A 72089-nucleotide genomic window follows, 5' to 3' on the forward strand; every position below is an offset into this window, starting at 1 on the left:
CGCAAGTGCAGATCCTATCTGCACTGGACTAAATTAGGTAATACGCAACTAGCTAGAGGTCCAATTTCCACACAGCACCTTCGCTGATCTGGAATTCATCCGAAAAACTACCAAAAAGAAAATACGAATCAGGAAGCCACATAAAGCTTCCAGAGTTAATTAGAGAATCTACGACTTCGATAAAAGAAAACCCTTGGAATTCCAGGTTGATGACCTTATCATATGAAGGTCTCACCCCGGAAGGACAAGATATGCTTGAGAAAGCGTGGAATACTAAATCCAAGGTACATAGGACCATTCGATATTCTTACTAGAATCGGTCTTGTAGCTTATAAACTTAACTACCACAAAAACTTAATAACATTCATCCCACCTTTCACATATCTAATATAAAGAGGTGTCTATCCGATGAAACACTTGTTATTTCACTCGATGAAATCAAGTTAAATAAAAGTCTACACTTTGTAAAAGAACCAATAGAAACCATGGATAGGGAAATCAAAAGAACCAAGCAAAGTCTTACCCCGTTAGTGAAGGTTCGTTAGATTACAAACCGGGGACCTGAATTCACTTGGGAAAGGGAAGATTAGACGAAACGAAAATATCCACATCTTTCCCCTAGTCCATGAGTATCACTTTAGACTTAATTTCGGGACGAAATTCCCTCTAGCGGGGGGATAATGTGACACCAATCAAATTTAGGGAAAAAATAAATTGATCAATAATCATAATTGGGATGAACAAAGTGGTAGAGATTGTAACAAGGTTTCCAAAACTATAAAGAACACTAAAATCCGAGTTATAACGAAGAAGTTATGACCAATTGAAGATCCGCGACAAAACCGGCAAAACACTGTTCAGTGTAAAAAGTGAATTTTCGATAAAAGGATTTTTATCCTTAACAATCTAAATGAAAGTTGTATGATATGTTAAACAGAGAACTTTCATAAAAAGAACGTAAAAATCTGACTTCGTATGAGGAAGTTATGATATTTCTAAGTTTCGGTTTAGCAGTAGACAGCTAAAAATTCGAAATATAAATCGATCGATATTTAGCCCACACAACTTAAACGAGAATCGAAGCTCTTGTCAAAAGTAGTACAACAGTAAAAAGACAGACGAAAACGGACGTCTGATGAAGAAGTTATGAATTTTTAACGGATTTCCTATCCCGATCTTTTAAAAATAATAATATTAAAAATAAATTCACAATTAGCCGACGAAGTCTAAACGAAAGTCGTAGAGTATAACTTTACCTACGCGTGCATCTAAAGAACGCCAAAAACATAGCCGTATGCGAAGGTTATGAATTTCGCAAGTTTTTGGCAGGAAAATCGAGAAATGTTAAAAACCGGGAAAAATCGCATGGACCCTCTTCGGCTATGTCACCCTCGCATGCGAGGCTTCCCCGTGTCCTCCACGTGTTCGCTTCTGATTGGACCGAATTTGTCGTGGCATCTCCTGATTGGACCGAAGTTCGGTCCACTCCTGATCCGACACCACCGAGGAAGCTTCTGAGACCGCCTCCAGCTTCGCTTCTCCTTCTGGCGTGTGGCTGTTGAGTCCTCCTCCCCCTCGCATGCGAGCCGCGTGTCCTGCTGAGTCCTTCCTCGCCTTCGCCACCTGTCCGATGACTCATCCCCTCGGCCGAACCCTCGCACCCCTATATAAAGGGTGCGAGACTTCTTGGATTAGAGAGGGTTTTCACCCAAAATTTCACCCTTTTTCACCTTTTCACCCCCTAACTTTCTTACGACCCCCCAAGGCCCCAGTATCGTATCTAAAACCCGAAGCAAGCCCCGAAGCCCCAAAATTCTGGAAAGATAACCTCTTTCCAGCCGAAGTACTGCCCGCATAAAGCCCGGTTTTTACTCAAAAACTTGCGGTTTCTTCGAGAAAGATCATCTATAGAAACGAAACGCTGCCCAAATCATCACTTATCAAGTGAGTTCATACCCCTATAATCTACCTTTTTAATGGTTTTTAAATGCTTTTTAGGGGGGAAATACCAGTTTAACACAATATAAATTGTGTTAATAATTGTATGTGATAATAGTCACACAAAATGTTTTTAAGGATTACCAAATACTTCCAAAATGACTTAAAGCCACGTTAAATCTTTAAAGTCATGTAAACTCCGTTAAATTTTTTGAAAAAGGTTTTATAAACTATTTCAAATTATAATTGCCAAAATCATGTTTATATATGTATAAATATATAAATAAGATTTGAAGGGCTTAGGACTAATGAATTATCTTATTTCCTTTTCCTTGTTTGGATGTGGAATTAAGGTGGTGTTATTTGTCCGAAGGTCGTTTCCTTCTTATATATATATATATATATATATATATATATATATATATATATATATATATATATTATACATATATGAATATAAAAGGTTACTTCATTCGGTATCATTACCTTTGTATAATGCTGAGCAAAGGTGTTCATCCATGAGAAATCATGCTAATCAGATAGAACATATAAATTATAGTAGGTATAATTTATGATTCAAAACTAAATATACAAGTATGATTCACGATTGTATACTTTCCAAGGAAATTACCAAAATTCATTTATCTATACCAGGATATGTATAATACCTTTAGTATACGGATAACATATTAAAGAAGTAATAATACATCATACCGGGTTTGCATTAACAAGGGTACAATACAAGGTACCAGGGTTAGGAATCACGAGGTAATAATACATCATACCGGGTTTGCATTAACAAGGGTACAATACAACGTTCCAGGGTTAGCAATCACGGGGTAATAATACATCATATTGGGTTTGCATTAACAGGGGTACAAATACAACGTACCAGGGTAAGCAATCATGGGGTAATAATACATCGTAAATCTCGTTGAAACAATAAATTTGTGAGACTCTTCATGGTGTACTTATCTAAGTACGACCTTAAGTCCTGACTTATTAACCAGAATCTCCTGTAGGGAGGGCGTGAATTTGTACATAGATCTATATGGGACTTACAATCCCGCACCTTCAGTGTTCTCTACAGTTTGGCCGGCAGGCCTAGCGTGTCAAATATCATATCGTTTCCGACGCCTGAAGAATGTCGCATCAGGCACATCAGTCATATTAGTATGGTTAATAGAACTCACATGGATAAAACAACGAGTAAATTACTCAGTAATATACTTCTCTTAAAATAGTAAGAAAAGATAATTACATCCTGACCAAATATACCTTCTGTTAGTTTTTACTTACAGTAAAAACTACGTATCATGAAATCAAGTATGGAAAATATACTTGTACCTCTGGTTTTGGAACATTTAAAACCACAAAGCAGTATTATCGATAATATAATATTTTCCATGATTAATAATAATGTTTTATTGTAGAACAGATATAACTAAGAATACTTTTACAAATGAAACGGTTTATGGGATTAAACTACTTTTACAAAAGAAACGGTTTATGGGATTAAACTAATTTTACAAATGAAACGGTTTATGGGATTAAACCACTTTTACAAATGAAACGGTTTATGGGATTAAACTACTTTTACAAATGAAACGGTTTATGGGATTAAACTACTTTTACAAATGAAACGGTTTATGGGATTAAACTACTTTTACAATTGGAACTTAGCCATTCACTCTCTGTAAACTAGTATAACATAAAGGACCTTTAGTGGTTAATTCTATAATTCCTTAGTTTTACATCAGAGTTATACATAAGTAATATCCGATTGACAGTGAAATGTGTGACTTCCGCCTTACTTCCTGTTATTTGTTTGGTTGTGGGCTTAGGGCAGATACCCCCATTTAACTCTCCATTCGATATTAGGTTATATATAATTAGTATAAACTAAGTAATTGCAGAGGGAACTATTGAGGTTATCAGTTTATCACCTCAGGAAATATAGGATTTTCAGGAGGAACCAGCGAACTTTTCCAAGAACTTAGAGTATACTTATAGAACTAAAATACTTATGAACTCACCAGCTTAAATGCTGATCTACTCTTTCAAAATAACTTGTATTCTCAGGAATCCAGTAGACAGGTACACTCCTAAAGCTTTTGAGAAGACTACCTAGTACCGTACCGCGACTCTTGTCTTCTATTGTACCTACTTTGGTATTTGAATATGTAATGTTTAAACACTTATGTAAAACTTATACTTATTAATGCAATGGTTGTTTGTACTTTGATTACTATATTGCATGTGTTGTGATACTTACCTAAAGTCCTCCGCCCCCGAACGTTTCCGTCGTTCTGGTTTGGGGGTGTGACAAAACACCCCCGCTGGATAAGTCTCCTAGCCCTCGCAGCCGAACAGAGGGTCGGCCCATGTGAGGTTCTCTCCCCGTGAATAATCAGTTCTCCCCCATTGGGGGTTCGAACCCTCACTAACTGATGCTCGCAGTCTATCATGGCCGCATTGGGCCACAACCAATCCATTCTGATGATCACCTTTAGCCCTCGCAACAAGATCATAACCAAATCGATGTGAAACCTCTCCCCGAACACATTCAGCACACTGTCTCGATGTACCCTCGCAGAACTCACGGTGCGATCGTCCGCAATCTCCACCTCGACCGGGGAATCCAAAGTCTCCGGAGCGTCCCGGAACTTCTTGCTGAGCGCAAGAGATACAAACGATCGGGTAGCCCCCGAATCAAAGAGAACATGAGCCGAAAAACCATTGACCAAGGAGGTCCCTATACAATATCATAATAGCATAAGAAAAATAATACGGTGAACAAGACAAGAATTTGATAACATACGAGTCACGACGTCTGGCGCTGCTCTGGCCTCCTCAGTAGTCAGCTGAAATGCGCAGCTCTTCATCGCAGGAGCTTCCGCCTTGACGGGGCGGCCATCAGTGATCCTCATTGTGGCGGGCGCAGGCGCCACCACAGCTCCTCCTCCTCTAACCAAGCTCAGAGAGTCGGCCTTCTTATTACCGATCTGGTTGTAGTGGAAACAAATCAAGCCCTTCTTGGGGCAATCCCGGCTCATGTGACCCAACTGGCCACAAGCGTAAAATCCAGAGCCCTCTGGTCGACAGGCTCCACTGTGCGGCTTACCGCACTTGGCACAACGGCCACGACCCTGCGAGCCCCTGCTCGGAGGATCGGAGGTCTTAGGCTTCTTGGCCTGACCTACTGCTGCATGGACCTGCTCCGGCTTCCGCTTCGTGCGGAGCTCCAACTCAATCTCCTATTCTCGGGCCTTCTCCACCATCTCGTTTAGGGTCTTGCACCCCGAAAAACTCACAAACTCACGAATATCATCTCTCAACATGGAATGATACATAGTCTTCTTCATCTCCTCATCCGCAGCGTACTGCAGAACCAAAAGTGCCCTCTCTCGAAACTTGGCGGTGATCTCCGACACAGTCTCGGTATTCTGCTGTAAATCTTGGAACTCACTCACCAAACGTTGCACCTTAATGGGTGGTGCAAACTCCCGATCAAACCTCCTCACAAACTCCTTCAATGTCATCTCAACCACCCCGACTGATCCCACCTCATGAGTCACCTCCTCCCACTAGTATCGTGCCCGATCCCTCAACATACATGATGCGAACCCCACCTTGACCACATCGGGGCAAGAACTTGTGCGCTGGGCATTCTCCATGTCTCCCACCCAGCGTCGACTAATGATGGGCTCCCGGACCCCGAACAACTCAGGCACTCCACATGACTTGAACTCCCTGAATGAGGGAGCTCGGGACCCAATCTGGCCTGTAGTAATATCAGCTCGGAAGGACCTGAGCCTCTCCTCCATGAAATCCATGATGCCCTCCTTGACGGTACTGAAAATCACCGAGGTAGCATCAAGGATTCCACGAGTAACCTCAACTGCGATAAGATCGCACAACCTCTCATCCATGGGCTCTGCATCGGAGCCTGTACTTCATCTAGATCCCGATCCTGAACCTCGCGTGATCATCACCATCCTCAACTGAAAATATCACAAATAACCAATATAAGGAAATTGAAAGGGATTTCTCCACACCATCCTCCTAAGAGCCACCAGGTCTGTCATTGTTCGGGTACAGGTCCTGTGCTTTCAGTATTATGGGCCTAATACTACCTTCCACACCTACATGGACCTTCCCCAAGGCCATACCTGATATCCTTAAATATCGAAATCACAAATCATAAGCTCAACACTGACTCTGATCCTTGTCTGCCCTAGGATTCTCAACTCTCACTAAACCAGAAATCCAGATTAATCATAACAGGTTGCCCTATGCATGCAAGTTATACACAAAGAGAATCACAATGACAGTCAAATAAAGCTTCTACCCTAAACCACAACCAAAGAAGGAACATAAATAAGGCAGACTCCCACATTCTAGGACTATGCAATCCTAAACATGTACAACTTTGAAAGCATATGCTTAGCAAATAATCCATAGAAGCATATCTCCATATATATAATAGCATTACTAAAACATTGGTAATACTTACTTGAGCTCGGCCAATTACGTGAATTGCATTCTCCCCTTTTCTTATGAAAATTGTTTTCAAGAAATTAAACTTTGGTTTCTTTTTTTGAAAAGGAGTTGTTACCATTCCCTCCGTTTTAGTTCTGACACACTCAGAAGTGTGTCTAAATCTCTCAAACCAAGACTATGATACCAAGTTGTAACAGCCATATTTTCATAAAAATTTTAAACTTTTAATTTCATAACCTCAACCATAGTAAATATAAAAATCTCAATACATATCCATATTATTTTGAAATTTCAGAGTATAAAGAGCTAAATATGAAAACGTCGGAGAATGCATGCCACATCATCAAGTCGGGCCCTTGCCCTTATCAATAGAAGTACCTGAAACATACAAGTAAACTGTAAGCACAAGCTTAGTGAGTTTCCCAATCACACAAATCAAATAACCACATAATGTCATGCTCATACATATACATACAATTTGCCATGGACTCCCTCCATGGTCTTCAACGGAATGCCATGGGCTACCCCGATGGTCTTATATCCTAATGCCATGGGCTCCCCCATGGTCTTGACAAGTGCCATGGGCTCCCCCCCTTTTCACATAAGCCTCTAAGTAAATCAAATAATATACAATTTCCCATACAATACAACCATATCATATCAAATAATGGACCGGCCTTGGTACCTTCGACCTGTGAGTGTGGTGAGAAGACTCACCTCAAATGTTGACAGTAGCTGAATAGGTCCCGCCTCTCAGTATCAGCTCCACTCAATTCCTAAACATAAGCAACTCCTTACATTCAACATAGAACTTCAAACCATAAAAGTCAACCTTGGTCAAAGTCAAAGTTAACACCCCGAGTTGACCCAACTCGTCAAGTTATCCTTCAACTCGTTGAGTTCTCTTCAAAGGCAGAATTGCGATATCGTGATCCAGCTTGTCGAGTTTCCCTACAACTCCTTGAGTTTCCCCCTTTATCTGACAAAATTGTGACAAACCCAGACCAACTCGCCGAGTTCCCCTACGAACTCGTCGAGTTCTCCAGTCTGCCAACCCACTTAATGCATTAAGCCATTTTTCTTTAATCCAAGGATTCCAAATCTTAGATCCCTTCCATAATGTTGTCTAGAAGGGTAATGTTTCCAACTATACCCTTAAGAACCAACCATAAGGCTTAAAACCCCGAACCCTAGTTCTTTAAAGAGGGTCTTGACCCATTAAGCCCCTAACTTCCATTACAACGTTCCAAAATACAGATCTGATGTCCCAAGATGGACAAATCACGTAAAGTTTCCATGCATGCTAGAAACACCCTCGAAGGTCCATTTTTGGCTTCATAATGGACATATTGCATGAATTGGACATGGAGGCCATTAAAGTTTTCAACTTTAAGCCTCAAGAGGTCATGTAGGGGTCAGATCTACTTCCTCAACCCCTGGAAACCTCTTCTCTCTGGACAACTCAACCAAAGTCCGAAAACTCAAGCTAAAACTTCAAGAAAAGAGATCTAATACACTACATGCCAAGGTGACGACTTTATACCTCAAAGATGTAGCCTCTGATGAAGAGCTTGTGGATCTAGAGTCACTCCTCCAAGCTAGGTGCTTCACTCTTCAAGACTCCTTTCAACAACCACCAACAAACACTCTTAAGCTCATACTACTCAATATGCAAGAAGGAAAATGATTCTAGGGTTTTCTCTGGGCAAGGGACGCTGGTAAGGAGGCCAACCAAAGAAGTTAAGTCCTTTATATAGGATGCAACTCCCGAAAATTAGGGTTTTCAGCTCCTACGCCAACTCGTCAAGTTGGGACACCGCGACTCGTCGAGTTGGGTCATTAAAATGCGCGGCTGGGGAACACTCTACGCAACGAGTTGGAGCCTCCCAACTCGTTGAGTTCCACTCAAGACTTGAAAATAAATGAATTTATATCATACTTGGACCAATCGTTACAAAGAAAACATGTTCTTATTGATTGATTTGTTTCGATTCTGCAATCATTTGATATATCGAGTGTTTTCTGAACAATTTCTGATAGATTCATCCACTAAATCTCTTTTTCTAAATCTTATTGTCATTTTTGTCCGTAAAAAAATGGAGAATTTCAACATGAACACAATGTCTAGCTTTTCTCATCTGCTTGGATCTTCCACTAAGATTCCAATGCTTATTCTAGAGTACTACAAGCAATAGGCAGAATGCATGGAGGATTACCTCAACGGAATCGACGAGGATCTATGGAGATGTGTTACTCATGGGAATTGCCATTCAGATATGTTTGATCAAGTCAGAAATGTAGGTTCAACTTCTGGTATCTCATCTCAAAAGTATAAGTATGAAGCAAATGATAAGAAATGCATTCCTGAACTTCGTGGTGCACTTCCACCAGTTGTTTACAATTTTGTTCGAGGTTACAAGAATGCTAAAGAGATCTGGATACTTTGAAGGAAAAGTATCAAGGAAGTGAGAAGACGAAGAAGAGCTCATTGAAGCAGTGTTACTGGAACTAGGAGAATTCAATAAAAAGGAAAGTGAAACCATCAAACTCTACTACGATCACTTTAATTGTTTGATATTCAAGCGCAACCGCTATGGATTTACACGCTCAAATCTTGAATGCTATCTCACATTTCTGATGGGATTTGTATAATGTGATCAAAGCTCATGAGAGCAAAATAAAGCATCGTTGGCTATTCATTGGGAGACTTGTATAATGTGATCAAAGCTCATGAGAGCAAAATAAATGAGATTGATGAAGAAGGGAAGATGAGTCAGGGAAGTCCACTGGCCTTGATGTCGAAGGTGTCAACAAAGGACTCTGAGATTGAAGTTGCTGAGAAAGTTGGTTCATAAGATGAAGGATTCTTGATAAATTCGGAGGATGAGGTTGTGACTTACTATTCCAACAATAAACTGAAAAAGTTCTTTAAGAAGCCTTTCAATTTTAAATACAAAAGAAACAATGAATTCAAGGGTAACACTTCATTTGGGAAAGGAATGAGAGTGGATTCGAAGGAAGAGAAGAAAGAAAGCAAGAGTGTTGTTGAGAAGGCTGAGAAGAAGTTGAAGGGAGATTCAAGGTTCGAATATTATTATTGTAATGGTGAAAATCATCTTGCAGTAGATTGCATGTTGAGAAAGAAAGAGGAGAAGAAGGATAGAGTTAAAGACGAAGCATATTGTGTTGAAAGGTTGGAAGAGGTGAGAGCAAGGACCAAAGGATCGTCACTGGTCGTGAAGGGATGTGTTGAAGGGGATGGAACCTACCAGATATGGTCATCTGGTTCCAACGATGAAGATATGAGAAACCACACCCATGGTGCGATGTATGCACGATTCGAAGAGGGCAGTTAGAAGAGGAAAACATAACTAGGAGATGTTTAGTGTCAACAGGAGAAAACAAGTCTCCTATGACATCGAAGATACGTTTTGTTCTTAAATCTTTTAACATTCATTCAAGTTCTTAGCTTTCTGTTTTATCTTATTTTGATGATACTCTATCTTATGTTAATGATATGCTAATCTCTGTTAGTAGCAAAGCTGAGCGATCTAAAACAATTTTGTTAGATGCTCAAAGCGACTTGGAGTCTAAGTACAGTCGAATAGATAGTCTAGAGCTACAACTGCATAATATTACTCTAGATAGGGATTCGGTTAGGGCAGGTAATATTTTGTTAATGAAACAATGAAATGTTTACTATAAAAATGCTAAAAGATTGTATGCAAAACTAACTGAACTTCATCATTCTTCGTACATATGCAAAGAGAAACATAGGAAGTTATTGCCTTTCTTAGTATACGAAAGAGAGAAAATTGATGCACCCTCCTATGATTGCGAAAAGAAAATATCAGAATTCGATAAAGTACCTAATGATTCTTATGCTTATGGAATTGTTAAAATTGATAAATGTTTGAATGTTTATCATTTAGTGCACATCATTAATGAAACTCTTTCTAAAACTGAAGAAGTCAAAATTTTGAACATGATTGAGACTTCGACATTAGACTCTCAGCAAAATTTTGCTGATATCGAAGATGATTCTGACAAGATCAGTGAAATTGAGGAAGAGGAAACTGTTGATTGTTCTTAATTATCTGTCATTAATATCACTTCGATGGCCAATCACAAAGAAATTTGTTATGATTCAATGTAGAAGGTAAACACTGACCAACCCTCCACATCAAAAGTTCATGTTTATGACCAAGTGGTTGTCGAAGACTGTGATGCTAATAGTGATGAGGATGTCGTGTTGATTGAAAAGCCTATTCCCAGAGTTGTTGTCGAACAGCTTTATGGAGAAATAGAGCAGTACGAAAAGGTTATGAAAGATAAAGGTCCTCATTATCTTGAATCCAACCCAGTTGTATATCATTCTTTCAAATGCATCGATGCAGTTATGTTCCCAAATCAGGTGTTTGTCACTACATGAAATGTTGACAAGGTGAATCATGAGATAAATAAAATTGTTGAAGAAGATAACAAAGGTTTGACAAAAGAAGGTTTCTTCTCGAACCATAGCACGGTAAAAATAATTTAAATAAAAAATCAACGACTTTTCAAAGGCAAAAACCGAAACGTGTTTTGGAAGTTAAATCTGAAAAATCAAAAGTTGATGTTCAAACAAATTAAACTGTTTTGCAAAATCAAAAGACAAAGTCACCAATTTTCAATGAGAATGTTCAAAAAGTTGCAAAAGAGGAAGGTGTTTCGATGTCAAAAGCACGAAACAAAGTCTATTGGAAAAAATTTAAGACTTTTCAAAAACAAAAAGTTTTTAAGCAGAAACCATCTAAACAAGTTAAGACGTTTTCTTAAAATAACACATTTTTTCAAAATAGGTTCACTCAAAAGCAAAATGATTTTCCAAAAGGTCAATCTAATGTTCACAAAACAGTTCGAACTCCAATTATTCAAACACAAAGAAATGGGAATTTTTTTCAAAATCAACGACCAAGGACTTTTGTTTCAAATCGTCAAATTGAGAGGTTTTCTCAATACAAAATTCAAAGAAATGTTGGAAAAAACAATGTACAAAGAAATTTCAATCCATTTCAAAGTCAAAGATGTTTTCCAAAAGGACATAAGGTTTTTAATCGAACATCAGTTGGTTATAATAAACAATATCAAAATTGTTTTCACAATTCTCCAAATCTATCTTTTCCGAAACGAAATTTTGAAAATTGGAAGTAAAAGGGATGAAAAATGAACCATTTAAGCCAACAAAACCTCACTTTCCAAATCCGGAATCAAAGCAGAAATTCAAAGATTCTTTTGTGAGAGGGAAAAACGATGTGAAGAATATTAACTATTGGCTCGAAGGAAAAGGGAAGCAATACCAATCGGGAAAGTTCTATGAAGAGAAACTTCAGTATGCTTACGAAAGCTACTTGAATGAGGCACACAATGGTAGTTCATCATTATTGGAATCGAATCCGTCAGTGAAACGGTGGAAAGAAATTCCCAAGATAATGTTTGAAACACAACGAAATGTTGATGGAAAAGGTAACGTTAGTGTTGCACCTAAACCATTGAATGATTACATTTTAGTGCCCAACTCTGTCGAAGTTTACTTAATAGATATTTTAAAGTCAAAAGTTCGAAATTGGGTACTAGGTTCTTCATTCCACAATGCATTTCAAACTGATATCCAAGGACCCAAAAAGCCTTGAGGACCTAAATTCTTTTAATTGATCGCATGTACTTTGTGATGAGGAATACGATAACACATTAGTATATAGATAGTGGTTGCTCTCGTAACATGACAAATCGAAAGGAGAATCTGCGAGAATATAGAAGTTTAGACAATGCTGGAGTTGTGAAGTTTGGAAACAATAAAAAATAAAAAATGAAAGGTTATGGCAAAGTAACGAATGGGAAGTTTACATTAAACATAGTGGCATATGTTGAAGGCTTACAACACAACTTGATATGTGTTTCACAACTTGTTGTGGGCACTAGCAATCAAATAGTCTTCGATAAAGAAGGAAGTGTCATCTCAAACAAAGAAACAAAGGAAGTTTTTCTTAAGTCGAAAATGAAAGGTGACATGTTCACACTCGACATGAAGCCTATTTTTGGTGTTCCCTCTGTCTGCTTACTTTCAAAAGCCTCATCAGATCGCAACTGGTTGTGGCATCGTTGACTCTCCCATCTGAATTTCAAGAATCTTAACAAACTGGTTATACATGATCTTGTTCATGGCTTACCTGTATTAAAATTTGATAAAGATTCGTTATGTGTAGCTTGTGAACAGGGAAAGCAACATCGTCAAGGTCATTCCATCGTCATTGACTCAAAGATCATCGAACCTCTGGAACTTCTTCACATTAACCTTTCTGGACCTTCGAATGTTCAGACTCTCAATAAGAAGAAGTACATATTGGTCATTTTTGATGACTTTTCAAAGTTTACTTGGGTTTTATTTCTTTGTCAGAAGTATGAAACAGCTCAAGTGATGATATACTTCAACAAGCAAATCGAACTAAGTCAGATAAATAAAGTTAGAAGAATCGAAAGCAATAATTGCTCAGAATTCAAGAATCAAACTCTTGATTAGTTCTTAGCTGAATTATGGATTTCGCATAATTTTTCATCTCCTTACACACTGAAACAAAATGGTTTTCTCGAAAGGAGGAATAGATATCTATGCGAAGTAGGAAGAACAATGCTGACGTATGCGAATTTGCCTCAATATCTCTGGGCAGAAGCAGTCTTGACAGCGTGTTTCACACAAAACCATTCATTCATTTATCATCGTTTTAACATCACCCCTTATGAAATCATCAAAAAATGAAAGCCTAATGTCAAAATTTTCCATGTTTTTGGTTGCAGGTGCTTTATCATGAATCTCAAAGATAATTTTTTGAAATTTCAGTCAAAAGCTGATAAGGAATATTCTTGGGATACTCACACAACTCAATGTCATATAGGGTGTTGAATAAGAGAACAAGGAAGATTGAGGTAACATTCAATCTAACTTTCGATGACTATCACGTTAAACATGTCGAACAAACTTTCACACAAAAGCCAATTATTTCTGAAATGAATAATGAGTCAGCAATTGTGAATTCTTTTGATATTGATTATGATTTAATTTTTGGTGTTCCAGATAGAGGCATAGATGCTGAAGTTCATGCTGATGATAATCAAATTCCTGAAGCATCGAAGCATTCTGATGATTCGACGGTGACTAAGGAAGAAGATGATTCTCATTCTACCTCAACCTCACAAGTAGATGTTAAACGTCTACCTGTTTTTTAGGGTAGTTAAGTGGAGGGGGAGCCCTTGTGATCGATGTCATAGGATCATATTCGTGATTCAACTGTTGAGGGGGACCATGATCAAAATACACATCAGTTCGGGGGGATCAAGGATAGAACAATGTTGATGTCGAGGGCCAGCATCACAATCCAAATCGATTAGTCGAGGGGGAGCTAAATAGATCACTATCTCATGTTTCTACTCATCAAACTAACAAATTTCATGATGTTTCTGATAATGTGTCGAATGCACGTGAAGGTTCTAAAGCGGATGAAATATTCGAAGACACACCTTTGGATTTTGATCCTGCATATCTACCGATGGACAAATGGACACGAAACCATCCAAAAGAACAGGTTCTTGGTGATCCTCAAGCTGGAGTTATGACGTGTGCATAAATTCGAGCTAAGAATGAGATACTAGATGTTCACCAAGAATGATGTATGTTTAATGTGTTTATTTCCAAAATGGAACAGAAAACAGTTAAGGTTGCATTGGAAGATCCTGATTGGATTGTTTCAATGCAATATAAACTTGCTAAATTTAAACTAAATAAGGTTTTGAGACTAGTTCCAAAACGTGATGATGTTTCGGTCATTGAATTAAAATTGATTTTTAAAATTAAAACGGATAATGAAGACAATGTTGTTCGAAACAAAGCAAGATTGGTCGTTAAAGGATATTCGCAACAAGAATGTATTGACTATTATGAAACCTTTTCCCCTGCCACAAGACTCGAGACTATTCGAATATTTCTTGCATATGCAACACATAAAGACTTTGAAGTGTACCAAATAGATGTCTAGTGTGCTTTTCTCAATGGATTCTTAGAAGAAACTGTTTATGTCGAACAACCACCAAGTTTTGTAAATGAAAAATTTCCTGATCATTGTTGTATACTTGATAAGGCTGTTTATGGCTTAATACAAGCACCTCAAGCCTGGTATGCTACTCTTAACAATTTTTTTAACTCTCTAAATTTAAACAAGGATCAATTGCTCCTACTCTATTCCGAAAGAAAGTAGGGGATCATCTTATGTTAGTTCAAATTTATGTTGATGATATTATTTTTGGCCCAACTGACCCTTCGTTGTCTACGAAATTCGAAAATATGATGAAAATCCAGTTCAAAATGAGCATGATGGGTAAGATAAAAAAGTTTCTGGGATTGATTATTAGTCAAAATAAGAGAAGGTATTTTCATAAATCTAGAGAAGTACTCTCGTAAAATACTTGAGAAATTTGGCATGACTAATAGTTCAAAATTGAAAGTACCGATGGCAGTCGGCACATGCTTAGGTCCTTCATTGGATAAGTCTGTTGTGGATCTCACTTTGTACAGAAACATGATAGGTTATGTAGTGTACTTAACTGCTACTAGACCTGATATCATTTTTGTTATTTGCAATTGTTTCAGGTATCAATCGAATCCCAGAGAACCCCATATAACAGCCGTGAAAAACGTATTTTGATATCTCAAAGGAACTGTTTCGTTGGGATTATGGTACCCTTCAAAGACTGGGTTTTTCATACAAGCATTTTCTGATGCAAACCTTGGTGGGTGTCAACATGACAGAAAAAAGCACAACTGGTGGCTATCAACTTTTAGATGGGAACCTTGTAAGCTGGCAATCGAAGAAACAAACATGTGTTTCGATTTGCACAACAGAAGCAGAGTACGTTGCTGTTGCAGCTTGCACTTCTCAAATCATATGGATTCAAAGCCAACTTCGTGATTACGCAATCAATATGAAGAAGATCCCTTTATATTGTGATTCACAAAGTTCCATTCGTATTTGTGATAGTCCTGTTCAACATTCAAAGACAAAACACATACCTCTTCGCTATCATTTTATCAAGGATCATGTCGAAGATGGTAACATCGAGGTGCACTTTGTTAAAACGACAGATCAACTTGTAGACATATTCACAAAACCTTTGGATGATAAATCATTTCTAAGGATCTTGAATGGTTTAGGAATGATTGATCCAAGCTCATTTCTTGGTTCGTCATCATAGTGAATCAATAGATGTTGAAGTATTGCTTAAGTGTTCAGAGGTTACTGTTCACTATTCAACTTTCGACTACCATCTATTTCGAAATTCCTCTGAGTGGTTCGAATCAACCTGCTTTATCTAGGAAGAAATGTTGTTCGATGTACACTGTCTCTAGAAGTTGGTATTTCTTAAATCGACCGTCTTTGGTAACATTTATTGCTTTATTTTTGTCTTTAAATTTCAAAAAAAAAAATAATAAGTAAAAAAATAAATAATAATAAAAAGATATTCTTATTTTTGGCTTTAAATTTTCAAAAAAAAAATTTCCAAAAATATTTTCTTATTTTTGTCTTTAAATTTTCAAAAACAAAAAAAGAAAAAAAAATCCAAAAAGATTTTCTTATTTTTGTCTTTGAATTTCAAAAACAAAATTCCAAAAAGATTTGCTTTATTTTATTTTGTGTGTTTAACCTTTTCTGTGTCTCGGTATCAACATACAGTGGTGGCGAATGCTCATTTGATTACTTTCAAAGAGGGACATGTATGATTTCGAACTACTATACTAGTTAGGTGTCCCTATAAGCATGATGTTGTATATTGACCTTAAGCCTCAAACACTCTATGTGTTTCGAAGCTTTAATGGATCTCTCACTACGAGTGTTCCTTCGCAATCAGGCTATATTCACATTAGTCGAAGAGCTACCTTTCTTTTCTCATTTTGAAGTTAAGAGATTTCTACAAAGTCCATATCATTCGCAGAGGTACAATGCGTTTTCTTAACCAAACTTTTCACCAACATATTTCTTCACAATCACACACTTCACTGCATATCCTCGACATCTCTGGTAGAAACCAACCAGAATGTAGATATTGCACAAGTTTGTTTTTATGATCCTGATTCATTTTTCCATGATGATGGTGAAACTCAACAATCCCAACTCTTATGGAATTGATGGTGAGCTTTATGTTCAAGATTTTAACAAAATATTTGTTTTTGTACCACATTTTGATATTCAAAATCATATTATTGTTGTTATGCATGATCTTGATAAAATGTTCTTTAACCAAGACATTTTTTCCCAACAGGATCCAGTTCTTAATTTTGTTTGGAATATGATTTCCATCTAATTATCTTTTCCAACTCTTGTCACTTTGATATATTCTTCAACCTCACACTTGTTCTTGACTACACTGGTCATACAAGTAATTTTGTTCAATCAATCCACACTTATGTTAAGTTGTAGTATTGAACAAAATTATGCCTACCTTCGAAACCGGCATCCAACTTCTTTTACATCAGATATTCTTTGATGTCACTATATGCACATTTTTTTATATTAATTCCTGCTATTCCTTTGGCACACATTCGCACTGGAATCCTCGAGGTTTTGGGTAATACCAACTAAAACCTAGATTTCGCAAAGTGTGGCATATGATTTCTCTTTACAATCCCAAAAGCGAATGAGCCTTACCTCATAGCGAAGGCCAAGTGTTCTTTTGATGATGAAACTCTATGATGACAGTTCGAAACAAGTGACGGCTCTAATCTCATTGGGATCAATGAAACATTCGACGGAGGTGACGGTTCAGTTTTTCACGGGTTTTTAGGAAATTATGATGATCACTTTATCTGGCATGGCGACTTTTACGGAAACCGACCCAATAAACAAGGCAACATGTGGCAGGATATGATTGGTTAGCGGTTCAAGTTCAAATTCTACGTTGATTATAAAAAGATTTTGGTGGAGTAAATTGAAGACTTTATGCTCTTTGGTCAAAATTTCCTCAATATTCTTTCACGATAATCGTAGCTACATAATTCTCACAAACCCTAATCATGGCGGCACCAACTGGTCATATTGATCCATCAATCACTACCACTGAAGAAACAACTTCCCAGCCATTGATGAGGATTCAAATCTCAAATATTCGTGTACAAACAGATGTAACGCAATATCCTGAACAGTTGTAGATGTTGATTGTAGCCCTAAATCACTCTGTTCTTTCAACTGTTATGTCGTGTTCCGTCTTTTCTCATATGACCTTGTTATCACTGGCGGTATCAACGGTGGTGTTTAACAAAATGATAAAATTGGTTACACACCAACTGATAAATGACAAACTGTATAAGCTTACCAAGCGGCAGTTTGCTTAAATCATGAAGCTTCTATATATACAGCTCTGTTCTATGACGTAACGAATGAAGAAATTGTTTACATGTTTAATGACATGGATCATCAACCACCTCTAACTGGAATCAGTCAGTTTTGAAAGTTTGCTTTGCCCTGTATGTGGAATTTCTTATTTGGTATTTTTCAATGATGCTTGACTGGTCGTAGTACGGGCTTGATAAAGAAAAGTTAGAGGTTCATGCAAAGATTGCAGGTCTTAACTATGATCTTAATGTCGATTATGTCACACAGCTTTGGGAAGAATTTGGTACAAGAATTTCTCACACCAATGTCATGAATGGTGTATCTTGTTCGAGGTATTGGAGCTTGATATTAAAGGATGTATATGAGAAATAGGGTATTTTGGTTCCATCGGAGGATGCAAAGGCAGAGTTTTCGACGTATCAGACTCCTAAAGTTGTTACTAATGATCCAGTTCCGTTTCCGAATGTGGATCGAATTCCTTATGCCATGTTACGAAGCATTGATCCGGCCAATCCGATTCTTGTTCAATATTTGACAACTGTTAACCCAAATGTTCAAGTTGGGGTTTTATTGCCAAATGGGGCTGAAGGCACATGGAAGGTTGTTAAAGCCTCTAAGAAATCGAAGAAGACTGAACAAACTAAATTTGTTCCTGAACAAGTGGAGAACGAGGTTACAGAAGCTATTCACGAGAATGCTGAAAAAGAAGTTTCTAAGGAGGTTGTTCCATCGAAGACAAGTATTCTCAAAAGAACAAAAAAGCCTGCTCATCGACCTCGTCATTCTCTTGAAAGAACAATAATTGAAGAAGTTCCTGTTGAGCCCCTTTCTTCACCTAAAGAGGTTTCTATATCAAAGGGGATACGGAAAATACACAAACCCCAACCTAAACGAAGGGGTGCACATATTCGTGATGTACCTGTTCCAATATCACTTGCCTCGAAGAAACGGAAAGCTTACGAAGTCGTCAAAAAGATCAAGAAGAAGTCTTGACGACGTTTTTGTTGAAACTAATCTTGACTTTGGAAGTGAAAGATCACCTATTCGTCATTATATTGGATTTGGCATTGAGACACCTCAAAGGGACTCTCCAGTTAAGTCGACTTTCGAGGAGATTGGAAGTCTTGGTGGCAATGTACACATTTCTGATATGGATACAAGCACCAATTTGAGTGAATCTCCATCTACTATCATCCATGCGAAGGCACTTGTCATACCACCCGAGGTTTCGAGAATTGAGTCTGTTACAGAGGATGTTCGAACCTAAGGCATTCCTGTAAACATATCCGATATGGACACAAATGTCATTATGGGTGAATGGATGATGCATAACGAACCCCTTGTTACATCTTCTATTGTAACCTCTAGTGTTCATACCTCACTTATTCTTTCTTCTACCATCGAAACCACATTCATTGATACTTCCACTTCGTTACCATACTTTTCTTCTCCAATACCATCTACACTTCCCGCTTCTACTATTTCACAAAAATTCTCCAACATTATGTATGAGCCAATCACAACTCTTTTCTCTTTGCAATCCACAGAAAGAGAAAAGATTTCTCAAGAAGATGAACCTGATGATAATGATGTCATGGTTTCTTTTGCAGAAATTCAAATTGATCCTGAAGAAGATAATATTCCTGAAGACATGCTCATGTCAAGAAAAAAATTTAAGATTATCAATCACAAACTGAATTCGTTGTTATAAATTCAAGCTGATATAGGAGGACGAAACCTTTTTTCTGGGGTTGAAGCGGATATTATGCTCAAGTCTCAGGAGAATCATCTTAAGCTTGCTATGGAGCAGATTGAGCAAAAACATGATGAACGTTTAAATCATAATGCTCGAAACTTTGAATATGAGGTTACAAAACTTCGTGATGTTGCAAAAGAACGTCATGAAATTTTTGTTGAGCAAGTCAAGAAGGTGGATGAATCAGTAAACCTCAAAGTGGTAGAGCTTAAGTCTGAGATGACGAAGGAAGTTGAAAAGTTAGAGAAGAATTACTCCATTCTTCATGGCAAGGTTGATGTCATTGCTGATGCCATAACAAAACTTGTCGAGTATAATTCTTTGTACTTAACCAAGCTTTATACAAAAACAAAACAAGATTCTAAAGTGTTAAAAAAGTTGGAGGAGTTTTTGGGAAGCTTAAAATAATGTTTCTCGAAGTTTGATCTTTCTCAGCAATCTGCTGTCTCTCAGGAATCTATCTCGAAGATGATCTCTTCCATCGAATCCAACATCAAGGCAGAGCTTGAACCCATTCTGAAGTTGGTGCTTCTATTGCCAACAAATTCCCCACCAGCGAAACATGTGGTGAAAGGGGGAGAAAAAAGTGTTAGCTCTTCGAAAGATACTAATCAGGGTAAGTTGTAGGGAAGGTGATATCAACTCAAATTTCGACATCACTTCCAGTTTCACTGACAACTACTTTTACAACTACAACATCGAGACCAATAACGAAAGACATTGTTATTGGAGAAAGTGTTGGGGGATCAAGTTCAAGTTCGAAACCACCTTCTTCAAAAGATGTTAAAGGAGACAAAGGGAAAGCCATTGAAATTACTCCTTCTGAAGAAGAGAAAAAAAATTGGAGATGGAAATTGAAAGGTAACGACAAATTAACAGCATTATGAGACAACGACAAAGTGATCCACCAGTTTTAAACAAGGGTGATCCCAGTAAACATTGGTGTTATAAAACAATTGAACAAGTCTTTTCATCAAGGAAGAAGCATGATTTGGGAAAATTTCCAAATAAGTGTTAATTGAAAACTTCGATAAATCATATGATGTTTGTATCTGCACAATAAAAGTTGGTTGGTCAGTTCGAAGATCAAGAAGAATATAAGAGACTAAAGATGAGATTTCATGTAGTCTTGGGAAAGAAATAAGAGGAAGTTTGGTGTTCAATAAAGATTGTCAAAGTGATGAACATTTCAAGAGAAAGTCTGTTCGAAGCTTTACTACAAAGTTTTTGCTATTTTGTGGTCAGATAAAACAATGTAGTATCTGGCTTCTCAATTGCAAACTTCCCTCTGATGAACTTGAATGATCTGATTAATGTGACGGAGATGTTAAGTATTGTCGATGTGTCAAACCTTCAAGAAAACAAAAAGGATGATTTCTTGATAGGGTTTGCTCATATCAAAGTATTCATAGATAACTACTATGATTGCTTGTCAATTATTGATATCAAGCTATCGTTGGCTGTCAATAGGACTTCAAAGGTTCCACAATCAATGATGAAATGGAATATTAATGTCAAAGACTATGTTGATGGGGAAATTGTGCATAAACCCTTGGGAGTTGTTTTTCTTGGAAAGAACAAAAACAGGAAGATGACCAAATTTTTGTTTCAAGTTTGTGATATGGAGAGGTACACGAACTCTCAATATAGAAGTCTCCTGGTTCATATCATAAATTGCAAGAAGAATAGTGCAGAAGATAAAGTTGAAGATCGAAAGACAATTATTTGGTATATGGAGGTTTGTCGGGTACTTCACCAGACCATGAAGATGATAGCATGAGTTCGACACTTCTCACTAAGGGGAGATTGTAAGGGTTGGCATATCTAGTGAGGTGTTGAAGTACTTTTAGGTCTGGGTAGTGTCGATGTCGAAGTTAAGTAATTCAATATGTATGTATTATGTAAGGCAATTATAAATGTCGAAGCTCAAATGACTAGTCCTTACATATTTTTTTGTTAGCGTCTATATTACCCTGTAAATGCTTTTGGGCATTTTCGTTCTTTACTCTATTGTGTTCTTGTATACTTGTTTAGACGTAATCAACGAGCCAAACATAATTTATTTACATATGTGTTCTTAATGCTTTCTGTTCTTGATTTTGTTCTTAATACTCGATTCAAACATGCTACAATTGGTTTGTATTTGTGCATATGGGTGTTTGTGTGTGTTTGAGGAAAAATCGACAGTGGGGTAGCGGAATTTGAGAGAAAGAGTCAATATGATGCTTGGTTGACTTTCAAAAGTCAAGGTCTTTATTTGAATTTTTGGAGATATAATGTGTTTTAAATATATATAATTCATATTTTTGATGTAAATCTCATTTTTCGATTCTCGTGTTATCATACCTTCTAATGAATTTTTTCTGAAAATGTCTGCTTGATGTCTCGGTCGTTGTGGTTTCAGAAACACGGACATAATTCAATTCCGATATACCAAATTCAAAGAATTAACGTTTAAAGTTTCGTGATTAATAGGACCGAAGTCGAGAGATTTTACGAATCTGATTTTGGTCGAGAATAAATTTTTTATAAAAATGAAATAAAATAATAGACCATAGTCTGAATTTAAAAACGTGCTCAAAAGTGATTTTCGAGGTTCGTAGCTTGATTCAGGAAAATCAGATAAATACTGATTTTTTGTAACTTTAAAGAGACATAACTTTCTCATACGACCTCCGTTTTGGACGTTCTTTATATCCACAAAATCAAGAAAACGCAATCTATTCATTTTTCTTATCCATAACTTTCAAATATACTTAATAAAAAAAATTTATTTTTAACGCTACAAATACATTTTATTTTTGTTTATTTTTTAGTCAATCTTCAACGATAAACGGTTTAAGCAGTTTGGGATGTTCTAAAAGGTGATTATGAACATAATATTTTTAATATACTTATTAAACATAAAATTACCCAAAATTGGTCATTATTACATAGCGATTCGTGGTGGTTTGACCGCCAAACTCTGATCAATTTTTACCAATTGTAACGTATGGCCAATAGTCCTCATAGAACCTTTGCAAATCAGGAATTATTGTGGCAACCATGATGCACGCAACCTTAGTTGCGTCGTCATAGTGTTTCTTGTAGGAGACTATTTCTTCAGGAGTAGTAGTGGACTCATCGATCTTGATAAGTTATTTCTTGAGGACATACACTTTTCCCTCGTATCGAAGATCCATCTTCATGTTACACATCCAATCATTATAGTTGGTGTCTTCCAATGTCACCTTGGACACGATTATGAGAAGGGAGAAGTTGTGGGATGAGTTTTGAGGAGAAAAAGCATCACCAAAAGTAGACATCTATAGATAAAAAATAGTTTTAGTTAGATGACAATAATCCTTAATATTTCAACCCATGATTAATATTTATGGCTATGCTCCAAAATAAAAATTCACAAATAAGAAGAGGGTTGTCATAATCTTATCGCGAATTTATAAAGGTAGGTAAAATCAATTCCCCAATTTCGAACTATGAAATTCATAGATCTTTTTAGATTCATTGAATCTATCAATGACATATTTAATCTCAGATTATGCTCTTATATTTGTGACTAGGATACCGAGGATCACAAACAAGATGTGAATAACCATACAAATATGCTTGACACTCTCGTTTTCATTTATCATCTGTCATTAACGTGTCGGTTAACTACACGCGCTCCATTAATTATGATAATTTTCGAGATGCCAATTATCACTCTTTATAGTCACTATTAGTGTGTCGGTTAACCACACACGCTCCATTAACTACTAATAAAGTATAATGTGCAATTCTATGGATTAACATACTTTTCACATTTTCCTAAATTAACTAAGAGTGATATTTTATAAAAAAAGGTTTAGTTACTTTATATCATTATACATATTAATGATATTATATCATATCAAACTCGTTCGGCTAACGACCACCTATCAAAGAAGAGAACAGTAGGTAAAAATGGATACACAATGGCGGTCATTTTATAGGATGCTTCCTAAAACTCCCTTATAGTATGGCTCCGTGAATGAGGTGTACTAGCGATTTGACCGACTTGTCTTATACATATATTATATTAATCTTTTAATTATATATAGTATAAGTTGTATTTTAAAACTTTTCTAAAATACTAGGTTTAAGTTTAAATATAAAATGAATTTGATTTAAAAATAAACCAATTTTGAGTTAATCTTTATTTTTTAATTAAACAGTTAATTAATTTAATTAAATCAATATGGATCAAACAATTATTTACAATTAAACAATAAATAAAATAATTCAATTTAATCCTTATCCTAAGCCTTCGAGTTTTCGAAAATAGGCTAGGATTTAATAGGTTTTAATTGTTCAAAGGGGTTCCACAATTGTCGAAAATAAGGCAAAGGGGTTAGGGTTTCTAAAACCCTTATAGATTTCGAAAATAAAAGGTGGAGGCTAGGGTTGCAAGAACCCTTTGGAATTTTTGAAAATACCTCCTTAGGGTTTAGTTTCTATAAACCCTAATTTTGATCTAATTCAACATTATGCAAGATCAATGAGAACAATGGATCTGATACCACTGATGAATTTTATATGTAACAAAAAACTATTTTTTGGCAGAAAAACAAAAACCCTAAGTTTGCATGCACCCTAAAGGATCTATGTTCTCACTATGATTTTCAAGAAACTATTCAATATTAAGAACCCTGGAACTACATTTCTATTTTCGAAAATACTAAAGGGTTATTAGAAAATACATACCTTAGTTTATTATTGCAGATAAACTAGTAATCCTTCCTTTTTGGTTTTCAGAAAGCAAGCACTAGAAGTCTCGTGCCTCTAATGACTCACACCCAAACCCTAGCAAATTGGAGGCTAAAGAGGAGAGAGGAGGGGGAAGGAATTTTTAGTTTTCTCTCTTGAAAAAGGGATAGCCGAAAATCATAACCCCAAGAGGGTTTATATATGTGACTAAGGCATGCTATGGATAAGGCAGTTTCCTAAGATAAGTTCTAATCCCTTAACTTTCTCCCTAAGGCATCCAAGGGTCCCTTAATGCCCAATGAAACCCTAGAACCCTTCTAGAATTCGTCCACCCTCTATGGGAGGTTCTACAATTGGTCAATGCTCAACTTTTGAGCATTTTCACCTTTAGTCCTTCCACTTTTAATTATTCTAAATAATCTCAAAATTAATTCCAATTAATTTCTGATTAATTTTTAATTAAAAAAATACTATTTCGTATTAATATATTATTCTCATAATACATTAATAAATTATTTATTTTGATTTCAAATTAATTTATTAATCATATAATAAATAAATAAATTAGTGTCTCTCTCCAAATAACATTCCAATCTTTTACTAGGTTTGAGGGCAACCCAAAAAGACTTTGCTAACAATTCAAGATTATACTAATTTATTTATTGGCTTAGACATCTAATCCAACAATTTTGACCTTAGCTTTAATCGTTAACTTTTTGACCAGTTTGACTTTAGGTCAAACTAGGGTAGAGTTGCGTTTTTGACTAAGGGTTGCTCTCAGCTTGGTTTTAGGAAGCTTGGGTTGGATGTTCTGATCATGCGGTGTTGTTGGGCTTTTGTTGAATAGTTCAGGTGAGTCGTCTCACTATAATTGTGGGTCAAAGACACCAACACCGACCCACTGGATTGTGTTATGTAGAATGCTAGTTGTCTTTGTGAATCTTGCATGTATGACTGGGTTGAAATACACACTAAGGTTGGGCCCACTATGTATGCATGGGTTGAACTAAACCCCAGGTTTGGGCCCCAAGGCTAGGCCCACTATATTATGCTTGGGTTGAAATAAACCCTAGGGTTGGGTCATTTATTCTATGTTCGGGTTGAAATAAACCCCAAGGGTAGATCCATTATTGTATGTTCGGGTTGAAATGAACCACTGTATGTTCGGGTTGAAATGAACCATAGGGTTGGGCCCATTATTTCATGTTTGGGTTGAAACATACCCCAGGGCTAGCCCATGATTGTATGTTAGGTTGGAATATACGCTAGGGTTGGGCCCATAATGGGTTGGACCCATTATTGTATGTTCCGATGTAACACTCGATTTTAGATTTGCTTCGTTGATAGGTGTTGCGGCCCAATCATCATTTGTCATGAGGCTTAGGGCCTTGGGAAGGAAAGGATTTGGCCCAATTCGGATGTGGATGTCATAGTATAAGTGATCCAAGTGTTTAATTGTGTCTTCGGAGGCCAAGGGTATACTCGTAATTGGATATCTAGATCTTTTATGGTTTTTGGGTTTTGTTCGGGAGCTTTTAAGGTCTGGGTGTGTTGTTAGGAGCGTAGGGCTTCTCGCCACCTTTTCGTGGATATAAGGTTCGTTGGAAGCAAACCTAGGATGAGGGAGTTATGGCATTTTGAAGTTATTGACAGTTTTGGTCCTAATGGAAATATTTGGCAAATTAGTCTCATGTATGCAAAGCGGCATGCACGTGAGTACGCCCAGCATAGCTATGGATAATGAACGCGGGTGGTCTTTGAGTACGCTCAGCGTACCAACGGGTACGCGGGGCGTACTCCCTTCAGCCATGAAACCCTAAATTAAGACCATTGACCCTATTTAAACCTCATTTCTTTCATGAACCTCATCTTGTACCCATCCCTGAGACTTCTAAACCCTAGAGGACGACCTTTAGCCATATCTTGGAGCATTTAAGTCATTGTGAAGGATTTTTGAGCATTTTTTGTATACTTTGAAGAGCTTGGAGCTTGTTGAAGAATCACCACCTGGGAAGGAGCTTGTAGATCCAGAGGTTTTCCATATTTTGCAGTCCATTGGAGGTAAAAACCTTTGATCTTGTCTTCTCATTTCATAGATCTACTTTGGGTTGGTTTTTTGGCCATTTTAGTCCCTTTTTCTTGTTCTTGGTGAGCTAAGGTTGTTTTAAGAGCTCAATCTAGTAGATATGTACATTGTAAGGGTCCCTCATTCATAAAGGTGCAAGCTTTGTGGATTTTTTGAGTTCATGCATGAGTTAAGACCATCCATTAAGCTCTTTTGAGCTCTAGAGTCCCATTAAGCCATGCAACCTAGTAAAGCTGCCAACTTTATTTGAAAAGTCATCCATAGGAATCAGACTGGAGAGTTGGAACAAGGGCTGAAGTGATTAAGTGCTTATTGGAGAAGTTTGGAGTCCAGGGGAGTATGTTGGGCGTACTGGCCCCAAAGGGTGTACGCTTGGAGTACCAGATGAGTACGCAGGGCGTACTCGGTCTGGTTGACTGATCTTGTTTTGTTGACTTTTTGGGCTTTGGACCTTGAACTAGGAGTTGTCTAGGGTTGACCATTCAATATTTCAGGCCTTTTTGGATATTGGGCCTTCTCGGGATAGGTCCATGATGGATTTGGGCCTAATTCGGGTAATTGGGCCTTATTGGGCCTTGTGGTGCCATTTCAGGTTCGGACTATCTTATGGGCTTGTATTGCATGGGGTTTTGTTGGGCTAGCTTTGATTATGTGTTTTGGTTAAGAAAAAGTAAATGGGCTTTAGGGAAAGGCCCATGTAAGGGTTTGGGCCCAATTTGGAAAATTGGTCCATTAGTGGGCTTTTATGGATCTTATGGTTTTGGGCTTGAGCCTTAGTTGAGAGTCTTGTTGGGCCAGGGGCAAAATGGTCATTTTTCCCCAAGATTTGATTATGGATCATGTTTTAGAACTCAATTGCTAATTGGGTGATATTTTGGTATTGATAGCTTGGGAAGTCGTCAGGGCTCTTTCAGTGAGTCTCCTCACTGTCTTATGGATCGAGGGCACCAATGTCGGCCCATTTAGTTTATGTATTGTAGGAAGACCCGGGGGTTAGCCCTTGGCATTATGTATGAAAGACCGGGAGGCGGCTCCTGGCACACTGTATGCAAGACCAGAGTCTGAACTCTGATAGTTAATTAGTTAAGTTGTATAAATTGTATGTTAGTTGTCTTTGTGATGCTTTCATGGAAGACCCGGAGGTGGCTCCTGGCACTTGTCTGTAAGACCCAGGGTTGTGGCCCCCAGCCTAGCAAGGAAGACCACAAGGCGGCTCGTGGCATAACGGCAAGACTATGTGCGACACATAGCACCTTTATTGATTATGATATATGAATGATATGTATGGCTCGCGGTTATGTATGACTTGTATGGATCATTGGATATGTATGGTATGTGGTATTTGGGGTAGACACTAAGCTTCGTGGTTATGGTTTTCGGTTTTTGTTTCAGGTACTCCGGTTTTCAAATGAGAGAGCTCGGGATAATCGCCGCGCATACACCCGTGTTTTCCGCAATATGTGATATTTAGGAAATGAACTCTGATGATTGTTTTATTTGAAATGTTTTCGATGTTTTGAACAAAGTTACAATAGTGTTTTAATTTATAATAAAAAAAGAAATTTTTGTCCTTGATTTTTGGGTTGTTACAAGGTCCGACTTGATTAGACTGCATCTCCTGAAAATTTATTTCGCTATGATTGTTTATGATTTCACTCTGTTGTTTGAGAATACTTTTACTTTGATCGTCTTTTAGGATAATGAATGAATGGTTTTGACTTATTTAAACTGAAAATTTTACTCGGTATTTTTGAGACGTTACATGACAAATGTCGTCGCTATAGAGCCCACCTATCCTAACAATGTGTCTTTGGTATAGAGTTGGCCTTTAAACCCTAACTACTCATACATCAATTTGCACTCCCAATATGATATTATAACCCCACAGATTATTAGACTCCATCAGTTAACTCCTTCAATTAGTCAAGCAACTTCACATGTTACCTCCAATAACCTCCATCTTTTGTACACTGTAGGACCATCCTCCAACTTTCGCTAAAATATTCAACGTCAACTATTTCAATAATACTTTCTTTAAACACGCACTAACCATACCAAGTTAGATCAAGACTTCATGTTTTCCATTTTCAAGTTAAGATTGAATAATATTAAGAAATAATCACATTTCTCAACAGTAATGTTTGGTGATTCTACTAGCATACCATTCGTAGTGTTGTAACTTGGCATGCAGTCTAATCGATTGTGTTGGTCGAGTGTGTACTTTTTGTTTATGTACTTCTCCAGCTCAGTGCTTGTCCTTTTTTATATGTTATCGCAATTCAAAAAAAATGTTAGATTTTGGTACTGTCATTAGAGAAACGTAATGACAAAGGAATTGATTATATGCAATGCAATGTAAGTATGTTGCTCTTATCAATTACATACAGCTATTATCAGTAAAAAAGAATTGAATTGCTTTTCTATTATATGTTGAACAAATATAAGTAATTAAAACTTCTTTGTTGGGTTATTTTAACACCAAATTTGGCAGGTCTACAAAGAGTTTTGGTACGTGTCGGTTGAGTACCATCAATCTACAAACATCATGTTCTATAAGTTCAATTGGTCATGTAGCTATTCCAGTACACTTGAGTCAGCATCGAATGACATCAGCAATATTAAGTCAATATAGCATCGACCCATTAGCAGCCTCCATAGCCCCACTTAACAGAAAAATCCATATTGTTTGATCACAAGTGATTAAATAAATCCATGTGATTAGATTTATTATCACAGATGATTAGATAAATCCATGTGATTAGATTTATTATCACAGATGATTAGATAAATCCACTTGTTTTTTAATCACAAGGGATTTTATAAACCCATGCAATTGTTTCTTTTATCAAAAGTAATATTAATTAAATCTTTGTTCGCTTTTTCTTTTGTTATGGAGTTAAAAAACATCAAAGAACCTGCCACAGTTAAATACATCAGTTCAACTACAATGTGGTATATATAAAGTTGCATACATGTTTACATGTACATAGTACCTGCAATCTTGAACATAATAATGAACATGATCAAGGCAAAGCTCCAAATATTTGGAAGAATTAGGCAACTTCATACAATCATATCTCAAGAAACCATTAGACCATCTTCCCCAACACCTCCGCACCTGAAAACTCATCACCTTTCGTTGCTTGATCAGTTTGCTCCCGACATGCACACACCATTTGTTTTCTTCTACCGGAACTACAAAAATGGTGACAACAACATTCTAAAGCAATCCTTATCACAGTCTTTAACACAGTACTACCCCTTCGCAGGTAGGATTCCAACCCCTTTTTTACCTTACATCAACTGCAACGACGAAGGGGTTGAGTTCCTTGAAGCTTTTATTGATAGCCCACTGGATGACTTCATTCACAAGAATGAGCAAAACGAAACCCTAGACCAACTCTTTCCTTATGGCCTCAGTTGCACTGTTCGTGCTTCTTGCCCTAAGTTGCTCGATGTCCAGTTGAACCATTTTTCTGGTGGTGGAGTGGCAGTGGCTGTGTCCATGTCGCACAGGCTTGCTGATGGAGGGACCTTTTCCAACTTCATCAACCATTGGGCCACCGTTACACGTTGTCAGACACCAGTAAATCCATCTTTCATCTCATCCTCCACAAGTAATAACATTAGGTTGCCTAAGTTCGTTATTAAGGACTTGGATAAAGTAAAGTATGCTACGAGGATATTTATGTTTCCCAATTCAAAACTAAATGAGCTGAAGAAGAAGGTTATTGCCACCGGCAAGGCTCCAATGAAACCTTCTCGAGTTGAAGTGCTGACGTCTTTACTATTTAAACACGCAGTGAGTGCAGCGGAAACAAATTCAGGTTCTTTAAAGCCATCAAACCTGTCTCTAGCTACAAACATGAGGAACAAGTTTGTTGAAAACTATTCTGAAACAGCAGCAGGCAACTTATTCACGTTGGCGATAGCAAAGATGGAGGAATTTGGTGAAATCAGGTTGAGTGAGGTAATATCTGAGGTAAGGAAAGCAAAAATGGGTCTTGAAGGAATGAGAGACGAGCAAGAAGTAGTTGAAAAGTTGCTAAACACATTCTCAACCTTACAGGGTGATATTTATTATAGTTCAAGCGTGTGTAGGGTTCCATTTTATGAAGTGGATTTTGGGTGGGGAAAGCCAGTAGAAATACTATTACGAATTCCAAATGTGGATGAGAATACTATCATTTTGATGGATACTCCATCCGGAGATGGTATTAGAGCTCATGTGCATCTTCCAGAAGAAGAAATGGCCATTCTTCAGAAGGACAAAGAGTTTGTTACTTATCTTCAAGACGTTTAAAAATGTATATGCCGTTTGCCCGTGATTGTTCACTTGATTATTATCATAAATTCATGGATTGCTTTCAGTAGGTTTGAAAATAGAAACCCATCAATCTGTTGAAATCCATGGTAATCAGTTAATTAGGATCACATGTTAGATTCACGAAGAGGGAATTTCTTGTTCATTTGTTTATAGATTTTTAAATTAAATTAATGAAAACTCTCAGTTGGTTGGTACCTGCAATTGTTATGTCCTATACACTAGCAGTTAGTTTATAACTTTTTCTCTTTTAATCATGCATTTTAGCTTATAAAAGAATACCAATACGAGAGCTGTAGCCAGAGAGAGTCGCAGCTGTACCTGCACCTTGTTCACCAAGGGAAAACAGCAGCAATAGGGGAGAAAGAAAGAGAGACGAAAACAGGGGAATAAGAACAAGGACGAAAATTACTTACTACCAAAGTAATATCCTATTAAAACTTTAACAAATAAAATAAGTATCCTATTCTAGTATCCTAGTCTAACTTTAAAACTGGGAAATAAACTAATTTAAAAAGAAACTTCGGGAAATAAACTAATCTAAAACTGGGAAATAAACTATTTTATTGAATTAAACCAACATTCTGCTCCTTAATTCAGAATTTCCTTCACTCCTAGCTTCATACGCATGTCTTCAAACTTTATTTTGCCTAAGAACTTTATGAAGATGTTAGCTCACTGCTCAAAGGATGCTAACATGTCTTCTCAAAGGGTGCTAACATGTCTGACCACTATGCCACCTCTTACAACACACTGATCAGTAATGAAGTGATAACGGGTATATATGTGTTTACATGTCCCATGGAACACCGAGTTTTTCATCAATTCATGGGCTGACTTGTTATCAACATTAAGAACAACTAGACTAAGTAGAACTCCAGTTAAATCATGGATCATACAACGTATCCATATCCGTTGACAAGCTTAGTGGTTGATGGGGTTAGAAAGGTCTTTTTAGAGAAATAAAGTGTTTGAATACAGCTGACTTAGTCAAGAGAAATGTGGTGCACGTGACTTACCAAGTCTAACGCTATCTTCTTTTTAGTTAGTAGTCTTCGTGTTCTCTAGGCATTTTATTTTCTTTTCAGTTGTCTTTTATGTATTTAAAGCCAATTTGGCATCTAGTAATGCATCATATTTCTCAGTGAGTAATACTCTCGGACTATTATATCATTGTGGTATCAGAGCGAAATTCAGATCACTAAAGAGAGAAGCAAAAATGAGCGATGATAAGTTGAAGGTGCCTGTGTTTGACGGTCATTATGAACACTGGAGTGAGATGATGGAAAACTTGTTGCGTGCAAAGCAGGTCTGGAATCTATTAGAGAGCCCACCGTGGGGGTTGCCCAGAGCGAAGCAGAGAAGAAGAAACTGGAGGAGCTAAGAATGAAGGTCTAACAGGTCAAACATTACCTGTATCAAGCCATCGATAGGATCACTTTTGAATAGATCCTGGATCAAAAAAACTCTGAGGTAATCTGGGATTCAATGAAAAAGACGTATGCAGGGAATGATCGAGTAAAGAAGTCCATGCTGCAAAAACTCCGTAGAGATTTTGAAGTTCTAGAGATGAAGACGAGTGAAACCATACCGTAATATTTTGGTAGGGTTTTGACTATCTCTAATCAAATGAGAAGCAATGGGGAGATGATGACTGATGTCAAGATAGTTGAAAAGATCCTTCGAACCTTCACAGAAAAGTACATGTTTGTGGTGGTGTCAATTGAAGAATCAAAGAACATTGAACAAATGTCCATAGAAGAACTATAGAGCACATTGATTGTTCATGAGCAGAAGTTCAAGAAGAATGAAAGAGAAGAGGAACATGCATTAAAGGTAGATACAAGCAGTGGCGGAGGTAACGGAGGGGCTGTCGGATGCCTAGCCCCCTCCAATGCAAATATTATTATGATAGGATAGATACACTAAGCCCATCATGTATTTAAAAGTCCATATAATAATATAAAATATAATGTCCGTTAGCCCCTTTAATGTTTATGACATGAGTTTTTTCTGGATACGAGCATTTTGGTCGCAGTTAATTAGAAAGACATTAGCCCCCTTTAATGTTTATGACATGGGTTTTTTCTAGATACGAGCATTTTGGTCGCAGTTAATTAGAAACACATTAGCCCCCTTTAATGTTTATGACATGGGTTTTTTCTAGATACGAGCATTTTGGTCGCAGTTAATTAGAAACACATCGAGTAAAAGCCCAACTAATACCCTACTTTTAATTTAATTGGCATAATAAGAATTCAATATTAACCTAGCCAGTAGCCACAAAGACATTAATTACATATCCTTTTTTTTCTTTAAAATAAATGATGGCTTTGAAGATCAGTTTCTTATTTTTGTTTCTGCCTCCTTCTACACCAATTAATCAGCTAATTTTTCTTTTTTATTACATTTAGTTTTAATAGTAATTTGTAATTGATAATATTATCAATTTGTTAATCGTAAGTAGTTAATGTGATATGGTTTGATAATTTGGTTTATTACGATTATAAATTTATACGAAAATTATGAGCAAGAAAAGAACCATTGATTCTTTTTTCAGACGAATAAATTTATAGGAGATATTATGAGTAAGAAAAGAACCATGGATTCTTTTTGCAAACGAATAGCAGATGCGCGTGATCAAAAATTGCATTCGGTTAGTGATAATACTAAAGAAGATTTTGAAAATACACACCCACAACCTAATAGGAATAGTAACATTGAAGAGCTCAATAATATTGAACCTGAAAAAAATTTATATGTCAGATTTAGGAGAGATATAATTAGATTCTTTGATTCGTCATCCAGAGAATGACCTTTACTGTTAAGCTATCCAAGTAACCAATGTGATGATATTAGACAATTATATATTAAATTTGGATCATACCAACTTCAAAACTCAAAGTATCAATTCAGTCCTAGTGGTCGTAGTGGATCTATGCGTAGTTTTCAACAACTTTGGTTCTAGAATTTTCGGTGGTTGGAATATTTTGAGAAAAAAGATGTTGCATTTTGTTTTCCTTGTTTTCTATTCTTTATGATTTTTTCTTTTAAAAATTTAGACATTACTTTAGTCGGGTATAACATTATATTTCACTATATTATTATGATGTGAGATTGTCAGCCCCCCTTATTTTCAAATCCTAGCTCCGCCCCTGGATACAAGTGACAGTTCAGACTCTAGAGGACGTGGTCGAGGTCGTTCAAACTACACAGAGGAAGAGGACGTGGAAGAGGAAGGAACAATGTCAAAAAGGAAACTGTCGAATGCTACAACTGTCATAAATTAGGGCACTATTCCTATTAATGCCCTAGTGCAAAAGAAGCAAACTGTATTGGTTTTGATGAGAATGAATAAGTTATGCTCATGGCGGATGGGGTGAAGAAGGAAATGTGTTCATGGCTCAATCAGGTGGTGAAAACAAAGGATTACTGTGGTTTTTGGATTATGGATGTTCTAATCACATGTGTGGAGATAAAGGAAGATTCCTAGACCTAGATGAGGGCTTCTCAAGCACTGTTAAGTTGGGTAACAATACACGCATGAACGTTGAAGGAAAAGGAAACTTAAAGTTGATCTTGAATGGAGTAACTTATGTGATAAAGGATGTGTACTATGTTCCAGATCTCAAGAATAATCTGTTGAGCATTAGACAACTTCAACAAAAGGGCTTGTCATTCCTTTTTCAATATGATGTTTGCAAGGTTTTTCATGGATTGGTTTTTCATTTGTCACCCCAGGCATGCCTGCCTAACTGTAACTAGCAGTTCAGGTGTGGGATTGTCAATCCCGAATAGATCTATTCACAAATCTCACGCTCTCCCTCCAGGAGACTCTGGTTATACTATGATAGGATTTAATGCAGTACACCAAAGGTACAGTTTTGAAGTAGAGTCTCATAATTCTGTATTAACTTGTTTACGTGTAGTTCTGCAGTGATCTACTGTAGTGAAATCCGTGTGAATACTGTATGAGATAATAATTATACTTAAATAATTATTAAGTGTTGTACTCTTGTAGTAGTGTATATCATAAACTAAATCAGTCATAGTTTATATGTGTAGTAGTGAATACTCTGAATTCGTAAAAACTGTGTATTGAAAACCCCAAACTATACCTATTATAGTTTGCATGCATATAGTGTAATTGATGTGAATATTGAGTCTGAAAAACTAAGCAATTATGGTTATAAGTTGAAAACGTCCCTTATGCTCAAAATGGTACAAAAGGGATAAAATAGCTAACTGTTTTGTACAAATACGGAAAATGTTTGTCTGTATCAATTGCATAAGTTTTATACTTATTTAAAAGTACTTTTCTATTAGTTCACAAAATAATCTGTGTTTAGGCTTGAATCCCCCCTGAAAACGTTTAAAATCATAAAAGTGTAGCGGTATGAACTCACTTTTTGTCGTGTACAAGCGTCGAATCAACGGACTGAAATGAAGTCCTTCGAGTCGTAGCGTGGCACTTAATGGAATCCTATCAACAAAAGGGCTTGTCATTCCTTTTTCAATAAAGTGCTAGGAAAACACTTGTCTTCGGTTAAAAAATGTTATCGGGACTTGATCGAATCGAGGAAAGTGGGTTTTCAGCCAAAAGGACCACTTAAGAAGTGTGTACGGCCGTGAACGGAGTTTACAGTCGTGAGGAGAGTTTACGGTCGACAGGCAGTTTACGGCCATGAACTAGGGTTTACGGCCTTTGAAGATTCAATGAGTTTACGACCGTAAACGGGTTTACGGCCTATGAAGATTGGCTGTAAACTCAAGAACAAGGGTGTTTGTTTTTGCAGAAAACGTGCTCCAGATACTCCCAATCGACCCCAAATGATGATTTTTGATGTTTTTCGGAAGAAAAGGGGCGTTTTAGGAGTTTACGGTTAGGGGTTCTAGAGAGAGAAGGAGAGAGTTTCCGGTCAAAAGTGTTCAAATGAGGTTGGGGGTCTCATATATATAGGGATTTTGTGGTCAGTGATGGGGTCCACCTGGCACTGACCGCAAACGAGTTTACGGTCGTAAACAAGTTTACGGCCGTGAACTCCGGTCAGGCCGTGAACAGGCTGTTTTTCGAGAATAATTCGAGTTTCGCACGGTTTTGGTTCCGACTCGCATATATAAATTTAATTATATATAAAAGAAGATGATTTTCTAAATCAAAAAGTTTGACGGAAAATTAATAAAATCCAAATTTTATTAACGGAAATCGTATAACAGAAACGGAAAAAGTTTCGTGTTGTCACATCATCCCCCCGTTAGAGGGAATTTTGTCCCGAAATTCAGACACAGAATACAAATCATGGACTCGGAAATAGATGAGGGTACTTCTGTTTCATTGAATCTTCGCGCTCCCAAGTGAATTCAGGTCCCTCTTGGCATTCCAGCGAACCTTCACTATCGGGATGCGACTTTGTTTCGTTCGTTTGATTTCCCGATCTATGATTTCTACAGGTTCTTCCACGAAGTGTAAGCTCTCGCCTAGTTCGATCTCTTCGAGGGGAATCACAAGTGTCTCATCGGACATACACTTCTTTAGGTTCGACACGTGGAACACTAGGTGTACGTTGCTAAGTTCTCGGGGTAAATGGAGTTTGTATGCTACGGGACCGATCCTAGCGAGGATCTTGAATGGTCCAGTGTATCTCGGATTCAGCTTTTAATGCTTTCCGAAGCATATCATGCCTTTCTAGGGTGTGACCTTCAGCAGAACACGGTCACCAACCTGGAATTCCAAGGGCTTTCACCTCTTATCGGCGTAGCTCTTCTGTCTGTCTCTTGAAGCTTTTAATCGTTCCCGGATTTGAACGATCTTTTCAGTAGTTTCACCGATGATTTATGGGCCTGTGAGAGTGTTGTCGGGGACTTGCCCTTTGGCTAGCTGCGTGTCGCCCACTTCAGCCCAGCACAGAGGGGATCTGCACTTACGGCTATACAAGGCTTCAAACGGCGCAGCCTTGATGCTGGTATGGTAGTTGTTGTTGTAGGAAAATTCGACCAAGGGCAAATGAGTGTCCCACGACATGCCAAATTCGATGACGCAGGCTCTCAACATATCTTCCAATGTTTGAATGGTTCTCTCACTTTGCCCATCTGTCTGTGGATGATAAGTTGTGCTCATATCCAGCTTAGTTCCAAGAGCCTTCTGTAGTGACTGCCAGAATCTCGAGGTAAACCTGTTATCTCGATTGGAGATAATTGATACAGGGACACCATGAAGGCGGACTATTTCTCGAATATAGATTCGTGTCAGTCTCTCCATTTTGAAGTTTTCCTTGATTGGCAAGAAGTGGGCGGATTTAGTCGGTCGATCGACAATTACCTAGATGGCGTCGTGCCCACTCGGAGATCTGGGTAACTTAGTGATGAAATCCATTGTAATCCTTTCCCACTTCCACTCAGGTATTTCCGGCTGTTGAAGTAGACCTGAGGGCTTTTGATATTCTACCTTCACCTTGGCGCAAGTCAGGCACTTGCCCACGAAGGTAGCGACTTCTGCTTTCATGTTCGGCCACCAATAGAGTTGTTTGAGATCCAGATACATCTTATCTGAACCTGGGTGAACGAAGTATCTAGTCTTGTGAGCTTCATTCATGACAACCTCCCTGCAACCACCGTACTTTGGGGTCCTGATCTGGTTCATGAAATAGTAAACTGCGTCTCCCTTGACCTCAAAGTTCTTTTCCATTCCCCTCAAGGCTTCATCCGACATGTTCTCTGCTTTTAAGGCTTCCAGCTGAGCCTCTCTGATTTGCACGGATAATTGGGAATGGATGGTCATTGTCAGTGCCTTCAGTCTACGACCTGAATACTCCTTTCGGCCGAGGGAATCTGCTACCACATTGGCCTTGCCGGGATGATAACGAATTTCACACTCGTAATCACTGAGTAGCTCTACCCATCGTCGTTGCCTCATGTTTAACTCTTTCTAATTAAAGATATGTTGTAGGCTATTATGGTCAGTGAAGACAATGCACTTGGTTCCGTAGACATAATGTCTCCAGATCTTTAACGCAAAGACCACTGCTCCCAACTCTAGATCGTGAGTTGTGTAATTGACTTCGTATGTTTTCAGCTGCCTTGAGGCATAGGCGATAACCTTTCCTCGCTGCATAAGCACACAACCTAGGCCCTGATTCGATGCATCATAGTAGACAACGAAGTCTTCCGTCCCTTCGGGCAGGGACAAGATAGGTGCGCTTCATAGGGCCTGCTTCAATGTTTGAAACACAGTGTCTTGCTTTTCTCCCCAACTAAAGGTTACACCTTTCTGTGTCAGGGTGGTTAACGAACTTGTCTAGGAAAGGGCGGCACATACGATTCATCAGGTCCATGAATACTGCCGGTGTGTTGGTTAGACCGGAGGGGCATTACTACAAACTCGTAGTGTCTATAGCGAGTTCGGAATGCTGTCTTGGGCACATCATTCTCGTGGACTCGTAACTGATGGTACCCTGATCTAGGTATATCTTCGAGAAATAACTGGCTCCCTGAAGTTGGTCAAATAGGTCGTCGATTCTGGATAGGGGATAACGGTTCTTGATGGTCAGCTTGTTCAACTCTCGGTAGTCAAATGCACATCCGAAAGGATCCATCTTTCTTCTTCACAAATAAGATCGGGGCTCCCCAGGGTGAGGAACTCGGTCTTATGAATCCTTTACTGCTCAGCTCATTGAGCTGGCTGGATAACTCTTGTATATCTGCCAGCGCTAGATGATATGGAGATCTAGCTACAAGAGTACCTCCGGGGATTAAGTCGATACGAAACTCGACTTGGCGCTCGGTAGGGATTCCTGGAAGATCTTCGGGGAAGACATCAGGAAAGTTGCAGACTTCGGGGATGCTCTCTAGGTCTTTAACTTTTTGCGATTCATCAACAACGTGAGCTAGGAATGCATAGCACTCCTTTCGCAGATACTTCTGGGCTTTGATGCATGAAATCATACGAAGGTTCGAACTGAGTTTATCACCATAAATAGTGAGGGCTTCACCAGAGGGAAGATTGAGACGAATAGCTTTCTCGAAACAAAGGATATCAACACGATTGGGGCTCAACCATTCCATGCCGATTATGACATCGAAGCTCTTTATGGACACTGGCATAAGATCGATAGAGAAGGAATGACCGTCTAGGGTAAGGGTACAGCCTTTGAATATGTTGTTAGTACTCTCTTTCTTTCCGTTAGCCATCTCGACGGTGAATGTTTCAGTTAAAGGTTGGGATTTACATTTGAGTAGATGTTTGAATGCATGACTAACAAAACTCCTCTCCGCACCAGAATCGAAAAGAATGCATGCATAAGAATGGTCAAGGAGGAACGTACCCGTAACGACGGTAGGATCAGCGACTGCTTCCTCCTGGCCCGTAGCTAGCACCCTCCCTGTGTTTCTAGTTGTTGTTGCCTTGGGGAAATTTCTTTTGAAGTGCCCAACCTCTCCACAGCCATAATAGGCTTGACCAGCGCCCGCCCTAGGAGCCTGGTTGGTTGGTTGGACTGTTGCCTTGCAGTACCTAGCCGTGTGCCCCTTCTTTCCACAGTTGTTGCATTGCATATAACGGCAGGGTACGTGATGATGAAAGTTGCACTTGTTGCACTTTGGAAGAGTACCAGCATATCCACTGGTAGGTGCTTGGGTGGTTGGAACAACAGCAGGAGTAGTAGCAGCGTGGACTGCCACTGTTTGCTGTTTCTTAGAGGGCTCCTGCGAAGACTGGCCCTTTCATTTTTCCAGAATTTCTTCTTCTTCCCAGCACTCTCCCTTGGTGGTTCAGGAGCGGTTGTCACCTCATCCAGATCGACCCTGTGATCTATCAAAGTCTACGCCAGGCACTTGGCGCTGTCAAAAGTAGTGGGCGTAGCAGCCAAAACACTTCCTTTAGTTGGGGGCGTCAGTCCCTAGATGTACCTCTCAATTTTCTTGCTTTCCGGGGTGACCATTCCCGGACAGAAGAGAGCCAGATCACAGAATCTAGCGGTATAGGCAGCAATGTCGGAACCCTTCATCTTCAGGGTCCAGAGCTCGTGCTCTCACTTTTGCATCTCGCCCCTCGGGCAGTACTCAGCCAACATGAGTTCTTTCAGGCTCTCTCAGCCCATGGCATTTTCTACTGGTAAGGTTAGGGATTTGACACGACCATTCCAGCAGGTCAGTGCTCTGTCGGTGAAAGTGCAAGCGGAGAATTTCACCTTGTTGGCTTCAAAACAGGAACAAATTTCGAAGATGGATTCGATCTTCTCGAACCATCGAGTTAAGGAAATGACTCCACCATTGCCGTCGAAGGACTTGGGTTTGGAATTTATGAAGTCTTTATAGGAACACTCCTTTTGGTGTCCCTGTCCTCCATCATGACTTTGAGTATCGGGCCCACCTCCAGATCCACCAGAGCTGCCCTAGTTAATCTGCGAGATCGCCGCAGCCACAGTAGCCGTAACGGCTTCCCGGAACATCGCTGGATCGAACTGAGGAGGTGGTGGTAGCGGAGGGTCGTTGTTCCTTCTGATGGGTCTTCTTCGAGGAGACATCTTGTTCTAAAATAACCAGGAGGAAGAGGATGGTAAGTCCTCTAGAATTTTAGAATCAAGAGATATAATACAAAATATATCTCAGCCTGATAGATAAAGTGTTCTACGAAGCGATAAATAGATAAGGGTTACTAATGAAAGTAAACTATCGCCAAGAAGAAATATGTAGCAACACTTGGAATGAATCTTTACGCTGTATTCGGCTCTAGCTAAAATACTTCTATAGTATTTTAAGTTGTATGATCTGTTCTATCGATATCCGGATATGTATATACTTGGTAAGTTTTAGGCTTGCTGCAACACCACGGTCACTCCCAAGCACATGTTGGTCATGTCTCGAATAAATATAGTTGATCAGGCTATATTGACCCTAAACATGATTACATAACTTTCCAGGTTTAACCGTAGTGTCCAACATCCAAATACTTTTGTTTTGTTCTACTCATGTTATTGTTTCTGGTACATATGTGTACTTGTATACTTCTTATAAAATACTTATATTTTAAAAGTATACTTTTAGTTCAAAGCGTTTCAGCTCCTTAGTGTTTATAGTTGTATACCATGTAAGGTTTGGTATACTTAGTTCACTATAAACAAGAGCTCTGATACCAATCTGTCACACCCCCAAACCGGAACGGCGGAATCGTTCGGGGGTGGATGACATCATGTATAGTATCACAACATATGTATCATAGCAATCATAGTAAACGCAACCAAACATCGAATACATATATGAAAAAGGTTTACATCTGTTAACTTCTTGTTTGATTACATCAAAAGTTAAACCAAAAATAGAAAGACGTGACTCTATGCACTCCGTCTTCTCAAAAACTCCAGGAGGTACCTGTCTACTGATTTCCTGAGAATACAAGCAGTTTTGAAAGAGTATCAGCATAAAGCTGGTGAGTTCATAAGCTATGTTTTTGTAGCATGAATCTGTTGATGAGTTTGTAGAAATGTTCATATGTTTCCAAGAAAATCTAATATATTCTTTAGTAAAAGCATGATATTACCAGTTCTTTTTATGAATGTTTGTAACGGTATCCTTTGTAGTATAAAACATATTAGTATGTATGCTTGGTTACTACTAGTACGAATAGTATGATGAATTCTATATGAAAAACCTCTGCGTGGAATGCTCAGTTTGAAAAACCCTGGCTACCACCAATATGTATAGTAGTTTTATTATCTGAATAAAACCGCGTATTGTAATCTTTGAAAATCCTCCTATGTGGTGTATAATAGTTCTATTAATTAAAATAAAACTAATGAAGAATGAAATCCTATAAACAAAAGGTTATTTTATACTATTGTGAGTCATATAACCATGCTTGATGTGACCTAGTGACCTTTACAACGTTCTTCAAGTGTTGGTTAAATGACATTTGTCACCCCAGGCATGTCTGCCTAACTGTAGCTAGCAGTTCAGGTGTGGGATTGTCAATCCCGAATAGATCTATTCACAAATCTCACGCTCTCCCTCTACGAGACTCTGGTTATACTATGATAGGATTTAATGCAGTACACCAAAGGGTACAGTTTTGAAGTAGAGTCTCACAATTCTGTATTAACTTGTTTACGTGTAGTTCTGCAGTGATCTACTGTAGTGAAATCCGTGTGAATACTGTATGAGATAATAATTATACTTAAATAATTATTAAGTGTTGTACTCTTGTAGTAGTGTATATCATAAACTAAATCAGTCATAGTTTATATGTGTAGTAGTGAATACTCTGAATTCGTAAAAACTGTGTATTGAAAACCCCAAACTATACCTATTTTAGTTTGCATGCATATAGTGTAATTGATGTGAATATTGAGTCTGAAAAACTATGCAATTATGGTTGTAAGTTGAAAACATCCCTTATGCTCAACATGGTACAAAAGGGATAAAATAGCTAACTGTTTTGTAGAAATACGGAAAACGTTTGTCTGTATCAATTGCATAAGTTTTATACTTATTGAAAAGTCCTTTTGTATTAGTTCACAAAATCATTTGTGTTTGGGCTTGTATCCCCCCTGAAAACATTTTAAATCATAAAAGCGTAGCGGTATGAACTCACTGTTTGTCGTGTACAAGCGTCGAATCAACGGACTGAAATGAAGACCTTCAAGTCGTAGTGTGGCACTTAACGGAATCCTATCAACAATTAAATACATAAATGTGTCTAAATTAGCGATTTCGTTAGACAAAAGTGCTAGGAAAACACTTGCTTTCGGTTAAGAAATGTTATCGAGACTTGATCGAATCGAGGAAAGTGGGTTTTCAGCCAAAAGGACCACTTAAGAAGTGTGTACGGCCGTGAACGGAGTTTACGGTCGTGAGGAGAGTTTACGGTCGACAGGCAGTTTACGGCCGTGAACTAGGGTTTACGGCCTTTGAAGATTCAATGAGTTTACGACCGTAGACGGGTTCACGGCCTATGAAGATTGGCTGTAAACTCAAGAACAAGGGTTTTGTTTTCGCAGAAAACGTGCTACAAATACTCCCAATCGACCCCAAATGATGATTTTTGATGTTTTTCGGAAGAAAAGGGGCGTTTTAGGAGTTTACGGTTAGGGGTTCTAGAGAGAGAATGAGAGAGTTTCCGGTCAAAAGTTTTCAAATGAGGGTGGGGGTCTCATATATATAGGGATTTTATGGTCGGTGATGGGGTCCACCTGGCACTGACCGCAAACGAGTTTACGGCCGTAAACAGGTTTACGGCCGTGAACTCCGGTCAGGCCGTGAACAGGCTGTTTTTCGAGAATAATTCGAGTTTCGCACGGTTTTGGTTCCGACTCGCATATATAAATTTAATTATATATAAAACCAGATGATTTTCTAAATCAAAAAGTTTGATGGAAAATTAATAAAATCCAAATTTTATTAACGGAAATCGTATAACAGAAACGGAATGTGATTTTGCTAGAGATCTTACTGACCAAAAAAGCACATCTGGTAATGTGATTCTATGCGATGGAGCTGTTGTGTCTTGGTCTTCAAAGAAACAAAGCATTGTTGCTTTGTCATCCACTGAAGCAGAGTATGTAGCAGCTGTAACATGTGCCTTTCAAGTTATCTGGATAAGAGAAATACTGGAAGAACTGGGGGAACATCAGCTGGAAAGTAGTGTGATAAAATGTGGGAATACATCAGCCATACAGCTGTCAAGAAACCCTGTATTTCATGGCAGGTGCAAGCACATCGATGTAAGGTTTTACTTTCTATGAAATTTGGTTGGAAAGGGAACAGTTGTTTTGGAATATGCTGAAACAAGTGAGCAGGTGGCTGACATACTTACTAAGCCTCTACATCGTGTTGACTTTCAGAGGTTAAGAGAAAAACTTGGTGTATGCTCTCTCAAAGGCAAACAAGACATGGAAAATAAAGTGTTTGGATAAAGTTGATTTGGTCAAGAGAAATGCGGTGCACGTGACTTACCAAGTCTAAATCTATCTTCTTTTTAGTTAGTAGTCTTCCTGTTATCTATGCATTTTATTTTATTTTCAGTTGTCTTTTATGTACTTAAAACCAATTTCACATCTAGTAATGCATCAGATTTCTCAGTGAGCAATACCCTTTGAGTAATACCCTCGGACTATTATATCAGTGGTTGCAGCCATAAATTCAACCTCACACAAAGATAATGCTATTGTTTGTTGCTTTTGTAAGCACCATGTCACCAGATTTGCATTGAAGCAATAGTATGTTCCAGTTGTGCTCCTCCTATCATTAACATCCTTAGTGTCAGTGTAGCCTGTGATCACAATCTCATTATCTCCTTTGTTGTAAATCAAGTCAAAATCTACTATTCCTTTTACATACCTTAGTATGTGTTTCACGGCTTGCGTGTGCACACTTGTGGGTTTTTCCATGAATCTAGTTACCATTCCCACTAAAAAGGAAGTATCGGGACGGGAATGTGTGAGATGCCTCAATGCACCCACAAGGCTTCTCTACACTGACTCATCTTTCTTATATTCCAGCTTTGCTTCCATGGGATATTTGGAAGAATTGCAGTCACTCATCCCAAATTTTTCAAAAAGCCTTTTTTGCATATGCCTTTTGTATTAAACTAAATTTTCCTTCCTTTTTAGTCACTTCCAAATCAAGGTAGTAAGCAAGCATTCACATTTCCAAGATTTTTCAAGAATTTGTCAAGTCGAGAGTTCCATGCTCTTAGCACTTGTCGAAGGCCATAGAGAGTCTTTGACAACTTATACACTTTCTGGGTTGTTTCTTATGCGCGAAGCCTTTCGGTTGTGAAACAAAAACTTCTTCATCAAAGTCTTCGTTCAAGAAAGACGATATAACATCAAGATGGTGTATTTTCATGTCGTTTTTACTAGTGAAACAAAAACTTCTTCATCATAGTCTACGTCGGGTTTTTGCACATACATCTTTGCTACAAGTATCGCCTTGTGTTTCGCTATACTACCTTCTAAATCTCTTTTTACTTTGTAAACCCATTTTACACTTATGGGCTTCCTAGTTGGTGGCAAGTCGAAAAGCTTCCAAGTTTTATTTTTCTCAATTGCTTTAATTTCACTTTTCATTTCTTTAACTCAATTTTCATATTTTTGAGTCGTGGTGTATGACTCGGGTTCACCATCATGAAATAGTAAGATTGCGTTACAATTGGAATATATATCATCAAATGATATGCGTCGTATAGGAGCTTCATCAATTGAACTTGAATCTTTTGGCGATGAGGTGTATGAAGAGTCACCTGATTCATGGTAACTTAGTTGCGTGGTATGAGATGAAGTCTCTTGCTCATCATCATTAGGATGATCATCAATGAGTTGAAAATTACCTGTATGTCGAACTTTCGCATAGGAGCTCTATTTTCTACATTCTTTATATCCACATGTAGGTGGAGACGTACTCTACAACTTTCGTTTAGACTCTATCGGCTAATTTTGACTTTATTTTTAAAGTTATATTTTAACAGGCCTAGATAGGTAAAGTCCGTTAAAATTTCATAACTTTGTCATCCGACGTCCGTTTTCGTCTGTCTTTTTATCATTGAGCTCTAATTAATGAGATCTTCGATTCTCGTTTTGGTTGTATAATCGGTCGATCTAACATTCAGATTCCGGACTGCATACTGCTATGCAAAATCTTAGAAAAATCATAACTTCCTCATACGAGGTCAGATTTGGACTTTTTTTATGCACGCTCCCGTTTTAACTTATACTACGACTTTCGTTTAAATTGCTACGGCTAAAAAGTACTTTATCGTAAACTCATTTTTTACGTTACACAGCGTCGTGCCGGTTTTGCCGTGAAATTTCGACAGGTCATAACTTCTGCATTATAAGTCGGATTTCAGTGTTCTTTATGTTGGATTAGTGTCTAAGCCCATAACTATTTTGGTATGTACTTGACCCGATTGTGAGCATGATCCTTTTGGGTTGCCTTCACCATAACAACTGATAGGATGAATTAAGGAGAAAAAGAATTAATTATGATTTATTAATATATTATAAAAATAATATATTAAAAGAGAAATCATATCGTTTAATTAATATTAGTCAATAATTAATTAAGAATTAATTTGTGTCTAAAAGAGATTAATTAAACTTAGGGGACTGTTATGCAAATCATTGATAGTTGTATAAATGGGCTTATGGACTCCATAGAAGTTGGAGTGGATGAAATCTATGGGCAAACCCATTAGAATTCGTCCAAAGGCCTCTAAGGAGGGAGTCCATGGGCTGCTTAGAGCCTAAGTAATCAAATTACGGTTTCCTTGTTTGATAACCCTAATAGCCTACCTATATAAGGAACCCGTAAGGCCGCAAAAACGTGGCTAACTCTTTGAGAGAACCTTAGAACGTTTTTGTGCCTCCTCCTATAACATCCCAATTTTCAAGGCCAAAAATTTCATTTTTGATCAAGTAACTTATAAAATAGTTTACCAGAAACATTACCAATGTCATATCAATATATAAAACCATAACAATGTGTCTCAAAACCATATCATCAATAGTAATAAAATCAAAGTACAATCCCAGAAAACCTAATGCGGAAATCAGGTGTGTGTGTGTGTGTGTGTGATGCGCTGCTACACCGCCGACTCCTTCCCTTTGGATGAAGATGTACCTAAAACCAAAACTGAAAATGTAAGCACAAAGCTTAGTGAGTTCCCCCATAATACCACATACTAAACAACATACATATTGTCGAGCAGTTCTGGGGTGCCTGACCTACCAGTGTCAAGCCATTCTGGGGTGCTCACCTACCCATGTCAAGCCGTTCTGGGGTGCTGACCTACACATGTCAGGCCATTCTGGGGTACCGACCTACCCTCCGGTCTGTCTTAACCGGACACGGGGACTATCTCACCCCCTACCACTAGCATATAATATCATATCATAATCATGCTGTCATACATAGCTGGGGTGTCCGACCTACCTTTCGGTCCTAGCGACCGAATCGGGGGACTAGTCCCATCCTAGCAATACTATCACGTATAACACATCAAGCTAGCATATAACATATCAGGCAATAGCAAACCCAACAATTATCATAAAGACAATCGTCTCACTAAGCAACTACTAGTGGGTCGGCCTTGGTGCCTTAGACCCACTTCTATTGGAAGGTAACTCACCTCAATGTCTCGTAGTGTATGTACTGTCCTCGGTGTGAAAATCGACTCTCCTCGACTCTTAAATCCCTAAACGACAACTCTTCCAAGTTATCAATTCGTACTCATAAGCCTCCCAAGGGTCACTCATGTCCTGGTCAAAGTCAAGGTCAAACCCTGGTCAAGTCAACTCTTTGGTTGACCAGACTCACCGAGTTGGTCTACCAACTCGTCGAGTCCCTACGTCCACAGCTTACTAAAAACCCGTCTCTACTCGTCAAGTCTAGCAAGAGCTCGACGAGTTCACCTTCAACCACACTTCAGCCTACCTTCAACCGACTCGCCAAGTTCATCCTTAAACTCGTCGAGTTCATCTTCATCATATGAATGTGTTCAATCTATGACTCGCCGAGTTGTATGAACAACTCGTCGAGTCCATCTTCATGGGTTGGGAGATTGCCTTGGACTCGCCGAGTTTTTGCTCAAACACTCGCCGAGTTTTTGCTCAAACACTCGCTGAGTCCCATGATTCCCAGGTCCATAATCACGTCCATCTTTGTTGAGTCCTATTCCAGACTCAACCAGATTCTTCAAAACAGCAAAGGTCGGGGAACCATTACGCGACTCACCGAGTCCCAAGAACGACTCGCCGAGTCCCGTAAAGTCCGTGTCCATAAACTCGATTTCTGTTGAGCTCATCTCATCCAAAGGGTAGATCTGACCTCCTAGGGTCGATATAACACGTACAGTCACGAACTTTACGTCCATGCATGGGTCTTTGAGCCCAAAAGATCCAAAAATTAGGTCTACAAGATGCATGGGGCTCTCATGGCCATAAAGTTGGCACCTTTATGCCATGAGAACCCTCCAAAGTCCAAGACCCGAAGCCATATCTCCACATTACATCCCACAACCCGAAAATGGCTTAGAAATGCCCTAAAGATACCAAAATCCAAGCCCTAAAGTTGATTAAACACATGGAAAGTCAAGATTGAAGCTTTTTACCTTAAATGAGCTGGAAATGGAACACAATCTCTGGATCTTCAAGCTTCAATTTGAACTCCCAAGCTCCTTTCTTCTTCTCAAGCTTCACAACCACCAAAAATGCACAAAAATGGCTTAAGAGCACTCAAACAAGGCTAGGGTTTCAGTTTAAGGTCTTATGGAAGTATAAGGGACGATGGAGGCTGATATGGGAGGAGATAAGTTGTTTAAATAGGGTGCAAACCCTCAAATTTAGGGTTTCACTCAAACAACACCTACTCGCCGAGTCGGTCTCCCGACTCATTGAGTAGATCACTTAAACTCCAGCATGATGTCGAGTCTACTCGACGAGTTGGGCCTCCAACTCATCGAGTCCCAGAAAAAAATATAAAGTCCTTGAATTAAATGCGTACCAGGAATCGGGTGTAACAAATCTCCCCCGCTTATTTTAGACTTCGTCCTCGAAGTCTGTTGCTGAGTCCTGGAAGAGCTCGGGGTAGTGTTCCCTCATCTCGTCATCCGGCTCCCAGGTCCATTCTGAGCCCTTGCGGTTCTGCCACTGCACCTTTACCAGCTCCACTCTCTTGTTCCTCAGATCCTTCGACTTCCTGTCAAGGATCGCCACTGGCCGCTCGATGTCGTTCAGGCTGTCATCCACCTGAATATCCTCTAAAGGCACCACTGCCGAATCGTCCACTAGACACTTCCGCAACTGGGAGACGTGAAAAGTGCTATGAATCTGAATGAGTTCGGCTAGCAGGTCCAGCCTATACGCCACTTTACCCACCCAGGCTACAACCCTGAAAGGTCCAATATACCTGGGGCCCAGCTTTCCCCGCTTCCTGAATCGAATGACGCCCTTCCACGGTGACACTTTCAGGAGTACCATATCCCCGACCTGGAACTTCAGGTCCGATCGACGCTTGTCGGCATAACTTTTCTGCCGACTCTGAGCAGTCTGAAGCCTGCTCCGAACCTGCTGGATCCTCTTTGTAATCTTGAGTACCACCTCGGTACTCCCCATGACCCTCTAACAAACCTCACCCAAGCATATCGGGGTCCTGCACTTCCTCCCATACAACATCTCGAAAGGAGGACGGTCGATACTCGCATGATAGCTGTTGTTATAGGAAAACTCCGCCAAAGGAAGGTAAGTATCCCAACTACCTCTGAAGTCCAAAACAAACGCTCGCAACATATCCTCCAGAGTCTGGATGGTCCGCTCGCTCTGACCATCGGTCTGTGGGTGAAAGGCGGTGCTAAAGTGCAGACGAGTACCCGGCTCGTCATGAAACTTCTTCCAGAACCTGGAAGTGAACCGCACATCCCTGTCGGAAATCACCGAGACTGGCACCCCGTGCCGAGCCACTAGCTCCCTGATGTAAATGTCGGCCAACTTCTCGGCCAAAATGCTCTCCTGAATCGGAATAAAATGGGTGCTCTTGGTCAATCGATCAACGATGACCTAAATCGAATCCAACCCCCGCGCGGTCCTGGAAAGCTTCGTGATGAAATCCATAGTGCTATCCTCCCATTTCCACAGCGGGATATCCAACGACTGGATCTTGCCGTGAGGTCTCTGGTGCTCAGCCTTGACCTTCCTGCAGGTTAGGCATCTCTCCACAAACCAAGCTACATCCCTCTTCATACAGGCCACCAATAATCAAGACGAAGATCCCTGTACATCTTCGTCGCCCCGGGATGGATAGAAAACCTGGATTTGTGCGCTTCCTCCATCAACACCTGGCGCACACCTCCATGATACGGGACCCATACGGGACCCACACCCTACGGTGAAGAGTCAACAATCTGCGGCTGTCATAGTCGAAGGAGGAAACCTGACCCACAATACGCTCGCTCTTACGATGTTCCTCCTTCATGGCCTCCTACTGGGCCTCCCGAATCCGCTCCAACAGCAGAGTCACCACTGTCATCCTCATACAGATATCCCTGATCAGCGCTTCCTTATGGCTAAGCGCGTCGGCCACGACATTGGCCTTCTCCGGGTGGTATAGGATCTCACAATCATAATCCTTTACCACGTCAAGCCACCGATGCTGCCTCATATTACGATTTGGTTGATCCATGAGATGCCTCAGGCTCTTGTGGTCCGTGTAAATTCTACAATGAACCCCATATAGGTAATGACGCCAAATCTTGAGGGCGAAAACAACAACCCCCAGCTCTAAATCATGCGTCGTATAGTTCGCCTCGTGAGGCTTCAGCTGCCTCGAAGCGTAAGCGATAACATGCCCTCTATGCATCAATACTGCGCCCAAACCCGAGATGGACGCATCGTAATATACTACAAAATCCTCCATGCCCTCCGGCAGGGCTAAGATTGGCGCCTCGCACAATCTTTGTCTCAGCGTCTCAAATGCGGCCTGCTGCTCAGGCCCCCAGTGAAAGACCACGACTTTCCTCGTCAACCGGGCCAAGGGCACGACTATCTTGGAGAAGTCCTGAATGAATCTCCGATAGTAGCCTGCCAGTCCCAGAAAGCTTCGAATCTCAGATGGAGACCTCGGGACCTCCTACCTCATCACGGCCTCCACCTTGGCCGGGTCAACCGAAATCCCGTTCTGGTTGACAAGGTGCCCAAGAAACTATACCTCGCACAACCAGAATTCGCACTTGGAGAACTTAGCATATAAGCTCTCCCTCCTCAAAGTATCTAGAACCTCCCACAAGTGCTCCCCATGCTGCTCCTGCGTCTTGGAATAAAACAAGATGTCATCGATGAAAACTATCACAGACCGATCCAATATCGGTCTGCACACGCGGTTCATGAGATCCATAAACGTGGAAGGAGCATTGGTGAGCCCGAAAGGCATCACCACAAACTCATAGTGACCATAACGCGTCCGAAAAGCAGTCTTCTGCACATCCTCCTCTCTGACCCTCATCTGATGATAACCAGAACGCAAATCTATCTTGGAGAACCAAGATGCTCCCTGTAGCTGGTGAAAGAGGTCATCAATCCTCGGGAGTGGGTAATACTTCTTCACCATTACCTTACTCAGCTCCCGATAATCTATACACATCTGATGCGACCTGTCATTCTTCTTCACAAATACAATCGGGGCTCCCCAGGGTGAACTGCTCGGTCTAATGAATCCCCTGTCTAACAGCTCCTTCAGCTGTGTAGACAACTCCTGCATCTCAGGAGGAGCCAACCGATATGGTGCGTTGATATCGGAGCCGCACCAGGCACTAAGTCGATCTTGAACTCTACCTGCCTCTCTGAAGGTATCTGTCACACCCCCGAACCGTCGGAACGGACGGCGGAAACGTCCGGGGGTGGGGTGACGTCATGCGTAGTATCACAACAGTTGTATCATAGTAAGAGAAGTAAACACAACCATTACATTATAATATGAATATTTACATTGTTTGAAAACATAGTTTGTATATATCAGTATGTTTAAAAGTAGCAAAAGATAAAGACGAGACTCCAAAATGCTCCGTCTTCTCCAAAAGTTGGTAAGAGTACCTGTCTATTGTTGTCCTGAGAATACAAGCAGTTTTAAAATATCAACATAAAGCTGGTGAGTTCATAAGCGTTTAGTTTTGGTGAAAGAAATGTTTCTTTGAGCCTTTGAAAAGTGTTTCCCAAGAAAATCCTGTATTTTCTTATGAAATATGTATGATTAACCATTAGTTGTATGTTAAACAGTTCGTTTATGTAAAGTTGTGTTCTCCCAGGAAAATCCTATATTTTCCTTAAAAGTTGATAGTTGGTTATCTGTTCTTGTATGAGGTGTACGAGTATCTACCATACTTGTATAGTTAGATATAGTTTCCTTGAAAAACTCTGTTTGTTCTCTGTGAGATGTATTAGCCTTATTACATAAATAAAACTAATAAATAGGTAGTGAACTAAATCCTAAGGGTATTATTAATACCCTCTAGTAATCAAATCGATTATTACTTTGAGGTTAGTTCACTTGATTCATTATTACCAAAGTAAATCTCTGTTATCTAGGTTGTGAGTTTCATAACCATAACTGACTGGATATGGCCCGCAGCGGCCGATATACTTAATGACTTTGTCATCCGCAGGCCTGCCGGTCTAACTGTAGCTAGCAGCGAGGTGCGGGATTGTCAGTCCCGTATAGATCTATACACAATAGTCACGCTCTCCCTACAAGAGACTCTGGTTACAAGGGTTAGTCCTACACTCACAAATCCGGTGGAGTGTTACCAAGGACGTGTCTCAAACTTAGCCTAACAAATTTACAAGTAATAATACTGAAAATCCTGTTTATGATTTTGTATGAATCCTTTGTAAAATATCACATTTTATGACAAGATTCACAAGTTCCTTGCTTTAGTTTTGAAAACTGTTTCTAAGAGTTGATTTCATAATCGTTTAGTAAAACTGTTTTCTGTGTTAAAAGGATACTGAAACTATAATCATTTTATGCAAATGAAATAACTCGAGCACAAGTCTCCTTGTACTTTTGCTTGTATTCCCCCCTGAAAACATGAAAAACTCGGAAAAAGCGTAGGGGTATGAACTCACTGTTTGACGTGGGATTCGAGTGTAAGTTGCTAGGAATTGCTGAGTGTCAAATAAAGCCTTGGACACAAACGGATCCTATTTAGCATGTAAAAGTACATATATACATTAGGTGAGGGCATAACACTATTCGTTATGGAAGGAAACCACCTTAGGGACTAGGAAACACTTAAAACTAAGTGTTAGAATCACATGTGATTGAAGAGGGGAGTTTGCGGCCGTAATCAGGGGTGTACGGTCAAGGGTTTGCGGCCCAACAGAGTTTACGGCCCATATGTTTACGACCCAAGTGTTTGCAATCCATGGGTTTACGGCCCATGGGATTACGGCCTATAGGTTTACGGTCCATGGGTTTACGGCCTATGGGTTTACGGACCATGGGTTTACGGCCTATGGGTTTACGGCCTATGTGTTTACGGCCGTAAACACTTGGTGAAAGATGCGTTTTTCGGTGATTCAAGGTCCTTTCTAGCCTTTTGGAAGCGTTATAAGCCTCGTTTCTAGGCATAGGAGGGTGTTGTGGCAACTTTGCACCACTTAAATAGAGTTTACGGTCAAGGGAGATTGCCTTGGCCGTAAACACCCTTCTGGTCACAATTTCTAGATGTTTAACAAGTGATTCTTGTATCCAACAAGCTAAGGGTAATGTACTTATGTAGTGGAAGCTTGAAATGAGGTTTTTTAGCAACCAAGAACTAGTGTGTGTTCTTGGTGAGAGAGAAAATCTAGAAAAAGATGAGATTTATGAGCTAGGAACATGGATTTGCTACTAGAAGTGAGATAGAAACATAATCAAGGTGAAGAAGCACTTACATTCTTGAGGATCCTTAAGCAAATTCGAAGTTTTGTAGAGAGAGAGAGTAGAGAGTAGAGAGAGAAAGCTTCTAGAGTGTGTAAAGTGAGAAATGAAGGCCACTCATCCCTTATATAGGGGTGAGTTAATGGCCAAGGGGTGGGGTAGGGGGTTTACGGCCGTGAACTGGGTTTACGGTCGTAAACAGGTTTTCCGGCCGTAAGCTGAGTTTGCGGCCGTAAACTCCTCTCGAAGGGTTGTTTGGTCCGGATGTTATGCTTTGACTTAGAAAACCTCGTTTTTTAATACAAAACTCGATCGAACTGATTTTAGAATATTCTGATAGACTAAAAATAATACTAACGTGAATGGAAATACATCAATTCGGATTTATTTAGAACGTACGGTCCTTCCCAAACTAAGGAATTTGACGGAATTAACTAAAAACCCAAATTTTATAAACGGAAACTGGGTAAAGATAACGGAAAAAGTTTCGGGTTGTCACATCATCCCCCCGTTAGAGGGAATTTCGTCCCGAAATTTGAACATAGAATACAAATCATGGATTAGAAAAGAGATGTGGATACTTCTGTTTCATCTGGTCTTCGCGCTCCCAAGTGAATTCGGGTCCCCGCTTGGCATTCCAGCGAACCTTCACTATCGGGATGCGACTTTGTTTCATTCGTTTGATCTCTCTATCCATGATTTTGACTAGTTCTTCCATGAAGTTCAGGTTCTCGTTGATCTCAATCTCGTCGAGAGGAATTGTAAGGGTTTCGTCGGATAGGCATTTCTTAAGATTCGAAACGTGGAATATAGGATGAATGTTGCTAAGTTCTTGCGGTAAACGAAGTTTGTAGGCTACGGGACCGATCCTAGCGAGGATCTCGAAGGGTCCTATGTATCTTGGATTTAGCTTTCCACGCTTTCCGAAGCGCATCATGCCTTTCCAGGGCGAGACCTTCAACAGAACATGGTCTCCAACTTGGAACTCCAAGGGTTTTCGTCATTTATCGGCGTAGCTCTTTTGTCTATCTCGTGACGCTTTAAGTCGTTCTCGGATTTGCACAATATTTTCTGTGGTTTCGCGGATGATTTCTGGGCCAGTGAGAGTGCTGTCAGGGATTTGTCCCTTGGCTAGCTGCGTGTCACCCACCTCAGCCCAACACAGAGGGGATCTGCACTTGCGACCATAGAGGGCTTCGAAAGGCGCAACCTTAATGCTGGTGTGGTAACTGTTGTTGAAGGAAAACTCAACCAAGGGCAAATGGGTGTACCACGACTCACCGAAGTCAATGACACATGCTCTCAACATGTCTTCCAAAGTCTGGATGGTTCTCTCACTCTGCCCATCTATCTGGGGATGGTAAGCTGTGCTCATATCCTGCTTAGTTAAAAGAGCCTTCTGCAGTGACTGCCAGAACCTCGAAGTGAACCTGCTATCTCGATCGGAGATAATGGACACAGGTACACCACGCAGTCGAACTATCTCTCGGATGTAGATTCACGTGAGTCTCTCCATTTTGAAGTTTTCCTTGATCGGCAGGAAGTGGGCGGATTTAGTCAGTCGGTCGACAATTACCCAAATGGCGTCGTGCCCACTCGGAGACTTGGGTAATTTGGTGATAAAATCCATAGTAATTTTCTCCCACTTCCACTCAGGTATCTCCAGCTGGTGGAGTAGACCTGAGGGCTTCTGATATTCGACCTTCACCTTGGCGCAAGTCAGACACTTGCCCACGAAGGTAGCGATCTCTGCTTTCATGTTCGGCCACCAATACAGTTTCTTGAGATCGAGGTACATTTTGTCCGAGCCTGGATGAACGGAGTATCTAGTCTTGTGAGCTTCGTTCATTACAACCTCTCTGTAAACACCGAACTTTGGGGTCCACATTCGGTCCATGAAATAATAGACTCCGTCCCCCTTGATTTCTAGGTTCTTTTCCATTCCTCTTAAGGCTTCACCCGGCATGTTCTCTGGTTTTAAGGCTTCCAGCTGAGCCTCCTTGATTTGAGCGGATAAATAGGAATGGATAGTCATGGTCAGTGCCTTCACTCTACGACCTGAGTACTCCTTCCAGCTGAGGGCATCTGCCACCACATTGGCCTTGCCGGGATGGTAGCAGATTTCACACTCGTAATCGTTGAGTAGCTCACCCCATCGCCGTTGTCTCATGTTCAGTTCCTTCTGGTCGAAAATATGATGAAGGCTCTTATGGTCAGTGAAGATAGTGCACTTGGTTCCGTAGAGATAATGTCTCCATATCTTTAGTGCGAAGACCACTGCTCCTAATTCCAGATCGTGCGTTGTGTAGTTGACTTCGTGTGCTTTCAGCTATCTTGAGGCATAAGCAATGACTTTTCCCCGTTACATGAGCACACAGCCTAGGCCCTAGTTGGACGCATCATAGTAGACAACGAAATCCTCCGTCCTTTCGGGCAGAGACAAGATAGGCACGCTGCACAGGGCCTGCTTTAATGTTTCGAACGCAATATCTTGCTTTTCACTCCAACAAAAGGGTACGCCTTTCTGAGTCAGGGTGGTTAAGGGTTTTGCAATTCTGGATAAATCTGCGATAGTAGCCAGCGAGACCCAAGAATTGACGGATTTCTATGGGCGTCTTCGGTGCTGACCAGTTCTCTATCGCTTTGATTTTGGAGGGGTCCACGTGTATGCCTTCCTCGCTTACCACGTGACCTAGGAAGGTTACTTTTCGAATCCAGAATTCGAACTTGGAGAATTTCGCGTACAGCTTCTCCGTCCTTAAGGTTTCCAGCACCGATATCAAGTGCTGTCGATGATCTTCCTCACTTCTGGAATAGACAAGTATATCGTCGATGAACACGATTACAAACTTGTCCAGGAAAGAACGGCACACCCGATTCATCAGGTCCATGAATACCGCCGGTGCGTTGTTTAGACCGAAGGGCATCACTACAAATTCGTAGTGACCATACCGAGTCCGAAATGTTGTCTTAGGAACATCACTCTCATGGACTCGCAGCTGATGGTACCCTGATCTTAGGTCTATTTTGGAAAAGTAACTGGCTCCTTGAAATTGATCGAGGAGGTCGTCGATTCGAGGAAGAGGGTAACGGTTTTTGACTGTGATCTTGTTCAGCTCTCAATAATCAATGCACATCCGAAAGGATCCATCCTTCTTCTTCACAAATAAGATCGGGGCTCCCCACGGTGAGGAACTCGGTCTGATGAATCCTTTGCTGAGCACTAATCGGTATGGGGATTTAGCTACGGGGGTAGCTCCGGGGACTAAGTCGATGCGAAATTCGACTTGGCGCTCGGGAGGGATTCCCGGGAGATCTTCGGGAAAAACATCAGGAAAGTTACAGACTTCGGGGATGCTCTCGAGGTCTTTAACTTCCTGCTTCTCGTCAATGACATGGGCTAGGAATGCACGACACTCCTTTCGTAGGAGTTTCTGGACTTTGATGCACGAAACGATACTGAGGTTTAAGCTGAGTTTATCGCCGTAAATCATGAGAGTTTCACCAGAGGAAAGATTGAGACGGATAGCTTTTTCGTAACAAAGGATATCAGCATGATTGGGGCTCAACCAATCCATGCCGATGATGACATCGAAGCTTTTTATGGAGACCGGCATAAAGTCGATAGGAAAAGAATGATTGTTTAAGGTAAGGGTACAACCTACGTATATATCATTAGTGCTCTCTTTCTCACCGTTAGCCATCTCGACGGTAAATGTTTCGGTTAGTGGTTGAGGTTTATGTTTGAGGAGATGTTTGAATGCATGGCTAATAAAACTTCTCTCCGCACCAGAATCGAAAAGAATGCATGCATAAGAGTTGTCGAGGAGGAACGTACCCGAAACAACGGTGGGAACTGCAACTGTCTCTTCTTGGCCCATCGTTAGCACTCTCCCTGTGCCACCTGCTGTTGTTGCCTTGGGGCAGTTTCTCTTGTAGTGCCCGACTTCTCCACAACCATAACAGGCTTGACCGACGCCTGTTCCAGATGCTTGATTGGTTGGTTGGACTGGTGTCTTGCAAAATCGAACTGTGTGCCCCTTTTTGCCACAGTTAGTGCATGACATCTCACGACATGGACCGGGATTATGACGGTTGTTACACTTATCGCACCGAGGAAGGGTACCAGCATATTTACTGGTGGGTGCTTGAGTGGCAAGAGCGGCGGCAGGAGTAGTAGCAGCGTGGACTGCCACCGTTTGCTGTTTCTTTGAGGGCTCCTGTGAAGACTGGCCCTTCCGCTGTTTCCAGAACTTTCTTTTCTCACCACTCCCTTTTGCTGGCTCAGAAGTGGTTGCCACTTTATCAAGATCAACTCCGTGATCTATGAGGGTCTGCGCCAGACACTTAGCGCTGTCAAAGGTGTTTGGCCTAGCAGCCAAGACATTTCCTTTGGTGGGTTGTGTCAGTCCCCAAATGTATCTCTCTATCTTCTTGCTTTCCGGGGTGACCATTCCCGGGCAAAGAAGTTCTAGGTCTTCAAACCTAGAAGTGTAGGCAGCAATGTCGGATTCCTTCATCTTTAGGTTCCAGAGTTCGTGCTCTAGTTTCTGCATTTCGCCTCGTGGGCAGTACTCAGCTAGCATGAGTTCCTTTAAACTTTCCCAACCCATAGTATTTGCCACTGGTAGGGTTAGGGATTTGACCCGACCATTCCACCAGGTCAGTGCCCTGTTGGCGAAAGTGCAAGCGGCGAATTTTACTTTGTTGGCTTCAGAACAGGAACAGATTTTGAAAATGGACTCGATCTTCTCGAACCATTGGGTTAGGGCAATAACACCTCCTTTGCCGTCAAAAGATGTGGGTTTCGCGTTCATGAAGTCCTTATAGGAGCACTCCTTCTGGTGTCCCTGACGACCTTCCTAATTTTGGGGATGAGTACCACCTCCCTGCCCGCCAGATCCGCCAGAATTAATCTGTGACATCGCGGCAGCCACAGCAACAGTAACAGCTGCCTGGAACATAGCGGGATCGAACTGAGAGGGTGGTGGTGGTGGTGGTGGTGGTGTGTCGTCATTTCTTCTGATGGGTCTTTTTCGAGGAGGCATCTTGTTCTAAAATAATCAGGAAGAAGAGGATGGTAAGTCCTCAAGATATATGAAACAAAATATATCCCATCCTGATAATAAAGTGTTCTACCAAGCGATAAGCAAAGAAAAGTTGCTAATGCAAGTAAGTTATCGCTAAGAAACGAATAGGTAGCAACACTAGGAATGAATTTCTACAATGTATTCGGCTCTGACTAAAATACTCCTACAGTATTTTAAGTTGTATGTTTTGTTCTATCGACGTCTTGTTATATGGATACTTGGCAAGTTTTAGGCCTGTTGCAACACCAAAGTCACTCCCAAGCACATGTTGGTCATGTCTCGAATAAATATAGTTGATCAGGCTATATTGACCCTAGACATGATTACATAACTGCCCAGGTTTAACCGCAGTGTTCAACATCCAAAATACTTTTGTTTTGTTCTACTCCTGATATTGTTTCTGGTATGTAGGTATACTTGTATACTTTTTGCAAAAATACTTGTATTGTAAAAGTATACTTTTAGTTCAGAGCACTTCAGCCCCTTTGTGTTTATAGTTGTATCCCATGTAAGGTTCGGTATACTTAGTTCACTATAAACAATAGCTCTGATACCAATCTGTCACACCCCGAACCGTCGGAACGGACGGCAGAAACGTCCGGGGGCGGGGTGACGTCATGCGTAGTATCACAACAGTTGTATCATAGTAAGCCAAGTAAACACAGCCATTACATTATAATATGAATATTTACATTGTTTGAAAACATAGTTTGTATATATCAGTATGTTTAAAAGTAGCAAAAGATAAAGACGAGACTCCAAAATGCTCCGTCTTCTCCAAAAGTTGGTAAGAGTACCTGTCTATTGTTGTCCTGAGAATACAAGCAGTTTTAAAATATCAGCATAAAGCTGGTGAGTTCATAAGCGTTTAGCTCTGGTGAAAGAAATGTTTCTTTGAGCCTTTGAAAAGTGTTTCCCAAGAAAATCCTCTATTTTCTTATGAAAGATGTATGATTAACCATTAGTTGTATGTTAAACAGTTCGTTTATGTAAAGTTGTGTTCTCGTAGGAAAATCCTATATTTTCCTTAAAAGTTGATAGTTGGTTATCTGTTCTTGTCTGAGGTGTACGAGTATCTACCATACTTGTATAGTTAGATATAGTTTCCTTGAAAAACTCTGTTTGTTCTCTGTGAGATGTATTAGCCTTATTACATAAATAAAACTAATAAATAGGTAGTGAACTAAATCCTAAGGGTATTATTAATACCCTTTAGTAATCAAATCGATTATTACTTTGAGGTTAGTTCACTTGATTCATTATTACCAAAGTAAATCTCTGTTATCTAGGTTGTGAGTTTCATAACCATAACTGACTGGATATGGCCCGCAACGGCCGATATCCTTAATGACTTTGTCACCCACAGACCTGCCGGTCCAACTGTAGCTTGCAGCGAGGTGCGGGATTGTCAGTCCCGTATAGATCTATACACAATAGTCACGCTCTCCCTACAAGAGACTTTGGTTACAAGGGTTAGTCCTACACTCACAAATCCGGTGGAGTGTTACCAAGGACGTGTCTCAAACTTAGCCTAACAAATTTACAAGTAATAATACTGAAAATCCTGTTTATGATTTTGTATGAATCCTTTGTAAAATATCACATTTTATGACAAGATTCACAAGTTCCTTGCTTTAGTTTTGAAAACTGTTTCTAAGAGTTGATTTCATAATCGTTTGGTAAAACTGTTTTCTGTGTTAAAAGCATACTGAAACTATAATCATTTTATGCAAATAAAATAACTCGAGCACAAGTCTCCTTGTACTTTTGCTTGTATCCCCCCCCCTGAAAACATGAAAAACTCGGAAAAAGCATAGGGGTATGAACTCACTGTTTGATGTGGGATTCGAGTGTAGGTTGCTAGGAATTGTTGAGTGTCAAATAAAGCCTCAGACACAAACGGATCCTATTTAGCATGTAAAAGTACATATATACATTAGGTGAGGGCATAACACTATTCGTTATGGAAGGAAACCACCTTAGGGACTAGGAAACACTTAAAACTAAGTGTTAGAATCACATTTGATTGAAGAGGGGAGTTTGTGGCCGTAATCAGGGGTGCACGGTCAAGGGTTTGCGGCCCAACAGAGTTTACGGCCCATATGTTTACGGCCCAAGTGTTTGCGGTCCATGGGTTTACGGCCCATGGGTTTACGGCCTATGGGTTTACGGCCCATGTGTTTACGGCTGTAAACACTTGGTGAAAGATGTGTTTTTCGGTGATTCAAGGTCCTTTCTAGCCTTCTGGAAGCGTTCTAAGCCTCGTTTCTAGGCTTAGGAGGGTGTTGTGGCAACTTTGCACCACTTAAATAGAGTTTACGGTCAAGGGATATTGCCTTGGCCGTAAACACCCTTCTAGTCACAATTTCTAGATGTTTAACAAGTGATTCTTGTATCCAACAAGCTAAGGGTAATGTACTTATGTAGTGGAAGCTTGAAATGAGGTTTTTTAGCCACCAAGAACTAGTGTGTGTTCTTGGTGTTCTTGGTGAGAGAGAAAATCTAGAAAAAGATGAGATTTATGAGCTAGGAACATGGATTTGCTACTAGAAGTGAGATAGAAACATAATCAAGGTGAAGAAGCACTTACATTCTTGAGGATCCTTAAGCAAATTCGAAGTTTTGTAGAGAGAGAGAGAGTAGAGAGTAGAGAGAGAAAGCTTCTGGAGTGTGTAAAGTGAGAAATGAAGGCCACTCATCCCTTATATAGGGGTGAGTTAATGGCCAAGGGGTGGGGTAGGGGGTTTACGGCCGTGAACTGGGTTTACGGTCGTAAACAGGTTTTACGGCCGTAAGCTGAGTTTGCGGCCGTAAACTCCTCTCGAAGGGTTGTTTGGTCCGGATGCTATGCTTTGACTTAGAAAACCTCGTTTTTTAATACGAAACTCGATCGAACTGAGTTTAGAATATTCCGATAGACTAAAAATAATACTAACGTGAACGGAAATACATCAATTCGGATTTATTTAGAACGTACGGTCCTTCCCAAACTAAGGAATTTGACGGAATTAACTAAAAACCCAAATTTTATAAACGAAAATTGGGTAAAGATAACGGAAAAAGTTCCGGGTTATCACAGTATCCCAGGAAACTCCTCTGGAAATACATCCGCGAACTCTCGTACCACTGGCACATCGCTCACCCTCGCCTTATGCGCCTCCCGGGTATCCAAAACGTAGGCAACATACCCTGCGCAACCCTGTTGGAGGTAGCGCCTCGCCCTCGCTGCTGAACATAAGGCTGGTCCTCGTTGTGGCCTCTCGCCCTGAATTACTAGCTCTCCCCCACTTGGGGTCCTGATCCGCACCATATGTTGTGCGCAGTCGATCACCGCCCCATTGGGGCTTAGCCAATCCATGCCTATAATAACCTTGTTCCCCCGCAAAGGTATGGGAACCAAGTCTACTAGGTAGCGCTCCTCGAACAATCTCAAAACACAATCCCTTAAAACCTCTGATGCTCGCACTGACCGGTCGTCCGCAATCTCGACCTCTAGAGGGCAATCCAACATGCCCGAGGACTCAGGAAACCTCTTGTTAAGCGCAAGAGAGACAAACGATCGGGTAGCACCCGAATCAAACAACACCTGAACTGGAATACCGTTCACATGGAACGATCCTAAACAGAGCACATAACATAACATATCAAAATCACAGCGACATAATATAAAAGTTAGAGAGAAGAAATCATACCCGTCACCACATCGAGTGTGGCGCGTGTCTCCTCGGCTGTCAACTGAAACACTCGGCTACGCACTACTGGAGCCTCTGTCTTGACCTTCCGTCCATCCCCAACCCGTGTTGTCGCTGGAGTCGGCGCCACCACCGGTGGTGCTGCTGATGCTGCTGACAACCTAGGGCAGTTGGCCTTTTTGTGGCCCCTCTGATTGCAAGGGAAGCAAATCAGGTCTGATGTATGAATTATGGGGGCGGGGGCAGTACAATCCCTGCCAAATTTCCCCGTCTTGCCACACTTGTAGCAGCCTGACGATCCCGCTCTACAAGCTCCTCATGCGGCCTGCCGCATTTCCTGCAGCGGCTCTGGCTCGGCTGGCCCTTCGTCCTAATGTCGGATCCCTTGGGTTTCTTCCCTGAAACCCCCGTAACATGCTAAGTCTCTGACTGCCTCTTCCTGAGGTGCTCCAAATCAATCTCCCGTTCTCGCGCCCTGGCAATCATGGACTTCAAGGTAGGGCAAGCTGAATAGCTGACATGCTCCCGGATATCAGCCCTCAACATATCATGGTAGCGGGTCCTCCGCATCTCCTCATCCCCCACATACTGAGGTACCAACAAGGTCTTCTCCCTGAACTTGGTGGTGATCTCCGCCACTGTCTCGGTCGTCTATCTCATGTCAAGAAACTCTCTGGCCAGCTGCTGAAGCTCCACAGCTGGCACAAACTCAGCCGTGAACCTAGTCATGAAATCTAATCAAGTCGTAGCCTCGATGGCTGGGGCTCCCTGTGAGTCACCGACTGACTCCCACCAATCCCTAGCTCTATCCCTCAAACAACCCGCAGCAAAGCGGACCTTCGACCCCTCCTGGCAGAAGCTCGTCAACTGCGCAGACTCAATGTCTGTGATCCATCTCCTGGCAGCGATGGGGCCCTTCACTCCTTGAAAATCTGGCGCACCACTCCCCCTGAAATCCTTAAAGGATAGGGTGCGCGTACCCGACTGGCTGGACGCCGAGTCCCTCCTGAATGCCTGGAGGCGATCCTCCATCAACTCGATAATCCCCTTCTTGATCGACCTGAAGATGATAGGGGTCGACTTAAGGATACCTCTAGTGATCTCAGACACGATGAACTCGCTTAAACCGTCATCAACCTGCTCGGATCCCGCACCTGAGCCTGATCCTGATCCTAACCCAGATCCCGAACCTCATGCTCCATGTCGCGTAATCGCCATACTGGAAATAAACACATAAACGTCAGGATCATACCTATTTTCGAGAGGTCTCGCACACTCTCCAAGTTTCCTGGTTCCATCTTGGCCCTCCTTGACTCGAGTACGGATCCTCTGCTTCCAGTAGTATGGGGCCATACTACCTTCCACATCTATCCGTACTGTCCTCAAGGGTTGCTTCAACTTCACCAAGTCCCTTTACCGATACTGCTTTCCAACTAATCTCATCTTAGGCTTTCTTAGGGCACCCTCCGACCTACTCTCCGCCATCAGCTGCACTAGGAATCCCTACCACCTTTCCCTAACTAGCTTGTGAATACTGTTACATATTCGCTTACTAGTTAGTTAAAGCTATTCAGAACCCTTATAGCACAAAGCAAGAATCATTCGTGCATTGAGTGACCAAATCAAGCATAACCTACTCAGGCTACCATACTGCTGAATAACAGCTCTAACATACAGCTCAGTAAGCTCTTACAGCAGGCATACAAGGCATTCTTCCTAGATCCTTAGCCCTATTCTAGCATGCAGTTCTCATAATCATATCATATAACATAACGTAACAAGTATGGGTATCTTGGGGAAAACTTACTTGAGCTCGGCCGGTCACACGCATCACATACCTCGTTCTTTCTCAAAATTCTTTAGCTTAGGTTTTAGAAAACTATTTTTCTTATAAAAATCTTTCAAGCCCTCGATTTGAGTCCAGACACCCCCCGATGGGTGCGTCCGAATACCTCAAACCAAGGCTCTGATACCAACTTGTAGCATCATAATTTTAAAGGCCAAAAATTTCATTTTTAATCAAGTAACTTATAAAATAGTTTACCAGAAACATTACCAATGTCATATCAATATATAAAACCATAACATTGTGTCTCAAAACCATATCATCAATAGTAATAAAATCAGAGTACAATCCCAGAAAACTCAATGCGAAAATTAGGTGTGTGTGTGTGTGTGATGCGCTGCTACACCGCCGGCTCCTTCCCCTTGGATGAAGAGGAACCTGAAACCAGAACTGAAACTGTAAGCACAAAGCTTAGTGAGTTCCCCCATCATACCACATACTAAACAACATACATATTGTCGGGCAATTCTGGGGTGCCCGACCTACCCGTGTCAAGACATTAGGGGGTGCTGGCCTACCTATGTCAAGTCGTTTTGGGGTGCTGACCTACCCATGTCAGGCCATTCTGGGGTACCGACCTACCCTCCAGTCTGTCTCAACCGGACACGGGGACTATCTCACCCCCTACCACTAGCATATAATATCATATCATAATCATGCTGTCACACATAACTGGGGTGTCCGACCTACCTTTCGGTCCTAGCGACCGAATCGGGGGACTAGTCCCCTCCTACCAATACTATCACGTATAACACATCAAGCTAGGATATAACATATCAACCAATAGTAAACCAGACAATTATCACAAAGACAATCGTCTCACTAAACAACTACTAGTGGGCCGGCCTTGGTGTCTTAGACCCACTTCTACTGGAAGGTAACTCACCTTAATGTCGCGTAGTGTCTGTACTGTCCTCGGTGTGAAAATCGACTCTCCTCAACTCCTCAATCCCTACATGACAACTCTTCCAAGTTATCAATTCGTACTCATAACCCTCCGAAGGGTCACTCATGTCCTGGTCAAAGTCAAGGTCAAACCCTGGTCAAGTCAACTCTTTGGTTGACCAGACTCGCCGAGTTGGTCTACCAACTCGTCGAGTCCCCACGTCCACAGCTTACTACAAACCCGTCTCTACTCGTCGAGTCTAGCTAGAGGTCGACGAGATCATCTTCAACCACACTTCAGCCTATCTTCAACCGACTCGCTGAGTTCATCCTTAAACTCGTCGAGTTCATCTTCATCATATGAATGTGTTCAGTCTATGACTCACCGAGTTGTACGAATAACTCGTCGAGTCCATCTTCATGGGTTGGGAGATTTCCTTGGACTCACCAAGTTTTGTTCAAACACTCGCCGAGTCCCATGATTCCTAGGCCCATAATCACGTCCATCTTTGGTGAGTCCTCTTCCACACTCAACCAGATTCTTCAAAACAGCAAACTTCGGGGAACCATTACTTGACTCTCCGAAGAACGACTCGCCGAGTCCCCTAAAGTCCATGTCCATAAACCCGATTTTTGTTGAGCTTATCTCATCTGAAGGGTAGATCTGACCTCCTAGGGTCGATATAACACGTAAATTGACGAACTTTACTTCCATGCATGGGTCTTTGAGCCCAAAAGATCCAAAAATTAGGTCTACTAGATGCATGGGGCTCTCATGGCCATAAAGTTGGCACCTTTATGCCATGAGAACCCTCCAAAGTCCAAGATCTGAAGCCATATCTCCACATTACACCCCACAACCCGAAAATGGCTTAGAAATACCCTATAGATACTAAAATCCAAGCCCTAAAGTTGATTAAACACATGGAAAGTCAAGATTGAAGCTTTTTACCTTAAATAAGATGGAAATGGAACACAATCTCTAGATCGTCTAGCTTCAACTTGAACTTCCAAGCTCCTTTGTTCTTCTCAAGCTTCACAACCACCAAAAATGCACAAAAATGGCTTAAGAGCACTCAAACAAGGCTAGGGTTTCAGTTTAAGGTCTTCTGGAAGTATAAGGGATGATGGAGGCTGATATGGGAGGAGATAAGTTGTTTAAATAGGGTGCAAACCCTCAAATTTAGGGTTTCACTCAAACAACACCTACTCGCCGAGTCGGTCTCCCGACTCGTCGAGTAGATCACTTAAACTCCCGCTGGATGTCGAGTTTACTCGACGAGTTGGGCCTCCAACTCGTCGAGTCCCAGAGAAAAATATAAAGTCCTTGAATTAAATGTGTACCAGGAATCGGGTGTTACAAATCTCCCCCACTTATTTTAGACTTCATCCTTGAAGAGTGCTGCTGAGTTAGGTATAAGGATTTCCACCTAAACACCCTAGCAGGCACAGCTATATAGAGAACCCCATACTAAAGGATTTTCGGCCTATGCATTCAAGACATAAACCCTAGCCGAAAATCCTTCTCTCCCAAGTCGTTCTTTGCATTGGGTGTTTGTGACTCCATTAGAGGTGTAACACTTGGGGCACTAGGCTTTCATAAGTCAAGATCAAGAAGGATTAAACTTGTTATTGCTACATAACATGCAAGGTAAACATTTAACCCTAATTTGTATGTTAATTTCGAAAATTATATACTAGTCCATAGGGTTATTGCTTTGGTGTTCATAGTTGTATGTTCAATAGAGAAAAACCTAGATCCAATGCAATTAGGGTTGCATGTATACCATAGGATTGTTGTAATGCTCAAAACTCATCAGTGGTATCGGAGCATAGGTTGTTTTTCAATTGAATTGATGCAAACATGAACTGTCAAAAGATCAAAGAAATCGAAAATATGTTGTCTGACAGGCTGATTCGACGTGTCCATGTATGGACTCGACGAGTTGCATGAACACGACAAGTTCCATAGTGTACTCGAGGAGTCGTCAGATCTGCAGCCGGATTTTTCGATTTTTTTGGCCAGATTTTGATTTGGATAACTACCAAAACTCGTTTTTATTGCGTAAATTCGATTTTTATGATTGGTATGAGATATCCTTATCAACATTGGTGGATTTGGTTAAATATGGATGATATAGGATTATTTTGATTGAAATAATAAACCTAGTAATTTTGAAAAAGTTCTAAATTACACCCTTTTGGTTTTATTGTTTAAATTTGGAATTAAAAGTTTTAGTTTTGAAAAATTGAATAGTTAAACCATAATATTTTGAAAAGTTTCAAAATTTTTCTTCAAGTTTTGGAATTTAAAATTTGATTAAAAAGGTTTTAATTTTGAAATATTAAATTCTAAAACCCTAGTAATTTGAAAAGTTTCAAAAGTGCACCTCTTGGTTTTGTAATTTAAAATTAATTAAATAGCTTTAATTTTGAAATCTTAAATTTAGAACCTTGATACTTTGAATAATTCAAAATAAACCCTTATGGATTTTATCAAATTAATTAAGTGTTTTATTAAAAGAGAGAATTAATAAATCCATAATAATATGGTTTAATTTTAATTAAATTAAAAGTCTAATTTTATAGATTAAACCGTCAAGTATTTTAAATGTGTAAAATACACCCTTATACTATATAAAATTAAAACTCTAATATTATATATATATATATATATATATATATATATATATATATATATGTATGTATAAGTAAAAGGCCAGTCTTACCGTTAGTAGGCCTCATTCACGAAGCTGGTCTATAGGGGGTGTATAAGGAAGCGGTCTGTAAAGTGACCGTCATTATGTATCCACTCTTACCTACCGCACCCTTGACTAGTGGAGGGTCATTAGCCGAACCGGTAGGATAGGACACAAACTTCCATTATAAGTATAATGATATACAAAGTAACTAAACACTTTTATTAATTCCCAAATCTTAGTTACTTTAGGAAAAATGTGAATTTGGTGCTAATCCATGAAATTGCACATTACACCTTGTTGGTCGTTAGTGGAGCGTGTGTGGTTAACCGGCACACTAATATGGGACTAATGAAGGATGGAAATGGGTAGCTCGTAGATTATCATAAATCAATGGAGCGTGTGTGGTTAACCGACACATTGATTAGGTGATAGATGTCTTCGAGAGTACCAAGCTAATTTGTATGGTTATTCACACATTGTTTGTGATCCTCGGTATCCCAGTCATAAACTTGAAGGGCATAATCGAGATTAAACATGCCATTGAAAAGTTCAATGAATCTCAAAAGATCTAGGAATTTCAATTCATTTAAAACCTAATGTTCATTTTCGTTTTTCATGGTGGAAATTGGTAAATCAGCATTTATCTACCTTCAAATATTTTGCAATTGGATTACGGCATCACTCTTCCGAAGTTTAGAATATTGTGCTGGGTCCTAGCCTTAATATTTCATTTGGGTGTTATATTAAGGATTATATCAACTAACTTGAATTTCTCCCTTGTAGATGTCTAGTTCTGACAACTATGGTCTTCCCAAATCTTTTGAAGATGATGTTCCAGGATTCGATCGAGGAACAAGAGATCATACTTCACTTCCTCCACCTCCTCCAATAATTCTCCCTGGCCCACATGTTCGAAGACTTGAAAAGTTGAAGGTCACTCAAGCCCTATTGGCAAGCAAACACGAGATGGAAGGTCTGTGTGTGCACACGTCTTGGAGATGAAGTCACACATTGATAGGCTGGGAATGTTAGGTGTCAATGTCTCGAGGAAGTTGGCTGTTGACTTCGTTCTTCAATCACTTCCTACGTCATATGGTGAGTTCTTAAAGATTACTATATGACAGAACACGACGTGGACCTTATCGATCTTACCTATTTGCTAATTGTTGCTGAATCAGCAATGATTTGGTGCACCGGTAAAGCAAATTTGTCTGGAAGATTAATCTCCCAAACTTCCATGGACATTAACAATGGCAACATTGGAAGTCTAGAAAAGTCATCTCTTCCCAATGGAAAGGGATCGGCCAAGGTCAAACTGTTTAACCAAATGGTAAAGAGAAAGGCTAAGTCTGAGATTGTCTCGTGTACCATTTCAAAAGAGTCTGCTTGTTTCTATTGCCAAAAGGCTAATTTTGACGCATTTTACCCAGTTTCGAAAAAGGGGGAGAGTTTCGCATTTTTAGCTGTTTTGGGCGCACCGGGTCGCTGCAGAATTTTGAAATTGACAATTTCTAACCAATTTTGAAAAATTTTGTCAAAGGCGGTCCGTGAACGAAGCTAAAAGTTGAAGATTTTTTGGATTTTCCGAATTGAAACTAAAAGTTTATGCCACATGTTAAGGGGGAGTTTTGACATGAAAATTTCCGAATAGAGCACGTTCTCTTTCCTTGATGGTTTTATAATCAAATTTCGATTATAAAAAGGGGGAGAAATTTATATGGAAATTCGAAGTTGAATTTTTCATATTACGCGAACTTGAAGACCGAAGTGACCTTAAATTTTTGAAGTTTATGAAATGATGCGATTGGAGATTCAGAAGTGATTTCGATTCGAGATGGGTTTGGACTAATTGAAGATTTTTAGGGTGTGTTTTTATGCTAAACTTTAGGGTGATTATTTGGAGTTTGAGATGCTCTTAGTCATTCTTTGATGCTCGGTTCGTATGGTCTCACATCCTAGAACCCAAATTGAAGAATCATGGAAGAATTGAAGATTTGAAGTTCATCTCAACATGTGTCACGCTTGAGGCTCGGATCGCGTAGTTGCTCGATTTTGGAAGATTTGAAGTGGGTCGTCCATTCCTAACTTTGATGGGGAGAATGTTGGGGTACAAAGTTATACATGTATGACTTTGTAAATGGTTTGAATTTTGTAGACCCACTTGCATGTGGTGTATTAGCCTTATGACTTATGAGATACAGAGTGAGAGAGAGACATGTAAACACCTCTATATAAGGTGGGTTCTTACCACTTATGGAAGTGTGCTTGAGAGATGTAAAATTGAGTGTGTAAGTGTGTGTTATTTATGTAGATTTAGATCTAGATCCCTTTTTGTAACACCATACATAATCGAATGTATCTCTTAAACACCGAAATCACCATGTTTATTGTGCGTTCTTTAATTCCGCAAGCCAAACCAATGTTCATAATTCACATCAGATGGAAAAGTCAAGATGTATGACTCTGTTTCAGGTAAGTCCACTATCTAACTCTATTAATTTCCTATTTGAAGATTCTTAATACATGATGTAATAAGATTGCATTTTCATGTTTTCTAGGATCGAATAAAATAAAGGAAGCTTAAAGGAAGAGTGAGCTGAGTCTGATCGTGAAGAGATGGATTTCGATCGCATGGTTCGATGATCGGATTTTTGAGCTCCTACTTAGGAGTTATGATAGATTGATTAGGAATATTTAGCAACATAGTTTTCATTTGCAATTATATTTGTAAGGACAAGTTTTTTTCCGCAATTTTATAAATAAAATAAATTTTTGATTTTTGTCTTATTTATATTTCCTTGCAATGGCATTTGTGAAAATTGATGCTTGTATGTTTCTATTATTAGTAATATTGGAAAATGGATTTGATTCTTTTTGTGTTGTGGTAGTGTCAGAAATTTACCAAATAAGGAAAGATTCTCATCACCCAAGTTTCAATTGGACATAAACTTGGAATCATGCAACTGATATTGTGTGATGAATGAAAATCTTCATCTTTGGTAAATTAAGACTAATTCCTTGTTCATATAAAGATGTGATTCAAGTGAAGGACTAGAAGATCTAGTACAAATTGTTGTGCATGGGGCAGGTCCACCACAAAGAACAATAAGACTATTTGTCATGATTTACTAACAGTTTAGTGAATATGCTTATGCGTACAAGATTAAGTGTAATTCTGAATCATTGAAAAGTTTCAATGTATAGCAGAACGAATAAGAAGAATCAATTTGGCCGAAAGATAAAAGTTTTTCCAATCTGAAAGGAAAGGAGAGTACTTTTGTACCATGTTTTATGATCGTCTTAGTGATTATAGAACCATATCACAATTGATCCTCTAAGGACACCTTGGTGCATTTGTGTGACCAAGAAGAGGAATCATGAATTGTTGAAATGGTTAAATCAAAAGATGAATCATACTTCGTTCCAAAATTGAGTCTTAGAGTCATACTCCAAGATTGTACCTTGAGTGACATATCTTATGAAGGTTTATAATGTTGGGTTTTGAGCAATTCTAACACTCCTAAGTGTACATGCAACCCTAGAAAACCTTGGATCTATGTTTGTCTAAAATACATGCAAAATATGATTTACAAGGTTCTTAATCCTATCTAGCATACATGGGGAACTTTTAATCATAAAAGATAACTAGAAATGCATACCTTGTAGTTATTGGATTCCTTGAAAACCTTGAGAGCCTAGCACCCCAAGTGTGATGCCTCAAATGTCTCACACAACACCAAATGCACTTGGAATAAACTTTGAGAGAAATGTCACACTTAGAAATCGGCTATGCCCTCTCACTCTAGCTTAAGTGTCGATTTTGGTGAACATGTTGATCTTTATATAGTGTGTTACAATTAGGGTTACACCATGTAAACCCTAATGTAACATGGCTCTTCATTTCCATGACCCATGGGTTTGTAACTCCCATGGAGTATCCATGGAGCATCCTATGGACCTTAGCCCAACTTGATAATCCATGGAGCCTTTAGCCCACTATACAAGTCATGGATGATTTACATAATCAACCCATATATTTAATTAGTCTCCTTTTGATCACTTAATTAATTCTAGATTAATTCTTGATCAATACTAATTAAATAATATTATTAATATATTAGAACTTATAATATATTAATAAACCATAAGTGTTATTTCTCTCATTTTAGTTTATCCATATGCATGATGCCATGCAACCCAAATGGACCATGCCGGGTCGGATCAAGTACAATCCAGAAATAGTTATGAACTTAGACACCTAATCCAACAGTCTCCCACTTGGATAAGTCTAATAACTGTAACTGCAAGTATGACTTCAGGAACCGACCAGCAATCGTAGCTCTTTTCAAGGTCTCGCGGAACTGAGATGATGATGATACTCCATATAAGATAAGTGATCATATAATCCTCTGTTCTAGATATCAGCCGGACAAATACATGGAACAATGTCTTACTTATTGTCCAGCAGTTTGTTTCCCGATTTCCGATTTGTTTGACATAGAACTTAAGTGAACAGATCAACTTAGTTCTGACCGGGCCCGGTACATAGGTCAAAACAAAATCATCGAGGGGCCCAGATATCGCTTCTAATCCAAGAAGGAACAGATAAACTTCGACTCATATGCTTGTTGTACTACTTGTTAAATTACACACAAAGGTACGTTTTATAACATCGAGTTACCAATGTGGTTTCGTACGATCAATGCATAACCAATTCATAGGCA

At 39.8% G+C, this 72089-nt stretch overlaps 2 protein-coding genes across 2 annotated transcripts; one reads left to right on the plus strand and one right to left on the minus strand.

Moving 5' to 3' along the window:
* The first annotated feature begins 29386 nt into the window (after nt 1-29386).
* On the plus strand, nt 29387-30953 carry LOC145116153 (akuammiline synthase 1-like). Its single transcript, XM_079052497.1, has one exon. The coding sequence runs from the start codon at nt 29406-29408 to the stop codon at nt 30726-30728; it is 1323 nt and encodes a 440-aa protein (XP_078908623.1). The 5' UTR covers nt 29387-29405; the 3' UTR covers nt 30729-30953.
* Nucleotides 30954-43816: 12863 nt separating this feature from the next.
* On the minus strand, nt 43817-44128 carry LOC145113772 (secreted RxLR effector protein 161-like). Its single transcript, XM_079049830.1, has one exon. The coding sequence runs from the start codon at nt 44126-44128 to the stop codon at nt 43817-43819; it is 312 nt and encodes a 103-aa protein (XP_078905956.1).
* Nucleotides 44129-72089: the final 27961 nt, after the last annotated feature.

This window comes from Lactuca virosa, chromosome 5 (assembly GCF_052849685.1).
Source record: "Lactuca virosa cultivar CGN04683 chromosome 5, Lactuca_virosa_CGN04683_v6, whole genome shotgun sequence".
Lineage (NCBI taxonomy): Eukaryota > Viridiplantae > Streptophyta > Magnoliopsida > Asterales > Asteraceae > Lactuca > Lactuca virosa.

What these genes read in the sequence shown, in the direction of transcription:
- LOC145116153 (XM_079052497.1), top strand. Translation starts at nt 29,406, where the DNA reads ATGTACATAGTACCTGCAATCTTGAACATAATAATGAACATGATCAAG.
- LOC145113772 (XM_079049830.1), bottom strand. Translation starts at nt 44,128, where the DNA reads ATGGAAAAACCCACAAGTGTGCACACGCAAGCCGTGAAACACATACTA.